We start from the raw sequence: 72,089 nt of genomic DNA, 5'->3' as shown, positions 1-72,089 counted from the left end.
GTTGATGACAAGAAACTAGGGGAATGGGTAGGCCTCTGTAAAATCGACAGAGAGGGGAAACCCCATAAAGTGCCTGGTTGCAGCTGTGTGGTTGTTAAGGACTAAGACAAAGACTCTCAGGCCGAGGATGTCACTGAAGAATATTTCAAATGCAAGAAATAAGCAGGAAGTGGAGGTGGCTTAAGCCATTGGGAGCCTCCCTCCCACAAGGGAGGTCTAGGGTTCAGTACCTGGTGCCTTCTAAAAAAGAAGACAAAGTATACAATGAACAGACACAGCAGACAGCAAGTGCCAACAACAGGGGGGGTGGGGGCAGAGAAATAAATGAATAAAATAAACCTTTTTAAAAAAGTACATAAAAAAATCTTTGTCCTCAAAAATAAATAAAATAAAAGTAGGAGGGAAAAGAAGTATTTAAACAATTCTAGACTCCTTTAACTAGATATGGAGGTTTGTAAAGGATAAAGACATCAAGGACAGGGAAGCAGATTTGGCTCAACTGATAATGTCTGCCTACCACATGGGAGGTCCAGGGTTCAAATCCAGGGTCTCCTGACACATGTGGTGAGCTGGACCATGTGCAGTGCTGATGCACACAAGGAGTGCCCTGCCACATGGGTGTCTCCTGTGTAGGGGAGCCCCACACGCAAGAACTGTGCCCCATAAGGAGAGCCGCCCCGTGCGAAAAAAGTACAGCCTGCCCAGGAGTGGCACTGCAAACATGGAAAACTGACACAGCAAGATGACGCAACAGCAAAGAGATGCAGTTTCCCAGTGCCGCTGACAAGAACCTAAGCAGACAAAGAAGAACACACAGCGAATGGACATAAGAGAGCAGACAACTGGGGGGGGGGGGGCGGTGGAAGGGCAGAGAAATAAATAAATAAATCTTTAAAAAAAAGACATCAAAGACAGATACATAATCTAATCTAATAACTATTTACATTAATTGAAGAAATGTTTATTGATTGAAATAGATGAAACAAAAAGAACAGCAAATGAGACCCAAAGAGAGCAGAAGGAAGGATATAACAAAGATTAGAACAGATATAGATGAAATAGGCAATAAAAAATAGAATGAATAAAACCAATAGTTGGTTCTTTGAAAATATGAATAAAATTGACAAACCTTCAGCTAGAGTGACAAAGAAAATGAAAGTATACAAATAATTAAATTAGAAATGAAAAGGGGAACATTACTTCTCACCCCACAAAAATAAAAAGGATCATAAGAAGACACTATGAACAACTGTGTGTCAACAAATTATACAATCTAGATGAAATAGACAAATATCTAGATACATACAAATAACCTACACTGACTCTAGAAAAAATAGAAGATCTCAACAGATCAATAACAAGTAAAGAGAAAAGCCCAGGACCAGACAGTTTTCTCTTGAGAATTTCACCAAACATTCCTGGAAGACTTAACAACAATCCTGCTCAAACTCTTCCAAAAAATTGAAGAACAGGGAACACTTCTTAATTTATTCTGTGAGGCCAGCATCACCCTAATACCAAAGCCAGAGAAAGGATATTACGAGAAAAGAAAACTACAGATCAATATCTCTCATGAATATTTAAAAATCCTTAAAATACCAGTAAAGTGAATCCAACAGCACATGAAAATAATTGTAGGCGGTGGACTTGGCCCAGTGGTTAGGGTGTCCGTCTACCACATGGGAGATCCACGGTTCAAACCCCGGGCCTCCTTGACCTGTGTGGAGCTGGCCCATGTGCAGTGCTGATGTGCGCAAGGAGTGCCGTGCCACTCAGGGGTGTCCCCCGCGTAGGGGAGCCCCACGCGCAAGGAGTGCACCCCGTAAGGAGAGCCGCCCAGCGCAAAAGAAAGTGCAGCCTGCCCAGGAATGGTGCTGCACACACGGAGAGCTGACACAAGATGACGCAATAAAAAGAAACACAGATTCCTGTGCTGCTGACAACAGAAGCGGACAGAGAAGATGCAGCAAAATAGACACAGAGAACAGACAACCGGGGTGGGTGGGAAGGGGAAGAAAGAAAGAAAGAAAGAAATCTTAAAAAAAAAAATTGTACACCATGATCAAGGTACATAAAGGTGGTTCAACCTTAGAAAATAAATTAATGTAATATACCACATTAATAGAATGAAGAAAAACAACAACACATGATCAGTTCAATTGATGCAGAAAAGGCATTTGACAAAATTCGGTACCTCTTCTTGATAAAAACACTTGTAAAACTAGGAAAAGAGGAAATATCCTTGTCAGGATAAAATGCATATATGAAAACCCCCCAGCTAATATCATACGCAGTGGTAAAAGACTGAAAGCTTTCCCTCTAAGATCAGAACAAGACAAGGATGCCCACTGTCATCACTGTTATTCAACATTGTACTGGAAGTTCTAGCCAGAACAATTAGGCAAGAAGAAGAAATCAAAGCTAATTAGGTGCATCTCACACTATAGCATGCCTGCAGTCCATGCCTCAGACCGTATACTTTTTACGTTTTCTTGTTTCTTTTTTTTTTTTAAAGATTTATTTTTATTTTATTTAATTCCCCTCCCCTCCCCCGGTTGTCTGTTTTCTGTGTCTTTTTGCTGCGTCTTGTTTCTTTGTCCGCTTCTGTTGTCGTCAGCGGCACGGGAAGTGTGGGCGGCGCCATTCCTCGGCAGGCTGCTCCCTCCTTCCCGCTGGGCTGCTCTCCTTATGGGTGCACTCCTTGCGCGTGGGGCTCCCCTACGCGGGGGACACCCCTGTGTGGCAGGGCACTCCTTGCGTGCATCAGCACTGCGCTTGGACCAGCTCCACACGGGTCAAGGAGGCCCGGGGCTTGAACCGCGCATCTCCCATGTGGTAGACGGACGCCCTAACCACTGGGCCAAAGTCCGTTTCCCTCTTGTTTCTTAATAAACTCTTTACTCCCTTGCCCACCCTATGGTGTGTCCTTAATTTTTTTTATGTCATATAAGCCAAGAACCTAGACGTCCAGAACCCAGAGCCATCCTGTAACGTTATTAGGCAAGCTGAGTCAGGAGACAGGAGGCAAATAATACCTGATGAAGTATTATTCACCTGATGAAGACTGAAACTCATAAATCAGATTTTGAGTTTGCCTGTTACAAATTGGATAATGGCAAAAGAATCAACACCTTATTAGTCATTTTGGGGTTTCATCCATTCCAACCAGGGTGACAGACCCATCTTCCCTCAACTGCAATAGAATAGCCAGAGGGTATTCTATTCCCCAAACCAGCAGGAAGTAGCTACAGAAGAATGGCCATCACCCTTCAGTGCTCCCCTTAAGAATAAGGGTGCAAACTCTCTGAAGGTGGAGTTGAGGCAGTTTAGCATAGTGAAACGGGGAAGGAGGATTAGGCTTAGCAGACAACACAGCCAATAGACAACATAGCTGACAGATAATAAGGCTGATAGACCAAATGGCTGTGAGACCCTGCCCAGAAACCTGAGATGAAGGCTGCCAGAAAGATCCCATGAGACCCCGGCCATGAGAATCTCATTTAGAATGAGAATTCATTTGGAATGAGAACCCTGTTTGGGGTCAAGAGAAAGCCCCAGATAACCTTAAAAGGTCTCACCATTGGCCCCTGAGAACTGACAGGTGGGACAACCAATCAGAAGAGCAAACAGCTGGGACCCCTCCCCTAACATTATGAAAAGGGAGGAGGAAAGACTTTAAATAGGCCTGATCTGGGCCTTCTCAAAGTCTTACTCTGCAGCATACTTGCAGTCCATGCCTTAGACCGTGTACTTTTCTCATTTTCTTGTTTCTTAATAAACTTTTAATTCCCTTGCCTACTCTTAAAAAAAAGAGCTCATTAAATTGGAAAGGAAGAAGTGAAACTGTCCCTATTTGCAGGCGACATGATCCTGTACCTAGAGAATCCTGAAAAAATCCACAACAAAGCTACTAGAGTTAGCACACGAATTCAGCAAAAGCGGTGGGGATACAAGATCAACATACAAAAATCAGTGGTGTTTCAAACATGAAAAAAAACCATGCATACTAAACAGACTGAGGAGTTTTAACAGATGTTAAAGTGCTGCCTTTTCTCGGTTTTCACTTGATTGCATGTATACACATAGGCATTCAAATTTGATCTCTAAGATACTCTTGACCAGAAACAATTATGTCAAGTAAATTGGTGACTGTGTCTTTGCCTGACAATTTAATGCTGAACTATTACTTCCTAGAGTATATTTATTTCATGTGCTTTGGAGTGAAAAAGTCATTATTTAAAAAACAAAAAACAACCAAAATGTGGTATAACTTTTTAAGTGTTGTTTAGTGAAAAATCATTAACTGAACAGCTGTTATGTGAGGTATGGTTTGTTTAAAGAAATAAAAGATGGTTTTAAAAGCATAAGAAAGGAAAAACAAATTATAAAATAATTAGAAATATTTGTAAAAATTGTAGAAAATATAAATATGGTAACACAGATGAAAACAGGGACCCCTGGTTATCTAGGTGGAAAAAAATTAGAAAATGGAAATGAAACCATACACATAAATAAGATCTCAGTGGATTAAATATTTGAAAATGAAAGGCAAAACTTTAAAACCTTTGAAAGAAAACATGGGAAAATATCTTTATTAACTCAGGATAGAGAAGAATTTCTTTAACTATGACTCTACTGGTACAAACTAAAGAAATATATTTGAAACTAAAGGATGTATTTGAATATGTTAAAATTAAGAATGTTGGTTCATCAAATGACAGCATAAAAAGAAAGGGGAAGCCTCAGAAAAGAAAAAAATAAAAACAAAAACAAAAAATAAGGGGAAGCCTCAATGATAGAAGATATTTGATACAAACATTACTGATAAAGGATCAGTATACAAAAATATGTAAAATAACTCCTACAAATCAATAAGAAGGAAATAAGCAACTCAGAAAAATGGGCTAAAGGCATGAAGAGCATGTGTTTTTCAAAGAAGAAAATACAAGTGATCAATAAATACAAAAAAGTTGTCCAAGCTTGTTAATATTTAGGCGAAAAATCACTAAAATCTCTATGAGATACCATTTACACCCATCAGAGAGGTGAACATCTTAAAAGTTGGACAATCTATAATGATACAGACAAATAGGTATTCATGTATCATTAGTGACAATGTAAATTAAGAATCACTTTGGAAAATAAGTTATCATCTAAAATAATTGAAGATTTGCGTACATTGTAAGTAGCAATTCTATGCTTAAGCATCACTATAGAGAACTTCTTATATTCTGAAATGTAAACACAATATGTGTTATGTTTATAGCAGCATTGTTTGTAATAGAAGAAAATAGGAATATCCAAATGTCCATCAACAGGAGACAAGATAATTTAAGTTATGGAACAATTGCACTATGCAATACTACACAGCAATAAAATGATTGAGCTATGACTACATGTATGTCATGGATGAATTACAGAAACGTAGAACTGAGTAAGAAAAGCATCCATGATTCCATTTATGTAAACTTCAAAAATATGCAAACTATACAATACATGTGCTCATATATAGTTTTAAAGAAAGCAAGAGAATTATCTAATGACAGTACTTCTGAGGGAAAGGGAGGCTGATGGAATGAGGGAAGGGGATGTCAAAGGTATTGGTAAAGCTCTATTTCTTAAACCATATGGTGTTTACACGGGTGTACGTTTTATTGCTAGTCTTAATAACTTATGCATGTGATTTTTTTCATCTAAAAATTTTAGAAGTATATCATTCATACATGCACATACATAAACAATAAGTGTATAGTAAAAGTTTTGAACTTACTAAATAAACATGCACATCATCATAAAGGGCTACCATACATCACCCCACACCAACACTTTGCATTGTTGTGAAACACTTACTACAAATTATGAAAGAGCATCATCAAAATAGTACTACACACTTAGTCCATGTCTTACATTTGGTGTATTTTCACCACAAACCACTCGATTATTAACACCTTGTATTAAAAGTTCATGAGAGAACTTTCTCATATTTGTTCTGTTAACTACAGTCCATCTTCCATCTCAGGATTCACTGTTATACAGTCCTATTCCTTCTACAATTTATTCAAAGTGTACACTTAGCGGCTCTCATTTTTATCACAGAGTTGTGCTGTTATCACCTCTATTTTAGAACATTTTCATTATTCCAAAAGGAAAAATCCCATACCTCTTTATATCCCTCTATTGTCCCTTAGAATTGATATGCATGTGATTTTTAATGCATGTTAAATATTTAATTAAAAATACTTTCCAGGAGCAGATGTAGCTCAAGTGATTGAGTGCCTCTTCCTATGTATGAGGTCCCGGGTTTGGTCCATGGTACCTTCTAAAAACAAACAAACAAAAAAACCAAAACAAAACACTTTAATAAAAGGTGGAAGCAAGCTTGTTCAAGAATATCTAGGCACAGCCATGTGTATTAGTCAGCCAAAGGGATGCTGATGCAAAATACCTGAAATTGGTTGGTTTTTATAAAGGGTATTGATTTGGGTTAGGAGCTTACAGATACCAGACCATAAAGCATAAGTTACTTCCCTCACCAAAGTTTATTTTCACGTGTTGGAGCAAGATGGCTACTGATGTCTGTAAGGGTTCAGGCTTCCTGGGTTCCTCTGGGCTCAGCTACTCTGTTTTTTCCACAAGGTCAGCTGTAGACTATGAGGCTCTCTAGACCTTATCTCTCTCCATAAGGTCAGCTGTAGATTATCAGGCGAATGGCTCTGTCTTTTTCCCCAGGGCTCCAGCTTAAGACTTCAGCATCAAACTCCAACATCAAAACTCCAACATTAAGAACCCTCAACTCTGTCCTTTGCCATGCCTTTTATCTGTGAGTCCCTACCCACCAAGGGGCAGGGACTCAACACACTAATGACATGGCCCAATCAAAGCTCTAATCATAACTCAATCATGCCCAGGTACAGACCAGATTACAAACATAATTCAATATCTATTTTTGGAATTCATAACTATATCAAACTACTACACCATGGATGAAGATGTAGCCTTGATGTTAATTTGGTTCAAGAATTAGGAGAATCTGACAATTTTTAAACATTCCCTTAAAAATCACTAGATTTTTGGAGCAGGTGTAGCTCAGTGGCTGAGTGCCTGTTTTGCATATACAAGGTTCTGGGTTCAATTCCTAGTATCTCCTAAAACAAAAAACAAAAACAAAACAAAACAAAAAACCCACTAGATCCTTTTTTTTAAACTGATGAATCATTTATTTGGACAAGACAAAAAAAATTTTTACACTTTCCTGTTTATACAGAAAGTAGAACATTTCAAATATATTAATTTTTCTCCTTTTTCAAAAGAAGTCATTTCAATCTGGTCCCATGAACTGCTTCTCATTTTAGGATTCACATTTTAGTAGCACATATGCACCTATTAGAGTCAAAAGAGCATAACTGAATTTTAGATAGTCATTCATTGTTATGGTTACCATACATTTTGTTCTTCCTACCCCGTCCTTCTTTTCAAACCAGTTCTGCCCTTCTTTGTACATGCTTCTATCATCTTCATTATTATTTCCTTTAGTAAGAAGTTTCATTCCTCCATTATATTTTTCATTAACTTGGATTTCTCTGTGAACTATGGGAATGTCTGGTCCTTCAACTTTAAAAACAACTATTTCAGCTCTAATGGGGTCTTCCAGGAAATTTGTTAGGAACAGAAAGTCTGCCCGATGGAAAGCTGGCTCCATACTGCCACTCAGCACTACCATGATCAGGTTCAGTGCCCATCAGGACAATCAAACTTTTCCATATCATGAGGGTGGAAGACACAATCATGGCGAAGTTTAAAACCTGGTAATAGAGCTGGTGCTTGTTCATCTTCCTCAGATCTCCTAATGTGTCTAAGCAGTATGTGGGGAGATGCATCCGCAAGGCTGCACATACCTTGGCAGGTTTCCTGTAGCCAAGGCAGCCAGCAGGCTCTTGGCTTCACCCCAGTACAGCTGTGGAGCACCTGCCAGGCCCCCACACACCAGCCCTGCATGCAAATCCTTCTTGAATGGTGATGTAGGTCCTGAGTCTTAAGGGATGTAGAAAAAATTCTGCTTTTTCCCCAACTCCAGCCAGACCCAATCTGTGCAGAGACTGTTAAAAAAAGCTACATACCCAGGGGACTTGTCTGGGGAATAATAAGCACAGGTTACCTCTACTCTTGTATTCACCTGATATTCATTAAGTCCTATTTCTTTGGTTACATAATAAATGCTGATCTTAAAGGAAAAAAATGAATAAATAAAGACATGTTAGGTAAATTCAAACAAATATGAAGCAGGGGTGACAATAATAATATCAGATAATGTTGACTTCAACTGCAAAAGTATTAAAGAAAAGGGAAGGACACTTTATAATGAGTGTTAAACCTATAATGAAGATTTAGTGGTCATGAATCTTAAAGCAATGAACAACAAAGCATCAAACTCATAAAGCAAAACTACTGTTTATTTAGAACTAGGTTAAGTCAGGTGTGGTTAAGTCAGGGGGCATGATGAATGATCTATTTTAGGAATCTGTAAGCAGTCAGGGATGCTGGGTCTGAAAGAGGTGCAGGATAGAGAATTGGGAATAGTGTCCAGGCAGATGAGTGAACTGTCTAGTATGCTTTTGACTGCAGCAATTAAAAGTCCAAATAGAAAAGGCTAAGAGAGTCAGGAAAATGTATCATCACTTAACACAGGCCTTAGGTAGGGTGGCTACAGTGTTGGTCAGTTCGGCAGTTCAGTTGCATGAAGGTCCACAGGCTCTTTCTGCCTTTCTCAAGGTGTTGGCTTGTCCCTCATGACTACAAAAGGACTGCAGCAATCTACCTTTAATTATGGCCAGTGGAAGAAGAAGCCCATCTTTCCCTCGCCTGAAGACTTCCCTAACATCTAACTGGCCAGAATTATGTCACATGCCCACCTGTAAACCAATCACTGAAAGGGAATGGGACTTGGCTTAAATGAATTGGGATTTACCTCTAAGCAGGACATAGAGTCACTTTTCCTGAGGTGTGGGTACTTGAACAAAATTGAGGTTCTGTTAGTCAGAAAGAAGGGGGAGATGGATGTACCATGGGCAGGAAAAATACATTACAGAAGTACAATTCCAGCATTGATTCTCTTTGGTTAGTCCAGAAAAATCATTCCATATAAAATGATCTTTTAATGGAATTTAGTCTATTACACTGCAAGTCTCTTGTTATAGGAAACTGTGTAGACCTCATTCATTCATTCATTCATTCATTCATTCCACAAACCTCTAAGATCCTATGGGTTTAGTGTGTGGACTCAGAGAAGTAAGGCTTGTCCCTGCCCTCAGAAGGCTCTCAGTCTAGTAGGAAAGTAATTACAAAACACTGTCATAAATACTAAGGTGATCATATCCATTCCCTTAGTTTTAAATATTAATACCATGTGTTTGTTAAAGACACACAAGCTTATACTTCTACCCAAATTCTCCTCTTAGCTCTGGTCTCACATACCCAAGGGCCTGTTTGACATCCCTACTAGGATGTGTAAGTTAGCATGTCTATAACAGTTTGAAGATTTGTGAATCCCAGAAAAGATCATGATCTTTGAACTAATTCATTTCTGTGAGTTTGGGGCCCTATGATTGCATTCGATTCAGTTAAGGAACTTTGATTAGGTCATTTTGATTGGACTACATCAGTGAGGCTTGACCAGGTTAGGCCTTCACCCTTTTGATGAGTCTGATATAAGCTGAGAATTGAAAGCAGAAACACAAAGAGAAAGCCACCTTTTTGACTCTGCCATGTGAGAGAGAAGACTGCAGGAAGACAGAGAAACTCTGAGAGGCTAAGAGAGAGATGCCAGAGGCTGCAATCAGCAGAGCAGGTCGGTAGTGAGAAGCCACCATTTTGCTTTGCCACATGGCATAAATCCATGTTCCTACCAGCAGCCAACATTTGGTGAGAAAACATCTCTGATAATGCCTGTATTTGGACATTTTCACAACTTCGGAACTGTAAGCTCTTACCCTAATAAATCCCTGTTATAAAAGCCAACACATTTCTGGCATTTTTGCATTGACAGCCTTTGGCAAACTAAAATAATATCTAAAAGGGAACATCTAATTTTCCTATCCATCCCTATTCTTTTCCAACTCAGTAAATCCACCATTGCTTAAGTTAGAAAAATATGGATCTTTATTGATTCGTACTCCCTATATTCATCCCATCATTAAGTCTTGTCAATTCTATCTCCTATATGATTTTCTTTTCTATACTAGCTTCAATTTGTCTAATCCCTTTTATCCCCAAGGAACCATCAACTCTAGCCTGGACAAGGATAATAGATCCTCATTTGTCTTTCTGCTTCCACTCTAGATCTCCTTCAATGTATTCACAATACAGCAGCCAAAGAGAGCGTCTGAAAACATGTATCATGTTTTCTGACTTAAAACCTTCAATGATTTATTACTGGGCTTTAAATAAAATCCAAGCCACTCCTATGACATACAAGGCCTTATAGGGTCTGGCTCATTCCAACCCCTTTAAACACATTACTTCCTACTCTTTCCTTGGTGTTTGAATTTTGGCTCCATTAGCCACACTCTGAGCTCTTCTGTAGCTCAGAGTTGTCAGGTCTGTGGCTGTTATTGCATGGAAGGTACCCTCTGTCACACTTCACATGACTCATTTCTTCCCAATGTTCTAATTTCAGATCAACTCTCATAGACTCAGAAGAGCCTTCCCTATTACTTTGTTGATGTGTGTATCCCTGCATCCCTAGCCTCCATTACTTTACTCTGATCATTTGAGTAATTTTAATGGAAGACCTATAAATATATAGAATTCTATATAGACAAGTGAAAGAGCAAAAAGTAGAGGATACTCAGTAGACTGGTTTTGGGGGGGGGAGGCTGTTTAAATTGGGGCATCAAAGCTGGCTGAGACTATTGCCTTAGGAAAAGAACAACACTATTTGGTTCACTGTTTAAGGGAGTCCAGATAGCAATTATAACCTGAAGACCATATAGGGCTTTTGAATATTATTTATCCATTCCAACAACAGAAGCTTTAGATGTGCCAGTTCACTCAAGTCCCAGTGCAGGACTCCCAGAAATATAGTATATGTAGCATTCTCTCCTTCTGCCTGAGACAGAATAATCTTAAATGGATCAACCTGGAGTCGGGCTGTAGACTACCCCAAGATGTTAGTATGCTTGCCCACTAATGAGAACCCCCCATAGGACCTCAAAGATAATTTATGTATATGTATGCTGGCTAATAGATAAGAGGAGGCCTGTCCTCACACCAAAGGTTGGCATTTGCAAAAACTTCTGTGCTTGTAGGGTCTGGCTCAAACCTGGGATCCTGGCATTTATGAAGGGCATTCTAGCTGCTGTATGGAAAACATGTGGAAGTAAATACTTGAAGTCCAGTCTCCTTGAATGGTCTGTCTGGCATAGAACTTGTATGGTGTAGATAAACACAGATACAAATAACAAGTCCTACTGGATACAGGTTGTCTATGCATTTTGTGGAGTCCATTTCACTAAGTTTACTAGTTGTGTGATTAACATTTAAGAAAATTTGGCAAAATTTTACTTTTGGATATCTAACTTAAAATGCTAGAGTAGCCTATGTATCAAATGATTTCCTGAGTTACCAAAGGGGTTGAGAAAGAAACCAAGATTTGGGTATATTGCCCAATGTGATAGACTGAATTATGTACTCCAACATAGACAAGTTCTGAGTCTGTATTTCTGTGGGTATAAACCCACTGTAAATAGAACTTTTCAAAGATGCTATTTTTAGTTAAGGTGTGGCCTAACTGAACAAAGGTGGGCCTTAATCTGGATTACTAGATGCCTAATAAGGAGGACCTGGGAGTCACAAAAGTGAGAAAAGAGAGGATATCACCATGTGATGGGAGGCAAAGACAATAGCCCAGGAACAATGGATGCTGGCAGTCAGCACTAGAATGCTACCAATTTCAGGGAGAAAGAATGGCCTTGATTTTGGACTGCTTTTAGCTTTAAAACCTTGAGCCAATGAATTCCTGTTGTTTAAGCCAATCCACTGTATTTGTGATCCCAGCTCAGGCAAACTAAGACAGCCACCCAGATGGCCATTTCTCAACCACAGAAACCCACAGTGCTGGGTGATGCCTCTCCTGTATATGGTGGGGCTTAGTGCTAATGTTTACCTAATTTTGGTTCCAAGTTTCCTTCTTAGTTTCACTGAAGGACATTAGAGTCGAGTGGACATGTAATAAGGAGAATGGTCAAAGGGGTTAGATACGTTGCTTGCTCTTCTTGAGTTGATGGACTTTGTAGGCCCCACTTCATTTCTCTGCATGAAAAGCTCAGGCCGGCTCTGATGAGTTCCAAAGGCTTGGATTGTAGTCACTCTGGTAAATCCCTCAGTCCCAGGCCTCCTTTAGCCATCAGCTGAGAGCAGGGATTTTCTGTGCTCCTTGGATGGTCATAAAGAGGAAATTTCTCTCAAGTTGTGGAAAACAGGCCTTTCAGAAGATTATGTGTACCAGCCCCCTACTCCAGCATTTTTCTACATCTTTGAATAAACCCAAGAGAACTCCTAAGTAAAATTAGTCCCTGAAATCACTTTATCCCTCAAACACCCTCATTGGATTGGCCTCAGATTTCCACACTGAAACAAATAGAGGTTAAAAATCAGCTTTTAGTATTTTTGTTGAATGAAATATTTCAAATGTCATTACTTTAGAATAGTTTTAACATTAAAAACAAGTTAGAGATAGGGTTAAAGGACAACAGTAAATTCATAATCCAAAATTTTACTCATGATAAAAGGTATTAAAAGACAAAGATGTTAAGGATAAAAGATATTAGCAGTCTACTGCTATATAATAATTATTGACTTCTAAGGAGCTGGATATTTAAAAAAAACAGCCATACTCTACCCTTTTCATTTTTTTTTTGTTCATCATATTTGCCTTTGTATTCACAAGATCTCATTAATCACCTTAAAAGTCTTCCAAGCAATGATTTCACAAGAGAAAATACAGAAAAAAAGTTCTTTGCTGAGTGGATCCTTAAAGAAATTTACTGTCATTGAAACATTAATTTGGCTTTAGTATCATTAAGGGTATCACATCCTCAGAACCAAGATTAACAAGAATCTTACTTTTCTATCTTCAGAAAGTTAACAGCTACAAAGCAATAAAAGTTCAGTGATACTAGACTATATACTCACATAAAACACTGTGGTTCAGTTTCTAATTCAGATACCTTACTCCTGTAGGAGAGGGGAATCATAAGAAAATAGCACATGTCATTCCTGGACAAAAAGAGGGGAAAGGGAGATATAATAACAACTACCCTGAACAGCTGACCAATTAAGGAGATGATGAATACAGTTAATAGGATACCACCTGAAAATTTCAAAGTCACATTTTGAAAAAGTATTCTCTTCAATTTGAAGAGATAAAAAATAAAGAGCAAAACTGATATAAATTTCAAATACTTTTTCTCTGCCAGTGAGCAATTAATCAGAAAAAGAACAAAAACAAAAAGCTTCGATAATAGACTAGATAGATTTAAAATCACTAGGGGTTGACTGTAAGTACACTTTATGCTACTAGAAAGCATATACCAGGGTTGTTAGAAAGGGGATTAGATAGTCAGTGACATATTACAGAGAAAGGAAAAAAGGTACATGAAGGAAGCTAAAATGAGATCTTTGAGTCCTCCCAAAACCTTCTATCACTGAAGAAAAGTGACTGCATGAAAGAGTGGCAAGGGAAAGAGCGGTAGCCCCTGGGCTCACCACAGAAAGGAAGCCTCTGATGCCAATAATGCAGGAGACACTTCTCAATGAGGGAAGGGGAATTTATAGAAGGGGAAACTTTGGTTATTTGCAACTTTGAGCTTTGAGAAGTTCTCTGTATAGCCAGAAGTAGAGATCTGAATTCGTCTTTGGGGAAGGCCCTTTCTTTGTTACGAGAAAACAGCACTAATGACCCAGACCCTTTTGCCATGTAGAACTGAATGAAGCAAGTCCTCACGTGACACAGTGATTTGGGGGAAAACAATGCCATCACCATTAATCTAAAGGCAGAAGTTCTAGAGTTAGACTGAACAGCCAAATGTGCTGGTGTATAAGTAGTTGTGAACAGTTGAGTCATGCTGTAATTTGGAGCATTAAAGTTCACGTGCTGCCTAAAAATCAATAGATCAGAGTTGTCCTAGATTCCAAAGGATATTTTATTAAGGTGAAAGTACATTATAATGCTTTACAGATAGAAAACATTAAAAAAGGATTTTGAAGCAGAAACCAAGATAATGTAGCTCCCAAAGGCAGATGAAATTAATCAATTACAATTTTCCTCTTGATTCCATTTAATCAATGTAAGCAGGAATATCTCCAGAAAAATTTTGTGAAATGTTGAATAATTTATTACTCGTGACTGTTTTTTCAGAGCTTTTGTCCTATTGCCCAATAAAACTTAGCTTAGGCTCAGAGTAGTTCCTTAATAAATATTGGATGAAATGATGTGGGATTTCATTAGCTAGAAGGGAATTCAGTGCAAGCCTATCTAAAAAGTCCCTGAGAAATGTACGATTTACTGTGGATTATATCTCAGTGTATACGTAGTGATTTCAAAGAAAGGCCCTAGCTATAGGCTTCCAAGTTTCCATCTTTTAAACCACTGAAAGAAAGAAAATCTAGGCTCTTCAGTTTAGCTTCAGCATTATCAGTGAACTCCCTGGAGGCTTTCTGCAGCGGAAGCCGGGGTGGGCCCATTGGAATCCCAGATACCAGAGTCATGATGGCTTTAGTCTGGGACACTCCAAAACCTAGATGGGAAAAATAAAGGCAAAAATGTGACTGACACTTTGCATGTCCACACAAACCTGTCCTAGAAGAGATCATATGCTTAGAGTGACTACTAGGGTAGGTTAAGGTGAATTAAGTTGGAAGCATCTCTGGTCATTACGGCAGACTGGGGAGACATAGAAAATCCCTTTCCTGCTTCAAACATGTAGAAATATTGGGAAAATTTAACTGACAAACGAACACCAGAAAAGTATTAAAAGATTCAAAGCTGACCATAAAAGCGGGCAGGAAGCACAAAGAGGTCACTCCAAGTCAGAATGGTAAAGAGGAACTGAGACCAAATGGCCCATGTGGGTAATATGAATCAGGTAGATTGTTGTTGATTAAATGACATAGAATTTAATTTGCTAAGACAGAATTTGGCTCAAGATCACCTAAAAATTCACTAAGAAATGCACTATTCAAGATTGTTTATGACTCCGTGCTGCTGTTTTAGTGCAGGTGTTCTAAAGCTGGTGTGTGAATGTAAGATGAAATCTTTACTCTGTGCATGGTGGGAGCTGGAAAAGCAGTAGGGAACCAAACTAAACCAAACCAAACCAAAAAAAAAAAAAAAAAAAAAAATCCAGCCCACTGGCCTAGGGATGGAGAGGCAAGGAAACTTGATTTCTGCCAGGGCTAGGGGTGGAAAAGGTATTATGAAAGAAATCCCAGGCCTGAGCCACATGTGAATGCTGGGCCCAAATATGCATTATGCAATTGGTATAAGAACCAGGTTAAGAAATAAACCTAAAAATGGGTTCAGAACTGGTGAAACTAGCAGAGGGAAATGTAAAAATCACTTGATAAGGCACCTCACAACTTAAGGCATAATAGATTCCACAGAAAACAACAGTCTCTGAAGATGAGCTAAAAATTACAAAGCACGTGAGGAGAAAGAAGTAGCGAGAGAGTCAGCAAATGCATGGACAACAAAATTCCAATCCTGAGATCAGATGATAGAACATTCTGAATGAGACTTCTCAGAGATAAAAGAAGGAATAGAGGCACACACTAGGAAAAGAACATACGAATAAAGAACAGGTAGATTTGAAAAAGAATAAAAAAGAAATCTTGTTAATAAAAGACACATAGAGAAATTAAATAGTAGAAATCATAGCTGAAAAAAAAACTAATAATTTAGAAGGGAGATGTAAGGAAATAACCCAGAATGCAGCACAGAGAGAATGATATGTTAAATATAAAAAAGTTTACAGTACAGATTTAAGAATATCCATTATACATCTGATAGGCTTTCCGAATGAGAGACTTGAGTGAAGTCAGGAAAGACAATATTCACAGATAAAAGCAAATAATTTCTTAGAACTGAATAAAGGCAAAGTCTTCAGACTGAAGAAGCAAAAGAAAAAAAGGAGACATACTGTTAATACGTAAAGAAATAATATTTATCCATTTTAACCCCCCTACCCCCGATATTTGAAAATATCTGTGATTTGGTTTTTTAGCTGGTTATTGTACTTGGTTTCAAGGTATAAAAAATAACTTTCTTATGCTCAGTTAACTTAGTCACCCTAACAACTGAACACAGGGAAGGGAAATACTAACATCATCTAATCATGCAGAACGTTGTTTGATGAATGCAAAATGCAGGATTATTATGAACAGGTGGAACAGGGAATTGCCTTCATGATAAGACTATGCATTTATTAAATATCCCTTAACTAAACCATGAACACTCCAAACCTCAAGGAGTCTGAAATGAAATCTTTCAAGATATGTTCTTTTAGGTCATAAAAGAACACAAATTCTTTTTAAGGCACAAATTCTCTGGCAAAAACCCTTTTGGCTAATAGCTTGGAACAATGTTCGGCAAAAGAGTTTTAGTGTCACTGTTGGTATGCAAGATGATCTTATGTGGTACACATAAGTTCCTTTTTAACACTATAGTTCTTCTAAAAATATAGTAGTTCAAATTCTGTTTTAACATGCATTAGAAACATATCGCTATTATGCTAAATTCTTGATTTTTGTGAAAGGTATTGCTTTTGGACAAAGGAATAATAGTAAGTAATTTGGGAAGCAGATGTGGCTCAAGCAACTGAGTTCTTGCCTACCACATGGGAGGCCCTGGGTTTGGTTCCCCGTGCCTCCTAAGGAAGAAGAGCAAGACAGTGAGCTGATGTGACAGGACTGGTGCGACAAGCTGTCACATCAAGAAACACAAGGAGGAAAACATAATTAGAGAGAGACACAAAGCAGGGAGTAGAGATGTCTCAAGTAAGTAGGCCCCTTCCTCCCACATGGGAGGTCCCAGGTTCAGTTCTCGATGCCTCCTAAAAAAAATGAAGATGAGCACACAATGAACAGACACAGCAAATGCAAACAATGAGGGAGTAAGGAGAAATAAATCTTAAAAAAAAACAAAACTAAGTAATAGTACTGGTGGCACGTAACTATGACAAACATGAAAGAGAATACAGATGAGAAACACTGAAGAATTAAAAGAGCTAGCTGGGAACATTGGGGGAATGTGGGGCACAATAGGTGACTGAGGTAAAGGAGGACTTGCCAGCATGAGGCATAGAACCTCTAAAAGGGAGGTGCGAGGTCTGCCAAGGACAAACTTAAAACTTTTCCTGGTGTTGGCCCAAATTTTTAGGAAGGACCAATCCCTTGCAAAAGTAGGATAAGGATGGCATTTGTCATTTGCCATGGGATAAAATTTAAGAAACTCTGGGAAGGTTCCTTTACTCAAATTCTCTGTATTTCCCCCAAGTTTTACTTTGTCATATTATCCAAACTATCTGTTTAAGCTTACTTGTATTAACAAGTTTTTTTTTTCTTTTAATTGCAAATATTCTTGGGAGGGCTGTCAGTCATTCATAATTTGGTAAGATCTGTATTCAGACTGTCTTCCTCCTAGCACTAAGGCTGAAATCAGCCACAGAATTTTAATGTAGAATTTTAATGACCAGAGGCATATAAGGGGAAAGAGTGCTGAAAGCATAGGCGAGGAGGAATAAAAAATAGTGTGTGCACACGAGGGGTGTTACTAAAACAGAGAAGAGAGTTTTTTAGAAGAGTTCCAAAGACCTTCCAACTAGGTTTACTTCATCATTTTGTAGGGTTGACCCTGATGATCAGTATGGGAAATAAAACTCTGCTTACAACTGAACATTAAAAAGTATTCATGTTGAACTCCTCAGAGAAAATGGTATTCCATTTCCTTTACACTCTCCAGAAGTAGACAAAGCAGTAAATTGCCTAGATGTGGCACTTACCTAGTTTTACCACAAAGTTGATAAATCTCTGGATGCAAAACTAGAAAAGAAAAACAAAACAAAACAAATCCATAGTCAGTATTACTGAACTGTGATAACAATTTCAAGAACTTAGATGTCAAATTAGAGAAACCCCAAATTAAAAAGTCTGCATAACTTAGTTTTCTGAAGGTCTGTCAGAATGGAGAAAAGCAGCCAAGTGATGAGGTTGAGTCTCATTCAGGATAAGGTAGGATCTTTTCATACATACAGCCTTTATGTATCTAGTTTAGGTAGGTAAACATAGCTAGTGCGCTGGTTTTCAAACTGGGGCACATAGATCTCTGGGACACCCAAGGGGCCTTTCTAAGGGGGTACTTGGCCAAAGCTAAGATTTATGGAAACCAATTTCTAGATCAGCTTCCACAAGTACAGTTTTCTAAAACTGACCAGCATAAGAATTGGCATGTAATAGAAGTGCAGGCTGACCTTTTGTATTTTCCCTTTCATAGTCTTCCTCCCACTTTTGAAAAAATAAAGACAAACCTCCCATATCTCTGCCTTGGGATACCTCTGGGACACCAAATAAAGGAGCAAACCAAAATGTGGGTGTTGGCTTTGATAAAGTGAGCCACAGAGTGATTCCTCCAATAATGGATGACAAGCCCTCTTGAAAATCAGAGTTATCTATTTTTTTATTTTAACGTTGCTTTCAACGGTACTACTCAGGTTGTCAGCTGAAAATCATTAAATGATCAAACATTCTGTGATTTAGGGCATGTGATACAGAAAGTGTTCAAAGAATTGAGTTATTGCTATAACATAACTTCTTCCATTCTCATCTTCTCATTTATGTGTACAAGGTTTCTAAGCACTTATTTCTCTAAAAACAAATTTTAAAAAACCAGAAATAGTATTTTTTTTAATCACTTTATTTTTTTTCCTTTTTTTTAAAATTGATTTTGTAAAAATATTACATTAAAAAAATATGAGGTCCCATTCATCCCCACCACCCCCACCCCACCACTCCCCCCCAGCAACATTCACTCCCATCATCATGACACATCCATTGCATTTGGTAAGTACATCTCTGGGAATCTCTGCACCTCATGGTCAATGGTCCACATCATGGCCCATACTCTCCCCCATTCCATCCAGTGGGCCCTGGGAGGATTTACAATGTCCAGTGATTGCCCCTGAAGCACCATCCAGGGCAACTCCAAGTCCCAAAGGCGCCTCCACATCTCATCTCTTCCTGCCATTCCCCATACCCATCAGCCACCATGTCCACTTTTCACACTCCAATGCCACCTTTTCTCTGTGGACCTTGGATTGGTTGTGTCCATTGCACCTCTATGTCAAGAGGAGGCTCAGATTCCACATGGATACTGGATGCAATCCTCCCACTTTCAGTTGTAGGCACTCTAGGCTCCATGGTGTGGTGGTTGTCCTTCTTCAACTCCATCTTAGCTGAGTGAGGTGAGTCCAATAAATCAGATTGTAGGAGCTGGAGTCTGTTGAGGCTCAGGGCCTGGCTATCATATTGTCAATCCAGAGATTCAAATCCCCTAAATATATCTTAAACCCCAATACCAATTACAATTCCAGTAAAGTAGCATGAAAGTCTTATGAAAAGAGATCCCATCTGAGTCCAGTTTCATCACGCAGAAACACCAGCTCCAAAGAAGGGCCATCTGACATGGCAGTGAACCCCATCTGCCATGACCATAGAACCCGTGGGTCTCTTTAGCCCTCCAAGGAACCAATACCTGGGGATTGTATCTACTTTATCTGTCTCTTAGATTCTGCTCAGTTGTGCATAAGGGCAATCCTTCTGACAGCCTCCAGACTCTTTTTTAGAGACTCGTAGCCATATAAACTCATTTCTCCTTTCCTTTTCCCCCTTACATTAGGTCAAACAGCATTTTAAAGTCATGTTATTATATGTAGACAGGGATATTCTGCTGATCCGCATCGAACCTTCAATTCAAGGTCATTTTTCAGTTGCATCATCAGTTGGTAGTTGATAGTGATCCCTCGGAGCCAGGGAGGCTCATCCCCAGGTGTCATGTCCCATGCTGGGGGAAGGTATTGCATTTACATGCTGAGTTTGGCTTCGAGACTGGCCACATTTGAGTAACATGAAGGCTGTCAGGAGGAAATTCCCAGGCACAGTGCTGCTCTAGGCCTTGTTCTTATTTCAGGCATATAGGCTCACAAGCATAGTCATTAGTATCAGGGGCTCACTGTTGGACCCTCATTTCTTCCCGGTCCTTGCCGCTGCACCTGGGGGACTGCCGCTGCTCCCCTAGGGACCACGACAGAGCACCACCGGCCAGGAACCCAGTACCCCCCCAGCTGTAGTTTTTAATTGTTGCCACTATGAGTATATCCAAACATTACCATGCACCCTGGACATATGCCCTGTATAGCTCCCTGTCAGCCATATATCACCTGTCAATAGTATCCTATACCAGTATTCCTCCACTGCCATTGTTGAACCACTCTGTGATCCAGAACTTCCTGAAAATTGAAGCCCAATATAATGTCAGGATCCCTTACTAGCAAAATAGTATTAATGCTGAAATGCATTCTAGCATTCAGTAATATTCAGCCATTAATTCTTGAACTCATTGGTTAGAAAGTCCCACCAAACCAATTAAGGGATGCATTTTCAATAACACTTTATGTTGAAAAAATATTTATCAAAATATTTAACAAATTATATACACTCATAACAAAAATTCAGTACAGAATAAAATTTTAATAACCAGAGCCTTACAAATTTATCTGTATATTTTCTCTTCCTCCCACAAACCAACCACAGCACAAAACATTTACTATTCTGTACTTTGCTGTTTTTTTCCACTTAATAGATCAGGGAGATCTTTCCATATCAGTGCATATAAAGCTGCCTCATTCTTTTCAAAGGGCTGTATAGTATTCCACCATATACCATGTACCTATGAATGGACACTGTCCATCTTTAGCTATTATAAACAATGCCTTAGAGTATCTTTGCACATGTGTCATTTCAGTCAAAGGGGTGCTGATGCAAAATGCCAGAAATTTCTTGGCTTGTATAAAGGTTATTTATTTGGGGTAGAAGCTTACAGTTGCCAGTCCTTAAAGAGTAAGTTACTTCCCTCACCAAAGTCTGTTGCCACATGTTGATGCAAGATAGTGGGTGATGTCTGCAAGGGTTCAGCCTTCCTTCTTCCTCTTAAAGCTCCATGGTCTCAGCTTCTTCTGACTGCAGCTATAGGCTGGCATAAGGCTCATCTCTCTCCCTGGGCCTTGTTTCTTTCCAGGCTCAGCTGCTCTGTTCTTTTAACAAGGTCAGCTGTAGACTATCAGGCTCATCTCTCTTCCCGGAACTGTGTCTGTGGAGCACTCTCTCTTTTTGCTTATCTGCATCTGTGTGTATCTACTTCCATGTGAGAGTGTTTTATTCCCACCAAGGGGGTGGGACTCAATTCTGAGTGCCCTAATGTTATGTTCGAATTAAAGGCCTTAACATAATTCAATTAAAGATATCTCAGATCAATCTAATACAATCAAAGGGTATGCAACCCAGAAGAACAGACCAGTTTATGAACAAAATTAATTATCTTTTTTTGGAATTTGTAAATAATATCAAACTGCCACACCTTCTTAGAAGAACATAGTGTTCTTCCCGTATCAGACCTGTTCAGATTAGACATGTAAGGAATACAGACAATGGCAACAGGTTTGGTTTGTGTGGTGGTTTTCAGCTGTAAGTAGCCCAGAAAACCATCTTCTCAAATTTAATCCATTCCTGTGGGTGTGAAGCCATTGTACATTGGATCTTTTGAAGAGGTTACTTCAGTTACAGTGTGATGTACCTCAATCAGGATGGGTCTTAATCCTATTACTGGAGTCCTTTATAAAAGGGGTGACATTCAGACAGAAAGAGAGAGAAAGCCACAGGAAGCAAGAGGCTGGATATCAAATGAACCCAAGAGAGAAGGGAGAGAGCAGGAGATGCTGCCCCAGGCCTCACCACCTGACAAAGGAACCAAGGATGGCCCGCAGCCAGCCCTAGAACACCACAGTCTTAGGGAGAAAGGATTGCTTTGATGATGCCCTAATCTGAATATTCTTTTAGCCTCAAAATCCAAAGCTAATAAATTCCCATTGTTTAAGCCAATCCATTGCATGGTATTTGTTTGAGCAGCCTAGGAAACTAAAATAGTTTGAAATAAGAAAAAGTAAGAAACGGAAGAAAAGTAAAGAAAAGCAAAGAGGTAGCTAGGCAATTTTAATGAGGGTAGGTAGTATGAATGCTGATGGAGAGAGAAAAATAAGAATTCTCAAGCAGGGAAGGAAAAAGGCTGTTATTCATATGAAGGGAAGAAAAAGTTTACCTGATATTTGAGGGCCAAAGAAAAGTCCTTTCGTTCAAAAGCCTCCAACATCTCATTTGTCTTTTTTCCCAGGTAGTTGTAGGTACTGGCAAGAAAACAGCATATACTGCAGGTTCAATATCTCAACTAGAAAGGTCCAGATCTTCAAACCCCTTTGCTGTTTCAAAGAGAAAAAAATATACCCAGGCCTCTTAGGAGTCATGTTTAGGCCCTCATCAATGAGGCTGTCTTTAGTTCTGAGCTTATGAGTAGTTCCAGCAGTTCTAATTTATTCTGGAAAACTAATAAAAAGAGAATGAAAGTGAAAGACAGTGCACTTGGTAGGGCATCACAGAGGCCAGCACCTGTCCCAGTGCTAGCTAAGGACTGAGGATATAATGTAGTATCTAGGAAGTCTTAAAAGCCTTATGCTGTGAAATTAGGTGAATGGGGCACCATAGTAAATAGGGTAATTTCTAACAAACTACCAAAGTTCACTGCCAACTTGTGTATTACTTAGAGAATATTATTCTCCATAATAATATTAATAATGATGATGATAATAAAATGAGGGACTATTTATTAAGTGCCTATTGTTTTCTAGGTTCTTCACATATCATGCCTAATCCTCTCGCAAAGCCCTGTATGGGAGGCCTGCTTTCTATTTCACCTTGAAGAAACCATGGCTCCAAAGAAAGGCTGCAGAGTTGTTGCAAAGGCAAAAGTCATTTCAGGCTGCCTTCTATTAATTCAATAAAAATGAAGGATGGGAAGCGGATTTGGCTCAACTGATAGAGCATCCGCATACCATATGGGAGGTCCAGCGTTCAAACCCAGGGCCTCCTGGCCTGTGTGGTGAGCTGGCCCATGCATAGTGCTGATGTGCGCAAGGAGTGCTGTGCCATGCAGGGGTGTCCCTTGTGTAGGGGAGCCCCACACGCAAGGAGTGCGCCCTCCAAGGAGAGCCACCCTGCACGAAAAAAGCACAGCCTGCCCAGGAGTGACGCCACACACACGGAGAGCTGACACAGCAAGATGACGCAACAAAATGTGACACAGATTCCTGGTGCCACTGAGAAGAATGCAAGCTGACACAGAAGAACACACAGCAAAAGGACACAGAGCAGACAACGGGGGAAGCGGGGGAGAGGGAGAGAAATAAATAAAAAATTTTAAAAAATGAAGGTGAGCAGAGTTGTTTGAGCTGACAAAATGCTTTAGGAGGGTTTAAGAAAATCTCTAACTCTACTAATGAGGACAAACGTCTTAAGACTAATCACTGAAATTTTAAAGAAATTGGCAAAGAAAAAATTATAGAAATTCATAATAAAGATACTTACACAAGTTATTTAAAGGAAAAACAGAAGCACAGAGAGGTTAACTGGCTTCACACATGGTAATTGAGTATGAGAAAATGTATTCATCTTGATGCACCAAGAACAGAATGTTTCTCAGATACGTATAGAGAACCTGGAGTCTACAGTAAGGGATTCCCAGAGTGTGAAGTTATCATCTAATAAAACAAGCAAGGAAAAAATAAAATCTACTAATTGAGATAAATCACTTGTAGAGGGGAAGCATCTCTAAGGCTCAATACATACATGGATGCCTAAGGAATTTCAAAATACTAAAATTTGAATTCCAGCTGTCTTAGGTACACCCTCAGAGGAATGTGATTATAATTACAAAAAGCTGAAGTCTAACCAAATGTACTTTGCTTAGTCTGAGAAGGACTATGGTGACAGAATTAAAATGGTAAATATGGAGACCGAAAAAAAAAAGGGAGTCAAAAAAGAAAGAATTTCCAGGGCAAAAAAGATTCCATGGTTAGCAGATATAGGCATTTAGGTAGATAAGTCTCTAGTGATAGTAGATAGTGGGTGTACCAAGCTATCCTGGTTTGGGGAATAAGGCATTAAGATTATTCAACTCAAGACCCCTGTATCAAAGCCATAGCTCACCAAGGTAGGTTATGAATATTACTTTGCTTCCCTTGCTCATTTCCTACACAGTGGAAATTCACTTAAGTTAGTGCAAACATTTCAACAAATCTGCTTGCAGCCATATTGCTAATAAATCAGGTTAACAGGTGCAGTGGACAGGCTACCCAGTTTGCTTGCCCTCCCTAAGCCTTCTGCTGAGTAGGCACTGGGCCATGCGATTCTGCTTTCCTGGATGCAGCTGACTGGACTGTAGGGGGCATTTGACTAACCAGTGCTAACTAGAGCTATCCTGAGATGCTACATCAGGACAGCTACGATAGTTCACATGCGTACAAAAGCAGAGAAAGCCCATCTGGGGAAAGAAAGAGAGAAGGGAAATGAAAAGATACAAAGGCAGACCCTTAGGTGAGAGTCTCCAGAAGACCACAGATGGCGAATGGTCTGCACTGACTGTGGACAGCACTACAGTTGCTGGTTCTCATTCCCCTAAGGCCGGCTGCACATCTTCCTCTTGGATGTGATATAATTTCCTCACATTTTTAAAAAAAATAACTTACCTTCTTTTATATGAGCTAGTTTGAAAGTTTCTGTTACTTGTAACCAAATAATTTCTGACAGGGACAGTGTGATCACCAGGGCCAACAGAGCCACAGACCAAGTTCTACTCATCACATCTCCTGTTCATGTCTCACCTCTGACTACAAATGAGGCTGCTAGCAAACTACAAAGCCCTGCTTAATGCTGTTTCACTGAAGGAATGTGGGAAAGTAGCTTATTAGAAAGGGTGTACATGCAAGAAGTGTAACTACTCAAGTGACGACTGCCTTTGTGGGGGGACTTGACATTTATAGCCAGTGGGAAAATGAGTCATGCTTACCTGCCAACTGCTCCAGTTGCTCCCATCACCAGAGCACTCAACAGTTGCTAATCAGAAGTAGAAAAAGAATATTCACTTTTATGAAAAAGAGAGAGGATAAAGATGCTACCATATAAATAGCTACATACATTTCTTTTTGGAGGGAAACTAATCTGCTGGAGTGTGCCGGGGGGTGACTTACCTCATCCACCCCAAAGAGGAAAGCAAATTGTTGCTGGCGATTCTGATCAATACATTGCCCGAAGTCTAAGAGATCTGTGTCGCTGAATTTCAGCCCTTGGAAGGTGGGGATCTCATCCTGAATCCCATCCAACAACTCCTCAGCACGAACTACTCAAAACAATAAATGCCTCATGAATCTGTGCACTTCCAGAAAATGTCAAATAACACCTCACATGGCCCACATATCTACATCGAGCCACGAAGGGTTGCTCTGTGTTGAAACTGATTGCAGATTGGGCATCATCACTTGCCCCTTCCTAGTAGTTCCTCTGTACTTGTCAAACTATAGTTCTGAGCTTTCCATTCTTGAAGAGAATAGATAGGTATTCATAAAGTCCACTCTACTTTTTCTTTTTAGGGTGTTAAAATTTAATGGGATTTAAAAAGTAATTTCCCCCAAAATTTCAACTCATTGTAACACTCTCCTGGCTAGAGAATTACAGAAATAATTTTAAAAATTTAGAAGAAAAGTCAGAAGAGGTTCAGAGTGCCAATCACTGAGAATACAAGAGGATATTAGGGGGACACAGTCCCTGCCCTAGAGGTGCTTCGCCTTGTGCCTTCACATGCATAGGATGTATGTTATAGAGACTCAAGGTGTCTGCTAAAAGGAACTAGAGCTCAACTCATCTTTTGAACCTAAGAACCTCCATTGTAAGCTGGTGTGAATGACTGATAAGGGCTGGAATATTAGAGTGACTTATTTTGAAGCAATTGAAACTGCCAAGTCAAAGGCATTATGCTTTTTTTGCATGGGATTGGATGGGGTGGAGTGGGGGTTTCTTTGTAAAATAGGGGATAAGGTGAGAGGTGGAGGGAGAGAAATATCAAAAGAAGCAGTACTTACTCTTTACCCCTGTCAAGGCGGGAATGTGATAGTAATAAAATGGCAGTGCAGGGGCAGCAGCAGCCACCTCCTTCAGGAAGTTAATCAGGACTTCTGAAAAACAGCAGGACAAATCATGGTGTGAACAACCAGAAAGCGGTGGCTTTACCTGGTAAAAAAATAACAACAATATGAATTGTCAATTGAAAGGTAGCCAATTTTCTCAGACGTTGAAATTTCTTGACTATTATCAACTCTGATATTGTTATTGCAATTTTTTTTGCCATTCGCTTCATCCAAAATTGTATTTTCCTTTCTATAGAAAGGCCAAAATAATATTGTCACTTTCATACAAAACTAAACTATGTAAAAACTGGTGTGAACCTTCCCACACATCAAGAAAAGGTCTTACAATATTCTTTTAAAAGCCCAGAAAGGCTGTGTGTGGTCAGTGAACAACAGGAGTTCTGCCTTATCATCAAAGGAATAAGATTGTAACTGAGAAGATTCTACAACAAAAAGATAAGCAACATCTGTTTAAGAGGGAAGTTATGAGCAGTGACACACGTCACAATAATTCAGTCAGATTTGGGGAGAGGTCCAGATGCTCTCCTCTGGTTTACCGAGGACTTGGACTTCCCCAGTGTCATTCAATGTGAATCTGACCTGCGACACTGCTGCAGGTGACTAATGAACCCAGTAGGACTGCTTATACTTTGGATGCCACTGGGTAGCAGGAGAGAATTTTATGTACTTTATGTGAATGCTGTGATGATGTATTATACCTAGGACCAATATTTTCTATAAAATTACTATGTGTAATTCATTATTTTTCCTTCATTCACCTTTTGGGAAAAGTATTCATATAAAATTTCTTAAAAACAAGACAAGAAAACTTTTAAAATGGTCATTTTAAATCCCCAAATTTGTAATATTCAAATGACTTATCTATATTAATAATTATTTTTTAATCTATCAGCAATATTTGATATTTCATGAAGATTTTGTCCTAGTATACATTTAGTTATGGACTTAACTATGGATGCAAATAATATCTTGTTATATTTTTATCCTTTTGAAGTTTGTATTTCTTTTTGATAATCAAAAAGGATTCATTAGTTTATTGGGAAATTAAGTAATTTCCACAGAGAGAGCAATGGAGAAGGAGAAAGCAAAAATGTGTAATTTTGGAAGACCATGGGCATTTTACAAAATCTCTTCAAATTCTTCATTCACTCATTGTCTTGAATAGGACGTGTAGTGCCAAAGTGCCCATAACTTACATTACTTTTTTTTTTTGGGGAAAGTGCCCCATGCTGTCATGTGACCCTGACATCCTGCCCAACTGACTGTAGCAGAAATGGGCACCTGACCCAGACTCTGGAACCTAAGGCTGACCAGGAGATAATAGAAGACCCAATCATATCACCTGGCAAAAGAGCTGAAGCCCTTTAACGCAGTTTCTTCTTTTATGGACTCAGGAAGGAAAAATATTCCTGAGAAGCACTGTACTATTGAGATTCTATGCCAGAGTTGTTAGGACTTGACTCTCATGAAACAAATAAAACCATTTTGAATGAAAGCAAAAAGAAGGGGGCCAGGGGAGGCACTGAGAGTGAGACATATCTGCTTGCCTTTGTTCCATGGCTTGAGAAAGAAAGGTGCAATGACAGCAATGCCATCAGCTCCTATTTTGGCTGCATGTTGAGCCTTTAAAAGAAGAAAGAAGATCATATTTGAGCAAGTGAGTTATTATATTCACCAACTATAGTGAGGTCAGATATTATAGTTCAGCAACACACACCTCGAATTTGTTAGCTGATGCACCACTGAGAAGAGTGGAAAAAAGCCAAACGTAACAATAAATGTCAATAGAAAAATCCCAGACTGCAAAGTGGAGAACCCTGGGGAAGATGAGCTGTGCACTTCATCTTATTCTTCTTTGGACTTTTACATAATCTTGTATAATCTTATATAAATTGTATAATCTTTTCTTTCTCAATCTTTCTCAACTGCTTTCCCTCCCAAACTGTAATATAAAGTTTAAAATATGGCTGCCATGCCATTGGACATGGGAGACAGTATCATCCAGTGGGATAAGAAATCCAGTTAGGAGAGAAATTACATCTGTAACTTTCCTTATTAATAGTTAAGACTTTTAACGGTTCAACATGAACTGCTCATTATCTCCTTAGCAGGGTGTTCTGTAATGACAGACATTATGCACGAAGAAGAAACACTGATTCCTCTGGTATTTTCTCAAATTCCCCCAGAGAAAAAATTAACTTTTCTTCCTGTTGGACCCTCACGGCATTTTGTGTTTATCTCAAATGTAAAAAGCAATATCTATGTTGTAAGATAATGAGTTGTACACGGTGACTGTCCTCCCACCAGACTGGGGTTCCCTGCGGACAGGGGTCTGATCCTACTCCCCCTCGTGCTAAGGTCTGTCATGATGGGCACATAGCAGGCACTCAGTAAATGCTTGCTGACTGTTTTTGGAACATGCCCATTCCCTAAAAGGGAAGGAGGGCTTTCCTCTAAGACTTTAGTAATAGCCATATTACTAAGTACACATTACTATCATACACATAGATGTGATTAACTTTCTGCAGAAGTACTAGAGAGGGTTAAATAGAGAGGATTTAGATAAATCCCAAAGACCAATCAAAACTTTCTGGGAATAATTTCATTAATACAGGACTGGAATGGGATATATTTGAATAATTTGTTTAGTACCCTATTTAGGACTAGGGAAAGGTAACATTTGCAGGAAGCAAAGAAAAAGGAGATGCCCAGGAGACAGTTGATGGTAGTGCCCATTCAAGCACCATCCAATGGAGAGTTGTGGCTAAGCCAATTTTGTCTCCTTGGTAAGATTATCCTCCTCCCAGGGGACTATCCCTTTACCTAAATGATCTCTATACTATTCTAGTGTTCAGCCCACTGGATGACACTGTCTTTCATGGCATGATAATATTTAAAAATTTATATTACACATTGGATAAGAAAGAATTGAGAAGAAAGAGAGAAGATTCCCTATATCATGCTACCTAAGTTGAAAGATCTTTTGTAAGAAGAACAAATCAAGTGTAAGAAGAACAAATCAAGTCTCCAAGTTCTGATTCCAGGCTTATCCAGCAACCATCTAATAATACGTCTTCTCTTGTGGCTTTCCTAAGATCAAAGAATTGCAGTTTTGCAAGTATATAATACACATCCCATTCCTTAATCCAGAAAATAGGAAAAACAAACAAAACCCAACAAGAAAATATTGGATGATGATAGCACAACAGTGTGAAGATAATTAACAGCACTGAAATATGTATCTGAATGTGGTTAAAAGGGAAATGTTAGGTTGTTTGTTTGGTACTAGAATGAAATGTTTTTTAAAAAAATCCATGGAACTGCACTACGCAAACAGTGAACCCCTAAGTTAAACCATGGACTATGATAATAGTACAATTATAAAAACGTGCTTTCATCAATTGTAAGAAATGTACCACACCAATGCAAGTTGTTAATAACAGGGTGGTATATGGGAATTCTGTATTTTATGCATGATTGTTCTGTAAATCTATAACTTCTCTAATTAAAAAAAAGAGAAAACATTGGACTAGATCAAATCATGTGGTCTTTGGAGTTAGAATATCAAATATCAAATTTGAGGAATACTTAATTAGCAGCAGGCCACATACAGGACCTTCTGGTAAATGATGCTAAAGATGTTTGTGCTTTCTTTGACTACCCAATTTAGCCCAGGCCTCAAACCCACCACATCAATTACTTTTCTGCCAGCAACTGTAACTATTTCCTCCTTTGTCTTTTTTCTTTTTCAATAATAATGTTCATTTTTTTCTTTTTTTCTTTCTCTCCCCTTCCCCGCCCTCCTCCCTGCCAGTTGTCTGCTCTCTGTGTCCACTTGCTGTGTGTTCTTCTGTGTCCACTTATATTCTTATTAGCGGCACCAGGAATTTGTGTCGCTTTTTGTTGTGTCATCTTGCTGTGTCAGCTCTCCGTGTATGCAGCGCCACTCCTGGGCAGACTGCACTTTTTTTGCGCTGGGTGGCTCTCCTTATGGAGCACCCTTCTTGTGCATGGGGCTCCCCTATGCAGGGGAGACCCCTGCATGGCACGGCACTCCTTGCGCGCGCTAGTACTGTGCATGGGCCAGCTCATCACATAGGTCAGGAGGCCCTGGGTTTGAATCCTGGACCTCCCATGTGGTAGGCCGACACTCTAGCCATTGAGCCACATCCGCTTCACTCCCATGTCTTTTTTTTTTTAAAGATTTATTTATTTTATTTATTTCTCTCGTCCCTCTCCCCCCGCCCCAGTTGTCTGTTCTCTGTTTCTATTTGCTGCATGTTCTTCTTTGTCTGCTTCTGTTGTCAGCGGCACGGGAATCTGTGTTTCTTTTCGTTGCGTCATCTTGTTGTGTCAGCTCTCCGTGTGTGCGGTGCCATTCCTAGGCAGGCTGCACTTTCTTTCACACTGGGCTGCTCTCCTTACGGGGCACACTCCTTGCGCGTGGGGCTCCCCTACGTGGGGACACCCGTGTGGCACGGCACTCCTTGCGTGCATCAGCACTGCGCGTGGACCAGCTCCACACGGGTCAAAGAGGCCTGGGGTTTGAACTGTGGACCTCCCATGTGGTAGATGGATGCCCTAACCACTGGGCCAAGTCCGCCTCCCTCCCTTGTCTTTTTGTCTCGCCTAACTTGTTAATCCCTAAACCTAAAGCATTCTTTATGTCTGCATTCTTGTTGCTATGTTCTGGCTGCACAGTGTCTAGGAAAAAATTACCACAACTGTGTTGAATGGTCATCTGACAATTGTATGACTACAACTTCAACTGGTTTTCAGCATGACTGGGCAATCCTTTTGTGCTTTAGCTCTCTCTCCCATTCACCAGGGTAGTGATTCTCAACTTTTACTACTCTTCACACCTTCTCTGCATCTTCCATGCCCTTTATGCCCTGCAGGTGGCCTTGCCTCTGACTTCCCAGAGACACCTGAGGTTGGTTCAAGTTCTCCTTATCTGCAAACTTAGCTTCATCAACCCTCACAGTGACTTCCTCACAAGAAGAGGTGCTTCCACCTCCTGTCCAAATCCCTGCTGCCATACTCATCACTTTGGGCTTTGCCCTTTCTTTAAAGTTCTATGCCTGCCTCTAGATGAGCTCTCTGAGATCCCACACCTTCTCTTCTCCAGGAGAAGATGGATTTGCATACTTACCAGTTCTTGTGATTCCTTCAAGCTCAGTGTTCCTACGTGAATCACTATCTGTTCCAACCTGCAAAAGAAAAAACACTTTTGCATCACTTGAGGTTTAGTAGTAAGTACCACAGAAAGGAGAGATGGTCGCCAACACTGTGCATCCTAGTTTGTTTCAGTAGCTAGCTTATGTCCTATGGATCTCAAAACTATTAAATTCTTCAATGGTCTATTTAAAATTAATCTAAGTAAAAGAGTTCATGGTGATCTCTTGGATGCCCCAATATCAAAGTCTAGTAATGTTACTGAGAGATTGGTCATTACGTGAAAGTATGTAAAATGATTCTGATTTTGTAGTAGAGAAGAGTCAATCCCAAAGAGGTACTTTTTAAAAAAATTTTTTGATTAAATTTAACTTGGCCTGTATCCATCATTGCAAGATCTCACAGAACCTACCCCTAAATATCCCCTCTTCCATCTATTCTATATCTCCCTTCTCCTCCCCTTAGGCCCACCGTGACCACTGGATTTCACTTGTTGAAGGACAAGATTCATAGTCACTTGCAGCAACACCGAGGGCTTGACACACTGGTCTGTCCTTCCCTATTAGGAACTGCCCATGTTCTCAAGAGACACCCACCCCTTAGTCTGAGAACATATTGGGCTTCCCCAGGATGGGAGTCCAACTCCTTCCCACACATTATGTGGGTCTCCACCCACTGATACAACATACAATAACAAAATGGTCACTTGCATATTCTCTAGAAGACTGCCCCAGGTGCACCATGTCCCAAATGGCCCCCCATCCAACACCGTGAACCAGTAACCTTTCCTTGTCATATTGCCAAAAGAGCTTTCCCAACATTGTAGTTTCAACCACATACCTGCCAATCCCCAGTGTTTCCCTGCTCCCTCCCCCAACACTCCCCCCAGTTCCATGGACCATCTGATCCATCCTCCTCACCCTAGACCCTTGTCAAACTTGCACTGTCCACCAAAGGGTACTTTAAAGGCAAAGTTAAAAGCATACTCCTTTCTTTCTTTATTGGGAGACATTCCTGGAGCTGGCTTCATTTAGAGGCGCTGAGAAGGCAGTATGGTTATGCAGTACAGTGGAGTTGTCATATTCCTAGCAGCAAAACTACAAGTTGAAAGCTGTTGGATAGGCACAGAAATGAGATTAGTCTCACATAAAGTTAGAGGCAGAGGACCTCAGAGATAATTTAGTCCAAGCCCATTATTTTGCAGGTAGGGAAAATTTAGGCCATATAGATAAGGATTATAAACAGGCTTGCATAAAAATTTGTCTATGCTAATACGAAAGATATAAAATTTAAAAACCAATTCTAACTGAAATGAATGCCTAGGTGAATACTCAATAATTTATATCCAGCATATATAGTTTTTGTAAATAATTGACATTGCATTTATTTATATAACAGTATTTTGTACATACTCAGTAATTGTGTTGATTTAAATGACCAAATATAAATAAAAAAAATAATAATGAAGGTGTCAATGGTGAATCAAGCACTAGGGAACAAATCTGATTGGGAGGTGGTACAATGTAGCTGTTAAGAACTTATAGCCTGGAGTTAGAGTCCTAGGCTTGAAAACTGACTCTATTACCAACTAGCTGCGAACCTCTCTGGAAGATACTTAATCCCTATATATCTCAGTCTCCTGGAATAATCAAAATGATAATACTGTGTGCCTCACAGGGCTGTTGTAAGGATTATATGAGTTCATGCATGCAAAACACCCTCTAGTACATGGCCTACAGTAAATGCTTAATAAATATTAGGATAGCAGCGAATACTGGTAAGCCTTAAGAATAAAGCCTTGGAAAGTTGTTAAAAAAAAAAAAAGAATAAAATTTAATGTTCATGCAAGCACTAGCATTTGAAAGCAATATCTGATAATCAATACTTGAGTACTTACTTTGCCTAAGCATTGTTTTAGATGCTGTATTGAAACAGGCTAATAAAATAGGGAATCAATAGATGGATCTGGAACCTGGCAGAGTCCACATGGACATCAATAACCTCAAGGTGGCTGCTGGAAGACCCTCCCCAAGATTCTGCCACTCAGAAGACTTCATCCGGAAGCCAGGAGAAGCCTGGGATATTCCCTAAGGACTTTATCATTGGGCCCTCCTGGGAGATTGATGGGAGAAATAAGCAATCAAAACAGCGAACAGCTGGAACTCCTCCCCTGCCAATAGCAAAGGGGTGGGATAATAAACAGTTCAAAAGGTGGCACTGGGCCTGAGTTCTCTATCGTGCTCTCCTGCCTCTGGACCCGGACTCTAGCTTGAATCACCATGCAAGTAAAACCTGGGCATTTATAACCTATAATGGGAAATTGTAATCTGTAAATCAGCCCTCTTTATCACTTTTCAGCCCCTTCCTCTCTACCTGGGACACCTGATCTGTTATTTTCTCCCATTTCTCTTCCTTCCCTACCTGAATAAATTACTGGGCTCATTCACCTGACATGCTCTTGAAATTGATTTCTGCAGCATAGTCAAAGAACCTAAATAAAATCTGGTAACAGTATTTGATGGTGATATGTACTTGAAGGTAGATGTAATACTGAGATATTTTTGGTTGGAGAGAAAAGTAAAGAGGTTCCTGGAAGAGTACAACCAGGAACCAGCCATGTAAGAAATGGATTGACTGTAAAAAGCTGTTGCCTGTCTTATGAGTCCTCAGAATTTGGCCAAAAGGGCAGTTTGCTCTGAGACCACAAAGTGCGAAGACAGGACCCTATATGGGGTGTCTTCGCACTTCCAGGCAAGAGTTTTTAAAGAAAAAGATTAGATAAGTTGTTTGTGGTTGGTAGATATTTGGGATACTCCAATTGTCCTTCAGGTTAGATAGTTCACTGAGTTCTTTATCTTGGAGTTTCTGGTTTCCAGATCTCCTTAGGGTTTTGAGGAATATTGTTGCTTGAGGCTTTGCATACTTTGGCAATTTGTGATATTTGGCTGAGATGTGCATAAAAGTAACCTCCAGAACCACCTCCCAACTCCATTTTAAACCTTTTTGCCCTAGCAATTCTATTGTGCTTTATTTCTTTTTACATTACCAAAGATAAAAAAGCTTTCAGGCAGGGCTCCTCCCTTTCCTCCTCTCTGCCTCTAAACACACCAATCTCACCATCCGTGCTTTCCTCCAGATTCTAGCTGTCTTTTAAAGCTGCTCTGTCTACTTTGTTTTAGTTCAAACCCTCACCCGGGATGTTCATTAAAGGCATCAGTTTTCCACTCTCCTTGCTGTATCTTTAATCTCTTCTCCGGCAGCATCCTTTCAGCACAGTAATGTGCTCAAGGCTTCTCCAGCTTGAGCTACCTTCTTTCAATCTTGCCTCCTTCTGCTTAATCTAACACCCTATCTCTTCTTCCCGTCACCAGAAAACTTTCTGTGAGAATAAGCTAACCTCACCACCCCAGTCCACATGCCTGCTTCATTCTACAGCTCACTGCAGTCTGGCTTCTGCTCGCTCCAATAACCTAAGTGGCCTTGCTCTCTCTGAGGTTGGCGGGGACTTCTTATGTGTCGAGCTGAAGTCCTCTCAGGCCTTTATCTACTGATCTCCTCGGGATCTGGTAATTATTATGACAAATGTTATAACGAACACCGAATCTATGACAAAAATTACACTCATTCTTACATAGTACTTAGTAGTATATGCCAGGCACTGTTCTAATCTTCACCACAACCTTATAAGATAGGTACTATTATTATCCTATTTTACAGATGAGGAACAGAGATGTTAAGTGGCTTGCATAAGGTCACAGAGCTAGAAAGAGATAGAGCCGGGACTCACTCAGGTAGTCTGGCTCCACTGTCCCTGCTGTGAATGCCCAGTGATGCTCTCCAGAATCATTCTCCTCCCTGGCTTCAGTGGCAAAGTTTTCTCCTGACTCCCTCCTACTCTCCTGAGGCCTTTCTTTCTCTGCTTACTTCTCTACCCCCTAGTTTCTAACCCCTTTTCTAATGTTTATCCTTAGCCTTTTCTCACTCTGTCACGGTCTTTGATCTTTGTACGACTAGGATCTGGCTGAAAATTAACTGAAAGCTGACGGATAACTAGAAAACGGTTATCGGACTTGGCCCAGTGGTTAGGGCGTCCGTCTACCACATGGGAGGTCCACAGTTCAAATCCCAGGACTCCTTGACCTGTGTGGAGCTGGCGCATGCGCAGTGCTGATGCGCGCAAGGAGTGCCCTGCCACACAGGCGTGTCCCCCGTGTAGGGGAGCCCCACGCGCAAGGAGTGCACCCGTAAGGAGAGCCGCCCAGCGCTAAAGAAAGTGCGGCCTGCCCAGGAATGGCGCTGCCTACACAGAGAGCTGACACAACAAGATGACGCAACAAAAAGAAACACAGATTCCCGTGCCACTGACAACAACAGAAGCGGACAAAAAGAATACGCAGCAAATGGACACAGAGAACAGACAACTGGGGTGGGAAGGGGAGAGAAATAAAATAAATCTTAAAAAAAAAAAAGAAAGAAAACGCTTATGTGGTCATGCACTCAAAACTCGCATATAATTTCAGAGTACTGACAGGTGCTCTGGAGCCATTTAAGGATTCCGGAGGTTCAGGGGCTTCACACTGACTACCTCTGCTCCAGGTTCACTTTGAACTTGCCTCCAGGCTTTTACAAACTCTCCTTTAATCGCTCCCTTCCCTGATCTGTAATTTTACCAGTTATGAGAGGGATCAGAGGATTAGCTTTCATCATTTGACTTTCCCATTAGATGGTAAGTAAGCCAAGGACAGAGCCCTTGCTTTATTCTACTTTGTCTCCCCAATGCCTAGCACAGCACATAACAATGGAATAGGGAATAAGTAAAACTTGGTCCATTGAATGTGCTTATTGAAGTGATACTGTCCTGCTTGTTTTACCACGGCAGGAACTGAGTGTACCAACAAAAATACATCCCTACACTGAAGTTTAGAGAATGTAAAAAGCCCCCCAATACTAATGGAGGAAAGAAATGGACCAATACAAGCATCAGGCACCATCCCGAGGAGGGAATTTTTGGGGTTCATGTTTAGGCGATCCCAGGAGTGTGAGTTGCTAGCAGGCCTCCCTTCCTTTCCTTCCTCTCTTATTGCTTCAGCAAGGACAGGCAGCCTGAGGGGAAGGACCTTGTAGATAGATAAAAGGCAGTTTTCCAGATGGAATCTCTGGAGCCAGATGTGAAGGGCTCTCCTCTGCCTCTGTTCCTTGCAGAATTGCCAAGATGCCCTGGGTCTCTGCTCTTCTTCCCACAAGCTGACCTTGAGCCTGGCCTTGACCCAAGGCAGGGAGGTTGTGTCATCCTGGAAAGAGCCTCATAACTTTTGCCAGTGGGTGCTTTTGTCCCGGAGGAGCTACTCACTTGTTTTTCCCTTTTGCCACCCATTCCTCTGCGACGCGGCAGCGCTCTGAGATGCTCAGGGACAGGCCTTCTCCCGTTGTGCCATTCACTGTTCCAAACACAGAGTCAGTAAGTGGACCAATGAATATCCTGGCTCCTCCAATGCCAAGATCTAAGAGGGCCCCTGTTACAGTTTGGCCTGGTCACCGGTAATAATGCTCTAGGACAACTCTTTTTATTTTTTAAACAATAATTCATAAAAAAATCAAAATAAATGAGTATTTCTTGTGCTAAGCACTATGTTATATATTCATTTATTTTCACAATAACTCAAAGTAGAAATTATTTTCATTTACAGGTAAAAATATGAGGTTCTAAAACACTAAAAACCCCAGGTTTGAATCCAGATGTGTAAAATTCCCAAACCTACCCTTTTCCCATCTCCTATAATCATCTCCTAAAGGATCACAGAAAGGAAGCCAATGGCACTGGGATACATTACTGGGGCTTTTGTCAATGCATATGGCGGTACTTTGGCTCTCTAAGCACTGAGTTTGTGATAGGTGATGGTGAAGGGGAGAATGCTTTTATCACTCCCTGGGGTCCTGAGATGTTTCATGTGTGCTTAAATAGAAAGGACTGTTCCTGCTTCTTCCTATAGCCAAGGAAGATCTGTGGTTCTTTGAGTGGTAAGAATCAAGTTTCCCTACCATGGCTTGGAGCTGTGGGAGGGACACTGAGTGTTCTGTAATCAAGTCTCAGTTTTGATACGTGGCCTGGAATACCTTTCACAGTTTTACTTGCCATTATTATGACTATGGAGCCTTCAGCTCTTAAAGGGCTCCTCCTGGTAGAGCAGTAGCTCAGGATCAAGGAGTCCTTGAATGATAACTAATCCAAGGGTATCTCAATCACAGGCAAGTACAGTTCTCAGGCTTAAAAATTTCATGGTCTGAGTTTTTCTTTCCACTATCTACAAAATACAGGGGGGTAACCACTGGACCTGTGATTCCTTTGTAGGCTGCATTTAGTCCTTATGTTCATAAATTGAAAGGTTGGGTGAAGATGGAATGAAGTCCATTTAAAAAATATAATAAACTTTATTTTTAAAGAAGTTTTAGATTACAGAAAAATTACACGGAAAGTATGTATGAGGGATTCCCATGTACCCTCTTCCCTCTCCTATATCATCCCCTATTTTTTTTAAATTTAGCAGTACAATTTATTATGATGTATCTATAAAATCCACTCATTAAAAAAATGCACATTTAAAAACTGACTGACATGGTAAGGACTAACCTACCTATAGTAAAAATCTGAAAAATAAAACCATCATTGTGACATTTATCAGTGCTTCACATATTTAACAAATACTGAAGGAGGCAACTACCATTGTCATAACTTCTTTAAATCCAAAAATGTAAGCACAAATCAGAATTGAAAGATACTTCAGAATATTCACATTTGCATGCATTTTGGCTGAACTTTCAAAGATTCCACATACAACAAAACCACAACTTTGAATCAAAATGAATATTAAAAACATTTAAGCCTGTGACAAACTTACTCTACAGAAGCAAGGAAAACAGAGTGAATAGTAAAAACAGTATATTTCTAGGAGAGAAAGCAATCATTTATTTCCTTTATCATAAAACAAAAGTCAGTGAATCAACATTTTAATAACACTGACCAAATCATTTACTATTCAAGAATCTGCTTTTCAAGTTTTGTCTTTAAATGTATCCATCCATATATTTGGATTAAATTAAATTTATACAACAAAATTATTTTGCTCAGAATTTTTTTTAAAAGATTTATTTTTTTAAATTTATTTCTCTCCCCTTTCCTGCCCCCACCCCCGCAGTTGTCTGTTCTCTGTGTCCATTCGCTGTGTGATCTTCTGTGTCCGCTTGTGTCTGTGTCTTGTTTCGTTGAGTCATCTTGCTGCGTCAGCTCTCCGTGTAAGTGGCGCCATTCCTGGGCAGGCTGCACTTTTTTTGCACTGGGTGGCTCTCCATTTGGGGCGCATTCCTTCTGCATGGGGCTCCCCTACACAGGGGACACCTCTGCGTGGCACAGCACTCCTTGCACACATCAGCTCTGCACATGGGCCAGCTCATCACACAGATCAGGAGGCCCTGGGTTTGAACCTTGGACCTCCCATGTGGTAGGCAGACGCCCTATCTGTTGGGCCAAATCCACTTCCCAGAATTCTAATCTTAAGTATAAACCATAACTTATCAAAACATAGGCCAAACACAATACAATAATGCTACCATTTAGATTTACATGCTCCATCTTCAAAACTTATCTTACAAGCAGAAGTCTTCCCATGTTTCTACAAAACAAATGTCCCTATGTCTAATACTTTAAATGATAACCAAAAAAGACATTCAAATAATTCATGCTATGCATTTTTCTTCTTCATTGGGCTCTGATAAAAACAGAGCCAACTGGTGTTGAGCATCATCTTCCTTCCCAGTTACAGTCTCTACAGTCCCAGAAGCAGACACAATAGCCATTGTTTATTTGTTGAAGCTGTCTTCTGTTTCTCAGTAACAGCTATAGAAACAGCAACAATCTCATCACTTTCAAAGTCATAGTCAGGAATTGACTTTGGTGAGAAATCTGTTACTTCTATTGGTGATTCACTCTTTCTAATCCACTGTGACACTTTATGCTGATCCTGGAGTGTTCTTGCCCAAGAAAGGTCTTCTTTCCATATTTCAGGTTTCATTGGATAGATGTGAAGGACTACTTGAAAACTTTGAATTGCTTCATCCATTTTGTTCTTTGGCTCTCTGTTGTCATATTGTTCTATTGTCTGTCTTCTTATCCTTTACTTTACCCTTCCTAGTAAGCTTCATTTCTAAACTCTTCTCCAAATCTCTTGACCTTGTTTTTTCTTTTCAGGATGCAGCACTCCCTTTAGTATCTCTTGCAAATCTAGTCCTTTGGTAACATATCCTATCAGTTTTTGTTTGTCTGTGAAGACTTTGAACTCACCCTTACTTTTGAAGGACAGCTTTGCCAGATACAGAATTCTTGGCTGGCAGGTTTTCTCTTTTGGTACCTTAAATACATCATACCACCTTCTCTCTTCCATGGTTTCTGATGAGAGGTCAGCACTTAATCTTATCGTGTTTCCCTTGTACGTGATGCTTTGCTTTTCTCTTGCTGCTTTCAGAATCCTCTCTTTATCCTGATATTTTGTCATTCTGAATAGTACGTGTCTCGGAGTAGGTCTATTAGGATTCATTCTGTTTGGGGTGCATTGTCCTTGTTGGATATTCATATTTATGTCCTTCATAAGAGTTGGGACGTTCTCAGTTATTATTTTCTCAAATATTCTTTCTGCCCCTTTTCCATTCTCTTCTCCTTCTGGGACACCAATAATGTGAATGTTTTACATTTTGCATTGTTGTTCAGTTCCCTGAGACTTGGTTCCAATTTTTCCATTCTCTTCTCTTTCTGTTCTCCTGTCTTTTCCAGTTCAGAAGTTCTGTCTTCAAAATGACTAATTCTGTCTTTGAGCAATTCAAATTTGCTCTTATGTACCTCTAATGTATTTTAATCTCGTCCATCATGTCTTTCATTCCCATAAGGCCTGTTGCTTTTCTTCATAGGCTTTCAAATTGTTCTTTATGCTCTCCCAATGTCTTCTTAAAATCCTTTATTTCTTTAGTCATATTTTCTTTAAATTCTTTGAAGCTATTTAGGAGAGCTGTGGGATTATCACTGATAAATTTTCTTAAATCCTGTATCTCTTCAGGATATTTGGTTTGTTGGATGGGCCATCTCTTCCTGTTTCCTAGTATGGCTTGTAATTTTTTGCTGATGTCTAGGCATCTGAATACGTTGGTGTATTTATTCTGATGGTTAATTTCTCTCTTGCCTATTGTATTTTTTTCCCTCCACACCTTTTCTTTCATATTTGGTTCAACTTTTCTCAGTCTTAAAATTGCTCAGTGTAAGTTTTCAAAATTGGGCCAGGGACTCAATAATGGGGTGCAGATTTTCTCCCAGGGGTTGATAAAGAGTGTGAAGTTTTTGTCCATGCAGTTTCCAGATAGGCCAGCAGATGGCGCTAGTTCATGCACCTTTCCATGAAGGTGTTTCAGTTTCAGCTTTCCTGTGTTCCTGTTTTGAATCTCCAGATAAGCGATTCAAAGTAGGCCCTGCTGGCTGAATTCAATAAAGTCCATTTTTAAGGGATTTACAGCCTGGGTTTTGTTGTTACCCCACCAATGCTTGAATGGCCTTGGATAGCTATATATTTGAGCCATAGAGTTTCATCTCTAAGAGGGAATAAACTAATATAATAACACCTTTGCTGTTCTATAAGCACACAACCAAATGAGATCACCTGTTGAAGTGCTCTGTAGGCCTAAAACTGGTGAGTGTACAAATTCACAAATTTTAGTTAGCTTGGCCAGGCGTAACCACCAGTGACACTGTACCTCCTGCCTAGTAACCAGGTGAGAGCTACCTTCTGGGGACTGAGCTAGAAATATGTAAGGAGATCCTGTATTAGTCCGCCAAAGGGGTGCTGATGCAAAATACCAGAAATTGGTTGGTTTTAATAAAGGGTATTTATTTGGGGTAGGAGCTTATAGATACCAGGCCTTAAAGCATAAGTTACTTCCCTCACCAAAGTCTATTTTCATGTGTTGGAGCAAGATGGCTGCCGATGGCTGTAAGGGTTCAGGCTTCCTGGATTCCTCCCTTCCAGGGTCTTGCTTCTCTCTGGGTTCAAGGTTCCTTTCTTCCCAGGGCTTGTTTTTTCCTGGGCTCAGTTTTCCTCTCTTCCTGGGGCTGGCTTCTCTTTCCTCTATGAGCTTACTTCCTGAGGCTCCAGTTTAAGGTTTCAGCATCAAATTCCAACATCAAAAACCCTTGCATCAAAAGCTCCAACTCTGTCCTTTGCCATGCCTTTTATCTGTGAGTCCCCACCAACACCCTAATGACATGGCCCAGTCAAAGCCCTACTCATAACTCAATCATGCCCAGGTACAGACCAGATTACAAACATAATCCAAAATCTATGTTTGGAATTCATAACTGTATCAAACTGCTACAGATCCCTAAGACGACTTACCAAAAATGCTCTTCACTCCCTGTTCTTCCACAAGATAATCCACATACTGACCAATTACTGAAAAGTTGATTTCTCTAAAAGACAGGGGGAAAAATGAAAAGAATTCATTTTTTAGAGTATTTCTTAGCTTTTTATTCAATGAATCCCCAGGTCTATATACTGCTCCCCCTCGTTAATAGTTATTAAAAATCTATCCAGTCAGTCTGTGAAATTCTTAACCTGCTCTGAGTAATAGTTTTATTTTCTCCAAGGCAGGGGTTCTTCACTCAGCCACTCGTGCCCCACTTATGTGAGAAAAACACAACTAGTTATTGCAAAGCTCACCTTTAAAGCTCAACCCAAGTAATATATAAACACAGTTACCTACTCATCTTTTGCCCTGTTTTGGAGATTGACAGTAGTGGGAATGGTTAAATGAAAACTTAACATTTTCCCCTTGAGGAGAAGCAAGTATTTTTTAGGCTTACAACATATGAAAACCTGACCTTAGTAATTTACAAATTTTAGCACTTAATGTCTGTGACAACAAATAAAGGCATGACCCAGCCATATTTGCCAGTTTTAAACTGATGAAGGTTAATAGTTGGAAAGGAACTCTGTCATCACTTTGTGATGATCTGGAGCAGCAGCAGCAGAATTTCTTGGAGTTTGTTAGAGCAGACTCTTAGGCCCGACATAGACCTCCCTAACAGAAATCTTCATTTCCATGGGATCCTTGTGTGATTTGCATGCACACTGCAGTCTGAGAAGCCCATCCTGCTTAAAGTAATAAGAATCCTTTTCCTTAAAATCACAGTGATTTGAAGATCTAGAAACGGACATGTACACAAATAGTATAAAGTGACCTGTTCTGAATCAAATTGCAGGTAGGGAGGATGGAGAGGGAAAATCCAAAGGAAAACTACATGGCAAGTCTGGGTAAAACGTCAAGGGAACCCGTGGTTATGTTGCCAAGAACAAAAAGTACCGGTTTGCTGCTGCTTGCACTTTTGTTCAGGAACAGAGAATTTGGATTTCTTTTCAGCCTTATCAAAGCTTTTCATCTTTACTTTTTGTATTCCTTAAAAAACAGAAACAAAAACAAAATCTGCTGCATCTGGGAAACAAAGACATCAAAAGGAATGTGTCAAAGGAATCGGAACAACCAGAGAGGGACCAGAAGGCCGCAGATGCTAAGATTAAAGGGATAGATACTAAAAGCACTGACCACAGCATGCACAGAAAAATAAGACAGCTAGTCACCAGCTAGAGACTTGGGAAAAGATGTGCTTTATGCGGTTATAAGGAATCCAAGGGGAGCAAGCTCCCTCCATAAAGTCTTTACATACCCTAGTATTGTAAAGTTGCCTCCTCCCTGCCCCACTTGCTCACATGCCAAATCCTGGCTCCCTGCTACAGGACAGGAATGGACTCAGGTCATTCTTACCTAAAGATAAGATAGGGACACGTCAGCTACCTAGACCATCCCTCTCAGGACTTTTTAGGTCAGCTTAACTTTCTTGAAATCTCTTTGCCTCAGAGGTTTCCTGACCACTCAGAACCATACTGTTACATTATACTAGCTTCCAAGTGCAAGGGCTTTGCTTGTGTGAAAGCAACTCCAGTTTTCATCAATGATGTTGCTCATGCAAGCAAGCAGGAAACAGTTGGGGCAGACACAGGGGACTTCTAAAGTACAGATGGGAAAATGCAGATAAAACTGCATGGGGCAGTAGCGTGTGTAGTGGCCCCAGCACACTTTTAACTGTAATCTTGACAACCACCTCTCCTCCCCCAGCACATAAGAGACAGAGAAAGCAGGCTGGCTCACAAGGGAGGAGCCTGCAGAGCTAGCAATGGCAGAGACTGAGAAGCACTGTTCTCACGTTGATTTTAATCTAATAAACTCTGTCTTGTTTGGAAAAGAAGCTGGAGGGCTTGTTTCCATTTTCAGAAATCCTTAAGGAGAAATTCTTAAGGAGTGTGAGTGAGTGTATAACCAAACTCGACAGGAAACACCTGCCTGCCTGCAAGTCTAGAACAAGTGCTCAGCATTACATCTGGCTCAGAATAAATGCTCAATAACTATTGTTATGATTCCTTAGTCACAAACCAGAAAATACTTCACACCTTTAGCAAAGAAGTTCACATCTCTATTATTATGAACATCACTTTTTAAATTGTTTATACCCACCATCCAGGCTAGAGAGAGAAGACTTTCTGAAGGCAGGAATTAGGCCTTTTGCATTTTGCAATCTCTAGATGGTACCTGCCACAGCACAGGTGCTCAACAAATGTCAGGTAAAGGAGTGGTGATGTGGGAACATACAATAATGATGAAATCATCATGATGTCTGCCTTTAAAAGCCACTTATTCCCACACAAGAATATGCTTCTAAATGTCACTATTGCATTAACTGAGTAAAGGGGAAAGTGTATATAAGTAAAACAGGGAAAATGTGAAGGCAACAACTGAGTCCAAATAAAGGGTATGAAAGTTCAGAAGAGGGACTGATAAATTGAATACAGGCAGGCTGGGAAGGACCCTCTAACTCTGTTTTGGGGAACTGGGGACGAATTACCAGACAACGGGTTTTGAAGGACGAGTAGATGTATTTGGGTGTCGTAGAGGATGCAGGGGTGGTGGGTGGAAAAAGGTACAGGAAACAGAATGTGTAAAGGCATGGAGATAAGAAAAGGTATGATGTGTTCGGGGAAACAGAAATGAAGCATGAAAAGTAGGACATGAAGGACTTCCTAAGCCGTTCCAGGGAGTCTGGGCTTTATTCTTTGGACCAGTTCATCTCAGACTTTAATGTGTATAAGAATCACCTAGGGATTTTGTTAAAATGCAGATTCTAATTCAGTAGTATGTGGCAAGGCCAGAGATTCTGCATTTCCAGGAAGTTTCCATGTGATGCTGGAACAACTGGCCCATGGACCATATAATGAGGAGCAAGGCTTAGACAAAAGGGAGTCAACAGAGATTCTTCACGGGGAGAGTGACATGATCAGGTTTATTTACTAGGAAGCTGACTGGGCTACAGAGTGAGGAAGGACTGGAGTTGCAGGTATCTTATATATTCTTACTCAGTGATAGTCCCCGTGATATCCCTAATGACCGAATACCAGAGGAAGGGAGATTCTTAGAATTGGAATGGGCCTCAGAGATCATGTTGTTGAACTTTATCTCTTCACAGAATAGGACAGAGGACTCTTAAAAAGTGACATGACTTCCCCAGGGTCAGAGAGCTAGTTGGTGGCAAAGTTGGGCTCAAATACACATATACTCTAACTAAAAACCTTTTTAAGAGATACTGTGTTCTTTCTGCCAACTTCCCCAGTCTAGGATATCAACTTGCATTCAGAGAGTTGCCAAGTTAATTCTTCTGGAATTAAGAAGAAAAAAGATGCAGGGGAATATCCTTGTCCAGTCTTTCTGAGTGATGGAGTCTTGGTATATTGCACATGCCCAGTCAAGCGAACTCCCAGGAATTTCCAGCTTTTAGATTGCATGTGCCCCTTCTTTTCATCCTGCCTCTCTGAAACATATAAGAAGTGCAGATTCCCTTGTGCGTCATCAGATTAATGCCTGCTTGCTCTTGGTGGGTTCTCCAAGCCTGCTCTGTACCTACAGGAATGCTTAGATGGTGGGGGCAGCAGGGAACTAACATAGCTCACACACCTACTATGTGCTATATACGGACATGCCCTATTTCATTTAACTTAATCTTTACAAAGATGAAATTCATAGAAGAGAAAAGGAGAATTAAAAAAAAAAAAAAAAGAGGAAATAGTAAGATGGAGGCAGCAGGGAAATGGAGAAGGATTAAAAAAAGCAGAGTCATTTTAGTTATCTCTTAAGGGGCCCAGCCTCCCAAGGAAAGTGTAGAATGGGGAGGGAGGACATGTTGACACTCTCAGTGGGTCTCCAAAATGAACAAGACTGTTCTGAGAGGCCACTTCCAGGCTAAGAGGGCTCTGATTAAAGAGGTAAAGGAGTATCCACCAGACGCAGTGTTTTATGCTTAGGAAGGGGATTGACACTCTGTAACGGGAAGTAAAATCTGCTGGCTCATACAATCACATGTCTTTTTATCTGCCCCATGAGTGGCTGACACACTGAAAAATAGCTGACTCCAGGCTTCCTCAGAACTTCTGGAAAGGGAGAAGCAACAGAAACACTTTTTTTGCTATTAACCAGCTGAATGCCATCTCAATGAGAATTTCACTTGGACCTAGTAAGGATGTGGTTTTCTAGGAATTGCAAAAGCTAGAAATTCTGAGCTCCATGATCTAAGGAAAATTGTGATGTGGCCAACTCTGAATGAAAATACTTAAAAGTGGTAAGAAATTTCATCTACTTTAAAGGGGTAGGATTAAGGTTTACAAATTCAGCAACATACGACCACAAAGAAAGATATTATTAAAAAGTATCAAATACCTCATCTTCCTTTTACTTCTGCTTTTTGCCATATTAACAATTCAAACTTACTGACCTATGTGAACAATGACCCTATGCCAATCACTGTTGAATGGATGATCTCATTTAATGCTCATAACTGTATGATGTAGGGACTACTATTACGTTTTATAAAGGAAGAAAGGAGAAGCTTTAAAAAGTTAGGATTCCAACAGCTCCAGCAGGCTGACTCCCCTGACAGATCAACAAAGTTTTGATGCAGGACGGGGATGAACACCCTTTCTGATAGAGGCAATGTCCAGGGAGGAGTTACATATAAAGCATGGGCACCCGTGACGTGTGACCACCATCTGGTTGTGCAAATCGAGGGGCTGTGATATTATTCCGCTGGAAGCCAAAAGACTTGCTGGGGCAATGATCACTCAGCTCCTCTGTTGTTACCACCCCTGCCCTTACCCCAACAATTAACCAATAATTAACCAATATGAGACGGTAAACACGGTTACAGCTACCCTTCCCACATTCTTCAGGGTAGGAATTTTTTCCATCAACATGAACAACCTGGAGTAAAATCATGCAGACCTCAAGACAGGCTCTCTAAAGATGCCAGGTCAGTGACTGATATCGGTTCATACCAAAATAGGATTTTCCTCATCCAACTCTACTGGCTGTATTTGGGAAAGGCAGGGCAATGGTGAATTCCAGGAGAATTTGCTTTGAGGAGCTACAGACACTGGGAGAAAAGCAAGCTGCCATATTCTACCTTCTCCCTTCCTGCACTGATTGTGATACAGAAATCTCTTCTCTGTCTTGGGGGTCAGAGACAATGCAGGGGGACCACCAACAGAATCTGCCATTTGGCAACAGTATCAGAGAGGGGCAGAGTCAATGTGACGGCTTCTAGAGAGAACTTCTGTCCATTTCCATTGAGTGAGATCGCGTCCCTTTATGGCTCCAAATGATAGTTACCCATTCTCAGTCATTGGCGTGATGGTTGCAGCAACAAGACCTTGAAGTTTCTTCTTCGGGGAGGCCATCATGCTGCTGGGAAAAAGTGAAAAACATAAAATGTAATTCCTCTCTTTCTTCACGGAATGCCAATTAATGATAAAACTCCCGGGCAAAGTTCATTCCCAGTTTAGAACTGTAAAATATGCTTACAAGTACACAAACACACAGAGCAAGTGAAAAGAATGTAAACTAATTTTAGAGTTAAATTCTACTGGGGAGAAAAACTTTATTTTTTTTTTAAGACATAAGAAAGTGGAGACAAGAGAGTAATGTCCTGGAAAATACTATTAGAAAGGCAGACAAATGTGAGGCAGTCTGAATTCAAAGAGTAAGGTAATTAACGGTAGACCCAAGGAAGAATCAGAACATAACTCAGGGAGGCCAAATATGTGCAGAATTATATTACACTGAAATGTGATCAGAAAAACAAGGACATTCCTTTCTCTTTCCACACCTTCATTCTAGAATCTCACCTAAGATCAGTATTTAAAGCCCAGGCTTCAGGATGATTTACATAACTATCCTTTCCTGTTCTAATTCTGACTAGTTTTGCCTTGTTTTCCTAGCGCTAGTGAATCACGTAAACTGTATCAAATTCTTTATTCGCCTCTCTTCCCCACTTGACCAGGCTTTGGGAGGACAGGAAATGGGTTTTGTTTTTGCTTTCCCTGCACCCAGCGTACTGACTAACACGTAGTCCTCAATTAAGAAGCACGAAGAAGTTGGTGATTGAATGAGATGTTCAGCAGGTGGCTGGATGAAGATTTTCACTGATGGAGCTTGCTGCTCAGAGTCAAGGTGACACAACTCACTTGGGGCAAAAGGATCCCTCACCATCTGGCAGAAGTTGTGCAAAATACAGGCAATGAGAGGCGACAGTGCCCAGTGGTTAATGGGATGAAATCCTCTGCAGTCAGACTGCTTAGTCCAACTTCCAGCTCTGCCACTTACTAGTTATAGAAACATTATTATTTTTTGAGCTGTAAGATGTACAAATTCAAAGCCACAAGGATGAAGTCTAATAATTCAAGAAGAAAAGAAAATAGAACCAGATATTATTTGCTGAGAATTATACAAAAGACAGCAGACTGATAAGCAAATTCAGTGATGTCCACAGGTGATCCACAAGAGGGGATATGTAATAATTCTGAGGTCACTGGTACATTTAAACACCTAATGGCCACTGTACTTATAATCTGACCCACATAATGTATTACTTATGCACTGTCTTGTTTGCAATTTATAATAGTTAATCTAGATGAGATTAAAGATTAACCCCAAATGGGAGTATAAACTTCTGGAGTACAGAGAGCATATCTTCTAAGTTTTCTCTATCTCCCAAGAGTTCTGGCTCAGGTGAGACCTTGTTGCTTTTGAAGAAAGCCAACATGATATACCCCTTGCAAACAGTTACAGTCATAACAAGACTCGCTCTTGAAACCAAGCCCAAATCTCACCTAGAGCTTTGCTTTGCATTGGAGGGCCATAAAGGGGGACCTTTCCAGATACGTAGGATACAATTCCAATTCCAGAGAATATAGCAATTTCTCTGGAATTTCCTAGCTTGAACATGTGACTAACATGTTGGAGGTTCTGAAAGATCAATGCAATCACCTGGCCCATCTGGAAGTCATAAGACATAGCTCTAATCTTTGGGCTACATGTGACCACTTTTGTTACAATAGGTAGGTTACAACCTGTTGAGGTTCAGAGGCCAATCACACAGGCTCTGTGTTACTGAGAGAATTAAATGAATTCAAAGTGATTAACAATAGTTCCAGGCACATATTTAGTACAAGTTCAGCCTCTCCCATGAAGTTTTGCCCAATGGCTATAGGATGTTAGCCATTATTATTATCATCATTGTCATTATTATCATTCCCTTACTAGCATTATCTTTCCTGTCATTCTGCTTCTGCTGGTGCCTCCTTTCCTACCCTTGTTACTCTCGTCCATTCTGGGAATAAGTCATGCTAATTCTGTTATCTTGTTTACTAGCAATCCTTCCTTCCCCCAACTCTGTCTCCCTCATAACCTACCGGTTGTCATCTCTTATCCAGTCCAGTGGGACAATCCCAGGTCCAAGGGGCCCAGAGAGGCCCAAGAAGGTTTATGTGATAAGAGTCACAAAAGCTAGAATCAACACTTTAAAAAGTCTCCCAAATCAAATACTACCAGGTTGTTTACAGTAAAGACACGCAAATGCTTGAATTTATAACAACTTAGGGCAGTAACACTAATGGTCAGAAATCCTGTTTTCTCATGTCTTTGACTGAAAGAAATAAAATGAATTGCCACTGAAATGCAGCTTGTTTGGTTAAAAAATATATAAACATAGGGCCTTAGGGGTGTTGGAGGGGAGTTGGGAATCATTCCTCCACTCCTCTCCTTCATTCCACACAGGCTGTCAGATGAGTCTTCCAGGCACTTCTCATTTCTTGCCCTACTAAGAAAATACTAACTTCCCCTGGCTTATCACATAAGAACCAAACTCCCGGGTCTGAGTCTCTGTGCAAATGTCTTCATGCCTGCAGTTCCCCGGCCCAGCTCAACTAACTGCACTAACTTCACTGCCTGGCCCCTTCTGCCTTTGTTACCATAGCGCTCCCACCTGGATGCCATTATCTCCCACTGCAGACCCTTCAGTCAAGCCAACTTTTAAAACCCCCTTTAACAGCCAGAGAACATTCTCTCGAAAAGAATTTCTTAACTCTCAGAATTCCCTCAAACACTTGATTATTTTATTTACTTATTTTAAACCTTATATGGGAGTTATTAGTTGGGCAGTTTGGGCTCCATTTCTAGACTGTAAGTTATCTGGGGACAGGGACAGCTTCATATTTATCTTTGCACAGAGAAACACAATAATTAAATAAAACTGTTGACTTTGTGAACTCGAAGTCCCTAGACAAAGATATGGGATAAAAGATCACAAAACGGAGAATGATAGATATTTTGTAAATTCAACTTCTAAACAAGCTTGGGAGTATTGTTCTTTGAAATTCTTCATAACTTTTATCAAAAGCAAAAGGTTGAAATTTCTACAATCTAAGTCATAATGTGAATTTAGAATGTTATAACTGAAATACCGGAGAGGGGCTATTATTACTCTTGAAACCTTATACCTTTATCACAGACAAGAACATTCAGTGCAAAGAATTAAGTTGTCTCTTTAAAAGAACAAAGTTTCAAGAAAATATAAAGAATCTCTGGGGAAGGCCCAGGATGTAGCTCTGGGCAAGATGAATGATCTGAGAGAGCAATACTTGAAGAAATGAAATAGAGAAACTGAGAACACACACACAAACAAAAAAACCAACAAAACCAAACCAAAAAAGCAGAAATTAATTTCCCACAAAATGAAGGCGTTTGGACCAGATTAATCGCTAGCTCATGATTTTAAGAAAAAGACCCTACAGCCCCAGCTATGTGGTCTTGGAAAGAATCCGGGGATGTAGTGGGTCTCTCCAGCTCCGCCGGTCCCGGGGCTTGCTCCAGGCCGAGAGGCTGTCCCAGCAGAAGCTCCACTTCCCAAGCATATCTGTCTTCCTTTTTTCCCCTCGGACTGTCACGTCCCACCCACCCCGGATTCACGTCCCTCGCGTCAAGACGGCCGAATCCCTGGCTTATCCGCCAGTTTCCGTCAGCCCATCCGCGCTCACCCGAGACGCCGCGGGTCCGCCTCTGTTGCCCCGGTAGGCGCAACCGCCGCTCCGCGCAGCCCCGGCCCTTGGCCCCGCGCTGCCGGACGCGGGCTCCCCACCGCCGCCGCCGGGCCGGGGCCACGTGCCCGCCGCTCCCGGGGCGCCTGGGCGTTGTAGTTCTGCGCCTCCGCCCGCGGCGCGCGCCCGAGCCCTGCGCGCGGACTCTGCGGAGGGCCGGGCGCGGCCACCCCTGAGGTGTTACGCGCATGTGGAGTTTCTTGTTCCTTCTCTGTGGCCCGAGTGATGAGGGCTGAACTACGGTGCACCGCCCCTGCTGCCCGGTAACTGGAAGCATCTGAACTTGTGAGGGAGATGCAGAACTGAGTCTCCGGGAGGGCCTGGCGCCTCCGCAGTATACACACTTCACGCAGCCCTCTTTGCAGTGTGGGTCCCTCCCGCTTGCAGAAAACCTTCCTTTCTTGTGCTTGTGGTCCTGCAGTATCGTGGGTATTTCGTGGTTCTGGATTTTTGGATTTGTTTCAGACGCCTGCTGAGAACCCTGACTATCCTTCAGGGGATTTGATCTCTTCAGGCTGATGCTGCTACCCTAACCCCTCACATTCTCACTGTTGAAAGAGAGATGAGTGAATCTTAAAAGTGAACTAGCAGTTATTAACACAGGAGCTTTTCTGACGTATTCTGGAAAGCAGTTGAAAGAGTTTTGAAAGGGAAAATTCTTTTTTAACCAAAAATGTCTCTACTTGGAGGAATGTCAAAAATCTATTTTTTAATGTTGTGCACTGTGTTCCTAAATTAGGAAAACTGACATAAAAAAAGCCTCAGCTTTTTCTTGCTGAAGTGAATGAACTCCAATTTTCCAGAAAAGATGATGGCTGATGCTTATTATTTCGTTTAGAGAAAATACTTTTCCAAAGGGCTTTCTAGTTTAACTAAGTACTTTTGAAATGTATAGTTCTTTCATTGCACACATCACCAGAAAAATAGATAATAATAAGTACTGTGTTGAATACTTAACTCTGCATACACGTTTTGTTTAATGTTTAATTCATAAAACAAGCCTAGTGGTGGGTATTTACTTTTATTAATATTTTACAGGTAAAAGATCATTCCTGTTTTACGATAAGAAACGAGCTTAAAGAGCTTAAGTAGCTTTACAAAGGCCATAGAACCAGTGAATGGTTGAGTTGGAATTTGATCTCAAGCAGCCTAAAAGTTCGTTACTTTTAACCACTACTCTATGTGATCCCACTCCCCTGTAGTCTGCCCCCCCCCCAAAAAAAATCCAAGTTACATGGACAAGTTCTTCTAAGGATATTAGGATCTTGTGTATTAATGAAATTATATCCTAATAGGGCAATGTCAGTAATATTTTTTTAAAGTTTCTAATATATGCAGCATTAAGTATTTCAATATTGAAAAGATGGAAACAATTAGACTTAAAATTGTCATCCAATCAGCTAATATTCTAAATGCATAAACAAACTACTATTTGTATAAATATGGTAATATAGTAGCCCTTATAATAATGCATTAATTGGGATCTGCCAAGAAGCAACTGCCGAGATGGAATTAGATGTGCAAAAGATTTACTGAGCGATGGAGCCAGAGAAAGACAGGGAGAGCTTTCAGACTGAGATGTAGGTCTGACGCCTGTGAAAGGAGAGAAGGAAGAAAATAGGATGGTGAAGGAAGAGTCTTAGGTTGCTGTGCAGTGCCAAGAAAAGTTCAGCCAGGTCAATGGAGTGTCCTTGAGCTAAAATCACTTGTTGGAGGAGACCCATTTCTCAACAGAATGTGTGTGTATGTTTGAGTGTGTGAGAGTGTGTGTGTATGTGTGGGAAATGCATCATAGTATCTACTACATACCCTCAAGAAATTTCTGGTCTATACTGTGAACTGGTATACATCTGTGCACAGATATTATGGGACCACTGAAGGAGAGACTCTAATCCAGATTGAAGGTATGTGCATACATTTGTGTGACTATGTATGTGTGTGCATGTATGATGCAGCAATAGCGTGTCTGAGAAAAGTCCTTGTCGGTGAGGGACAGCAAAGTTAAGTCTTACATGATAAATAGGGCTTAGAGGAAGGAAGAGAAGGCAAAGGCTTGGTACTGGGTTCTGGTCCTCTAACACTCTGCTGCTAAGTGAACTTCCATTAGTGAGTATTATCTAATCATCATTTCTTAACTTTTTGTGCCCCACCCCCCAACTCCACTGTTGGGTGCTCAAGGCAGGCACCATATGCTATTCTTTGTATTTCTTGCAGTGCAAGGCACAGTACCTAGTCACCACAGGCCAAGAGGCTGGGGTTTGGAGACATTTACTCCCTTTACCTGTCCTTTGTTACTTAAAAATGCACTGAGCTTTCACATCAGATTTTGTTTGCTACAATTTAAGTTTGAAACCTGGTGTAGAGAACAGGCATGGATGGTATGGTGCACTGCAATTAGTCAGACTGACCACATGTCCTATCCCTGGAGCAGGAGGTGGAGCTCTACCACAGGTTCCTAAACTGACTGTGGGTAAGGCAGATGGTCCCCCCACCCTAACCAGGATGTCCTTACCAGAAGGAAATGGGTTTTAGATGAAACATGTTTCTAGATGAAACATGTTTAGCTAAAATGTGTTTCTTGCTACATGGGGGAATGCCCACAAAGGAAAAACTAAGTTGGATTTTAAAGTGTTTCTATTCATTGTAGACCAGAGGTACATGCTCAAGAGTTACTTCTGGAAATTCTGACTTGACATGGGCATGTCAGTGTGTGTTGATGGAAAAGCTGAGGTTTATTTTTGTATCCAAGTCCAGAGATCTTCAGAGAAGGGAGCAGGACATGACTAGAGGTTGGACTAATTGCTGGTACATAGGACAAAGACCTTTCCCATTTTGTGTTTAACTTTCTGTGACTACGTGTCAAATAGCAAAGGGATCTCTCTCTTTTTTTAAAAAATCAGATCAATTTCATTGATACTTATTAATAAAGCATACAACCCATCCAAAATATACAATCAATGGTATTTGGTATAATCACATAATTGTGCATTCATTACTCCAATCATTATTAGAACATTTTCATTAGTCCAATAATAATAATAAAAAAGCAAAAAGCAGACAAACAAACAGAAAAAAGAATTTCTCCTAAGGGGACAAAAGTCTTGTGTATAAGCTTGATTTCAGCTTTGAAAACAAGGGGTCCTACGATGGAACAGTTTTGAGGATAGTATACAGCAGTCATTTTTGATTGTTCCCGGTTCAACTCTGTAGTGATACACATCAGCTTTCTAAAGAGAAGGGAATGAAAAGAAAAAGTGAATTGAATAAAAGAGATATAATTCCAGATTTGGCATTCTTGAACAACAGTGGTGACAGTGGGCACCCTTGTTTTGTTCCTTATCTCAGCAGGAAAGCTGTCAGTCTTTCACCATTTAGTACTATGCTAGCTGCATGTTTTTCGTATATGCACTTTACCATATTGAGAAAGCTTCCTTCTATTCCTATTTTTTGGAATGTTTTTCTAATAATAAAGTGTGTTGTGTTTCCTCAGATACCTTTTCTGAGACGATCATTGTGATTTTTCTTCTTCTTTGTCAGTGTGGTTTGTTACATTAATTGATTTTCTTGTGTTGAAAAACCTTGCGTAGCTGGGATAAAACCCAGGTACTTAATTGTGATGTATAATTCTTTAAATGTGTTTTTGGATTTGGTTTGCAAGTATTTTGTTGAGGATTTTTGCATCTATATTCATTAGAGATATTGGTCTGCAATTTTCTTTTTTTTGTAGCATCTATCTGGTTTTGGCATTAGAGTGATGTTGGATTCATAGAATGAATTTGGTAGCATTATGTCCTGTTCAGTTTTTTGAAAGAGCTTGAGTAAGACTAGTATTAGATCATCTTTGAGTGGTTGGCAGAATTCAACTTTGAAGCCATCTGATACTGGGCTTTTCTTCTTTGGGAGGTTTTTGATAACTGTATCAATCTCTCCACTTGTGATTGGTTTGGTGAGCTCATCTATTTCTTCTAGGGGTAGTGTAGGTTGTTCATGTCTTTCTAGGAATTTGTCCATTTCATCTATGTTGTCTTGTTTGTTTATATACAGTGGCTCGTAATATCCTAATATGATCTCTCTTATTGCTGCAAGGTCAGTGGTAACGCCCCCACCCCCCCTTTTCTGATTTTATTTGCATCCTCTCTCTTTTTTCTTCAATCTATCTAAAGTTTTGTTGGTTTTGTTGATCTTCCTGAAGAACCAACTTTTGGTTTTGCTGATTCTCTCCATTGTGTTTTTTATCTCCACTTCATTTATTTCTACTCTGATCTTTATTATTTCTTTTCTTTGGCTTGTTTTGGGATTAGTTTGTTGTTCTTTTTCTGTTTCCTCGAGGTGTACAGTTAGGTCTTCAATTTTAGGTTTTTCTTCTTCTTCTTCTTTAAATATTTATTTTATTTATTTCTCCCTACCCCTTTGTTTTTTTCACTTGCTATGTCTATTCATTGTGTAGTCTTCTTCCTTTTAGGAGGCACCAGGAACTGAACCTGGGAGGGAGGTGCCTAATTGCTTAAGCCACCTCTACTCCCTGCTTTGTTCTGTATCTCATTATGTTTTCCCCCTTGTGTCTCCTTTTGTGTCATCTTGTTGTCTTGGCTTACTGTGCTAGCCCATCATGTCTCACTGTCTTGCTTATCTGCTCAGGAGGCACCAGGAACTGAACTGGTTCCTCCCATGTGGAAGTCTGGAGTTCAATCACTTGAGCCACATCTGTTTCCCTCTTCTTTTTTAATGTAAGTATTGAGGGCTATAAATTTCCCTCTTACCACTGCCTTTGTAGGTCCCATAGGTTGTGTTTTTTTAATTTAGGTACTGGGGACTGGGGATTGAAGAGGAATCAACCTCTTGAGCCACATCTGCTTCCACCATTGGTTTTGGTATGTTGTGTTCTCATTTTCATTCATCTCAACATATTTACTCTTGCAATTCTCTTGCAATTTCTTTTTTGACCTACTGATTGTTTAATCTCCATATATTTATGAATTTTCCCTTTTACTGTCCAGTATTGATTTCCAGCTTCATTCTGTTATGATGAGAGAAAGTGTTTTGTATAATTTCAGTCTTTTTAAATTTGAGACCGATCTTGTGACCCAATGTATGGTTGATCCTGGAGAAGGATCCATGAGTGCTTGAAAAAAAAAGTGTATCCTGCTCTTTTGGGGTGTAATGTTCTATAAATATCTGTTAGGTCTAGTTCATTTATCACATTACTCAAGCACTCTGTTTCTTTATTTAGCCTCTGTTCAGATGGTCTATCCAATACTGAGAGTGGAGTATTGAAGTCTCCAACTATTATTGTAGAGATATCTGTTTTTCCCTTCACTTTTGTCAGTGTGTGCCTCATGTACCTTGGGGCACCCAGGTTAGGTGCATAAATATTTAGTAGTTATTTCTTCTTGGTGAATTGTGAATTGCCCCTTTTATTAATATATGATGACCTTTTTCATCTCTTTTAACAATTTTGCATTTAAAACCTATTTTGTCTGATATTAGTATCACTATATTAAGTCTTTCTTGGTTAACTATTTGTATGGAATATCTTTTTCCAACTTTTCACTTTCAACTTCATGTGCCCTTATGTCTGAGGTGAGTCTCTTGTAGACGGCATATAGGTGGCTCATATTTTTCAATCCATTCTATCAGTCTATGTCTTTTGATTGGGGAGTTTGAGCCATTAACATTCAATGTGATTACTGTAAAGGCATTACTTCCTTCATCCATTTTATTCTTTGGCTTTCCATTGTTATATCTTACTATTGTCTGTATTCTCACCCTTTATTTTACCCTTCCTAATAATCTTCATTTCTAAACTCTTCTCCAAGAAGAGTTTATCTCTTATCCTTGTTTTTTTCTTTTCAGCCTGTTGCACTCCCTTAAGTACCTCTTGTAATTCTGATCTTTTGGTAACATACTCTCTCAGTTTGTCTGTGAAGACTTTGAACTCACCCTCATTTTTGGAGTACAGTTTTGCCGGATACAAAATTTTTGGCTGGCAGTTTTTCTCTTTCAATATGCTGTACCACTTTCTTCTCACCTCTATGCTTTCTGAGAGGTTGGCAATTAATCTTTTTGAGGTTCCCTTGTATGTGATGCTTTGCTTTTCTCTTTCTGCTTTCAAAATCCTCTCTTTATCTCTGATATTTGTCATTCTGAATGTAGGAGTCTCGGAGTAGGTCTTTTTGGATTTAATCTGTTTGGGTATGTTGTCTTTCTTGGATATTGATATTTATGTCTTTCATAAGGATTGGGAAGTTTTTGGTCATTATCTCCTCAAATACTCTTTCTTCCCCTTTTCCATTTGCTTCCCCTTCTGGGACACTGATAATGCATATATTTATGTGTTTTGTGTTGTCATTCAGTTCCCTGAGAGCCTGTTCTATTTTTTCATTCTTTTCTCTTTCTGTTCACCTGTCTTTTCAAGTTCAGATGTTCTGTCCTTGACATCACTAATTCTATCTTCAGTCAACTGAAATCTGCTGTTATGTGCCTCTAGTGTATCTTTAACCTGATTCATTTTGTCTTTCATTCCCATAAGCTCTGTTACTTTTATTTGCAGGCCTTTAAATCATTCTTTATGCTCACGGAGTGTCTTCTTAATATGCTTTAACTCTTTAGTCACTTTTCCTTCAATTCTTTGAATTGATTTAGGATATTTGTGTGATTATCATTGATTAGTTGTCTTAAACCCCATATCTCATCAGGATATTTGGTTTGTTCCTTTGGCTGGGCCATCTCTTCCTGTTTCTTTGTATGGCTCGTAACCTTTTACAGATGTCTACTGAATATGTTGGTCAATTTACTCTGATAGTCAATTTCTCTCTACCTAGTATTTTGTTGTTGTTGTTTGTTTGTTTGTTTTTTGGTACAGCTCTTATTTTTTAATTTTTGGTTAAACTTATTCTATGTCTTCAAAATTGCCCAGCTTAAGTTATCAAAGTCAGGACAGGGACTCACTAATGGGACATAGATTTTCTCCCAGGAGTTGGGGTTAAGAGACACCTAAAAGTAATTTTTCTCCTTAGAGTTTCCTGGCTGACCAGCAGATGGCACTTGGCAAATCTTTCCACAGAATGACTCAACCTCCACTTGCCTGTGTTGCTGGTGTGGCCAGAGCAGAGATTCAGAGCAGACTCTGCTGGTCAAATTCTCTGAAACCACTCTTTGCCCTCTGCCATGCACTCCTTTTTCCCAGGGAGGAAGACATTTCTTCCTCTCTCAGTTGGCTGCAGTGAGTCCAAGGTTTATCCAGGCTGCATGCCTTATTGGTGAGCAATGGTGCCCTTCCTGAACACCATTTGGGTTTAGTGACTCTTACTTGTCATTTTGGGTTCCTTTTCTCTCTGTCCTTCACCCTTCTGGTGGTTGTGCAGCACTGTTCTGGCTTGCTGACTCTCAAAGCAGGTCCCTTAGACAGCTTTTGGCTCTTTCTCCATTGTTTATCTGAGAGAGCTAAGCTCTGCCTGTCTACTCAAATGCCATATTCCTGGAACTGTCCTGGATTTGGCATTCTTTTTTTTTAAAGGAATTTTTTTATGGGCTCAGATGTGAACAACTTTTTTTTTTCAGGAGCCACCAGGAATTGAGCCTGGGACCTTGTATGTGGGAAGCAGGTGCTCAACTACTGAGCTACATCTGCTTCCCAATGAGTTGGTTGTTTTTGTTTGTTTGTTTTGTTTTAGAAGGTACAAGAGATCGAACCTGGGACCTTGTGCATGGGAAGCAGGTACTCAACTACTTGAACTACAACCATTCCCCAGATTTGACATTCTTGACCTGGGAGCTCCACTTACAGATTTTTAAATGACAGCCTTATTGAGATATAATTCAGGTACCATACAATTCACCTATTTAAAGAAAGAAAGAAAGAAAGAAATCTTTAAAAAAAAAATAATAAAGTGTATAACTCAATGGGTTTTAGTGTATGTTTAGTGTCTTCATTTCCACAATCAATTTCCCTCACTCCCTCCAAAAAACCTTGTACCCATCAGCAGTCACTCTCTCTTTCCACCCAACACCCCAGCCCTAAGCAAACTTTTACTTTCTGTCTCTATAGACTTGTCTGTTCTGCATATTTCATATAAATGGAATCATACAATATGTGACTTTTTGATTTTGGCTTCTTTCATTTACCATAATGTTTTCAAGGTTCGTCCGTGTTGTAGCATGTACCATAACTTCATTCCTTTTATGGCTGAATGGTATTGTAATGTATGGATGTACCATATTGTGTTTATCCATTCACCAGTTGATCAACATTTGGGTTGTTTCTACTTTTTTTTCCTGTTATGATTAATGTTGCTATTGTGATTGCAGATTTTAAACGTCCTGGAGTTTTGTGGTATTGTCCATTTTTTTGGAGGGATTAGGGTGAATAGGATTCTGGTCTCTATTCAGTTCCCCAAAATCTTCAACTTCTTACCAAGATCAAGGTGCATGTGCTCATTTCTGCCTAGGAGCCTCTATATCCAGCTGACTTCTACTCATCCTTCATTTCTTGGCTCAAATGTCACTTCCTATGAGGGTCCTGCTCAGGTCCTCCCAGGCTAAATGACATCCTCTTCCTCATAAACTTAGTGTCTCCCCTTTACTATCATACCTTGTATGTGGATTTTTTACTGTTTAATTCTCACCAATAGTCTGTAAGTATCATGAGGACAGTGTTCTGTCTTTTCTGGTCACTGTGACACAGTGCCTGCTACAAGGTAGCCATTAATACATAGTTGTTGAAAAAAAAATGCATGTTGATAGCTGAGAGCAATATGCTAGCTTTGTGGCCTGAAAATAGAACTAAGCACTGATGGGAAGAGGGTGCCTCATGCGGCCTGATGTTGATGCTATAGTAAGAATGCTGATGGCCACAGGGATGCTGCCAGCACAGAGTATAGGAAACTAGGGAGCATCTGAAGATAAAGGAGCTGGATGAAGGGGATATGGTGCCTTTTGAAAACAAGAAGAGGGATTTGGGGACTTGATTTCAGCAGTTTTACCAGTGTGGGTAAATCTGGGAAATGTTGCCTTATTGCTGACTTTGTGACCCTGTTCCTGAATTGTATCTCTACACTGATGTGGCCAATGGGCTACACATTTTTACTCACAACCTAATAATGGGAAAACCTTTGGCTATTTGGGCCTAGTTTGACTATCAACAAGGGGGAAACTATGAGAATGCAGAGGTGATAAACAGAAGAGAAAGTGAATAATATTAGTTTTGCTTAGCAGGACCTTGTTGACAGTGTTCAAATAATTACAGAGACAAAATTTTCTTTTGAAGAATGTTCAGCCTGTATTAGCTATTAACTACACGAACCTTAGGCCTTTGGGAAGCACACGTGTGAGTTTGTATTCTCCTTCTGGCAATGCTTCCAAAGGTATCCAAATATCTCCAAGAGTAATAAGCATGTCTTCTAAAAACATTTCAAAGCTCAATAGCTGCTCATGTTATGAGTAAGGCAAAAACCTACCACTAGATGACAGCCTATTTGCAGAAATTACTTTCTCTTTCATGACTTCTTCAGACTGAAAGTTTCTGGAAAATCAGTAATTGATAATAATATTAGATAACCTTCTCCTGTCTCCATTTTCCCACCCTCATTTTCTTAAAATCTAAGGAGTTTATATCTTCAATTTGAAATGTTCTTCTTTCTCTCTCTTTCTCATTTATATTAAAACAATAAAATAAATAAATAAATGTCCAGCTATACAGAAACCAGACATGGAAATCTCTGTTGTTGCTCCCCCCCATCCCAAGCACAGGTTCTTTAGGTTTTGAAGACGAAGATAGCTGTAAGAAGAGCGCACCGAGTGACCTTGACTTTTAGATATGTAGACAATATACAAAAATCTGGCTATAGTTTATAAGTATTCTCTCTTTATGGATAAAACTCTGCTTCCTTCAGCATTTGAGATGAAGATAGGGCAATTAGGAGAAAAATATTTCAGCTACTTTATCAACAAGTTTCATTCCTTTCATGAAGGAAAACTCTAGAAAGAATTAAATGATGTAAGTGAAATTTAGTTTTAATTTTCTTCCACCCAAGTCTGGTTTGATTCTTGGTAACAGAATCAAGCCCAGATTCTGGGCTCTGGAAGGCTTGGGCTCCTCCTGTCAGCTGGCAGCAGAGGATAGGAGCTCTGAAGGCCTCTGGAGAGGAATCTGGGGAGATTTAGTTGGCCCTGTCTTCTCTTACTACTGCTGCCTAAGCCTTCAGGGCTAAGCTAGCTGGAAGGCACTCTCAGATTCCAGCTCTCAGGGTCAATTCTACTGCTCCCTCGCATTGGCCCAGGTTCTTCTAGGCCTGCTGGAAATCTCCCCTGAGTTCTTCCAAGATCTCTCTCTTTATTTCCATGCTCCACCTCTCAGGTTAGGTGTCTTAGCTGTAGTAAAAGTTTTGTTATCTTTGAAAGGAAACAACCTATATTTGGTCATCTATTTAAAGATCAATCAAGTAAGTGGGGAAAAAAGTGCAGAACAGTATTGATTCAATTCTTCTAATTGTATTAAAAGAAAAAAAGAGGTATGTGTAGTGATATATCTATATACGGGTAATTTCTGGAAGGGTAATAGTGACATTTAAAATACTTAGGAAGTGGCTAAGTATACTAAGCTTTGACCCTTTCATGCTGGATTGAAATCCTGATGTGTTGGCACTCTAGGGGCTTGAAGGAGTGGCTATTTACCAACCTGTAGGGAAATATTTAAATATTTTAACAACCTGTATGGCTACACTGGAACACACTAGCAGCTATCAGTCCTTTTCTCTGTGAAAAGACACTGAGGGCTGGGGGAACTTATTTTTCAGTGTACAAGTTTTAATTTTTTTTGTTTGAATTCTATTTTATTCAGCTCAGGGGCTGTCTTTTTTTTAGAATTTGATTCTGGACATTGTTTAGCCACCTGACTCCAGTTGTCGCCAGCCTAAGGTCATTTTCTTTAGTATATCTTGCTGGATCCTCCACCAACGTCTTTCCTTAAGCCCCTCTATCTCAAGGAGAGGGGTAAGCATGGCTGGTACTCCCTCTTACCATCACTCAGTCCTTCCTCCACCCCAGGATGGTGGGTTTTGAATTTCCTTTTGTTCTTCATCTTAGACTTCTTGTCTCTCTACCTACTAGACCTCAGGCACCTCACTAAACACAACAGGCATCATTGCTTAATCTTGTGACCAGAAAATAAGTCCTTTATTCGTGTTCCCATGACTTTTGTGTAGGTAGAACCAGTATTTCTCTAGCTTTTATGAAACATCAGCTTTAACAGTAATAGTTCTAACTTAGTGGTAATAACTCACATTTCATTGGCTTGTGTTTCCACCTCCCCAGTGCAGACCGCATTCCCATCGAGTCTCCCCAGTTATTTCTGGTGGCATAGTGGCATCTCACATGGCATAGTGGCTCTCTCCCATCCTTTCTTGTTCTTCCTCTTTGAGCTCCTTAATGATATCCCCTGCCATGAAGCCTCTGGAGGGTGGTGTGTCACCTCAGCCACTGTCACAGCCGCTCACAGCCAGGGTGCTCCTTCATAGTGCCCCGAAGGCCATCAACCACATTGTCCATAAAGATGTGACTCAGCTAGGGTGCTCCCTCACAATGCTCCACTTTGCATTGCATTTTTCACTTGGGCCCAAAAGCATCATAAAACATGTCCAGTGTTTCACTGAGAGCCTCCCTTTCTCCTTGTAGTTTCTCTGTCCATAGGGCCCCAGCATGAGTCTGTGGAGCTAAGACAGAGGACTGAAGTTGGAGACAAAACATCTTTTTCTTCCTGTCGCCTCTTCTCCACCCCAAGGCTGCCACAAAACTGTCTTCAAGCAGTTTCCTTCCCTTTAGGCTAATCAGCCTGCAACCAGGTCAACCCGTCCTTTAGATAGCAGTGGGCCCTAGTGGGCCACTGTATTCTTTTTACAATTATCTCACTGGGTGGTAACTATCTGTTGTCCTGTCTGTTTCCCTCCTTAGACTGTGGGTTCCTTGAGAGCTCAAACTGTGTAGAATTCATCTTTGTATCTCTAGCACCTAGTACCTTGACTTAAATATTTTAAAAATATTTAAAAATATTATGACCTTAAATATTTTGTAAAGAATCAGTGAGCATAGCCTTTAAGCATAGATCCACACAGGGAAGCACCCCATCTTTACCAAAGGGATGCTCAGGCTCTCAAGTTCCTTTGCTCGTCAGAGGTGGGGAAGACTCAGTTAGAGCAGCACTTCTCAGAGGGGCTTGGATTGTGCTTGTTTTGGGAGAATAACGCGTTGAACAACTATTTGCTAGCTGTATTTAATTGTGCACCTGCCAGTTGAAAAAACAAGGACAAAAACAAGAAAGGGCAAAACATATTGATCAGAAGGGGAAAACGCAGATGACACATTGGGACAGAACATTTTATTTGTATCACCCCAGATTCAGAGAAATATGGTTACTCAATGCTCAGTTCACCTACATGTTTATAGTAAAGATAAAAATGACAGAGAGAAGCATGAATTTGTTAATGCTAGATATTGGGTGTTCCTTTTTTTATAATTGCTACAAGTAAATCTGATATTATGAGATAGACCATGAAGTGTAACTGGCTCTTCAACCAGGAAAGACAGGGAAATTGCGTAACTCTCCCTGAGTTTATTCTCCACACATACTGAAAAGCAAACCCATAAATGACAGCCTAGGCAGACACTCTTTAACTAGTGTGTGAGACAAACAGAGGTGTTAATTATATTTATTTTGTTAATAATAATACTTAGCACTTCAATGCATGATGTTTGCAGAAATTGGGGGAAAAAAGAAAACTGCAACAAACTTAAGGACACTCAGTGGCAATATCACAGATAATCACAGTCACTGGAATAATTTTAGAGATGAGGAATGGAAGTTCAGTGTTAGAGACACAGAGAGACAGGGAGAGACAGAGAGAGAGAGGTTAAGCAATTTGTTGAAGACCACACAGCTATTAAGAAGTCTCTCTAATTCCAAAGCATGTTCTTCTTCCTCTGCATGGCAGTGTCTCCCCAACTGGAGAATCTTATGATAATGTAAATTCTTCAGATGAAAAACATGTGTTTTTTTTTTCTTTTTAAAATAAAAAAAAAAAACATTATAAATTTTATTTTTAGAGAAGTTTTAGATTACAGAAAAGTTACATTGAAAGTGTGGGGGATTTCCATGTTACCTCTACCCAGCGTGTACACATTTTCCCTTGTTATTTACATCTCCCGTTAGTGAAGTACATTTTATTTTATTTTATTTTATTTTTTTTTAAATTTTTTTATTTTTTATTGACTTTGTAATAATATTACATTAAAAATATATATGTGAGGTCCCATTCAACCCCATCCCCCCACCCCCCCTCTCCCCCCCCAACAACACTCGTTCCCATCATCATGACACATCCATTGGATTTGGTAAGTACATCTTTGGGCACCTCTGCACCTCATATACATTAGTTCACATCATAGCCCATACTCTCCTCCATTCCATCCAGTGGGCCCTGTGAGGATTTACAATGTCCGGTGATTGCCTCTGAAGTACCATCCAGGGCAGCTCCATGTCCCAAAGACGCCTCCACCTCTCATCTCTTCCTGCCTTTCCCCATACCCTTCGTCCACTATGTCCACTTTTCCCATTCCAATGCCACCTCTTCTATGTGGACATTGGATTGGTTGTGTCCATTGCACCTCTATGTCAAGAGGAGGGTCAGATTCCACCTGGATGCTGGATGCAATCCTCCCATTTTCAGTTGTAATCACTCTAGGCTCCATGGTGTGGTGGTTGTCCTTCTTCAACTCCATCTTAGCTGAGTGTGGTAAGTCCAATAAATCAGATTGTAGGTGCTGGAGTCTGTTGAGGCTCAGGATCTGGCTATCACATTGTCAGTCCAGAGATTCAAATCCCCTAAATATATCTTAAACCCCAACATTAACTGCACCTCCAGCACATTGGCATGAAAGTCTTATGAAGGGAGATCCCATCTGAGTCCAGATTCATCACACATAAACACCATTTCCAGAGAGGGGCCATCTGCCCTGGTAGTTAACCCCATCGGCCATGACCATAACTCCCGTGGGTCTCTTTAGCCCTCAAAGGAACCAATATCTGGGGGTCGTATCTGCTTTATCTGTCTCTCTGACTCTGCTCAGTTATGCATGAGGGCAAACCTTCTGCCAGCCTCCAGACTCTTTTTTAGAAACTCGTAGCCATATAAACTCATTTCTCCTTTCCATTTCCCCCTTACTTTAGGTCAAACAGCATTTTAAAGTCATGGTATTTTATGTAGACATGGATATTCTGCTGATCCGCATTGAACCTTCCGTATAAGGTCATTTTCCAGTTGCATCATCAGTTGGTAGTTGATAGTGGTCCCTCATTGCCAGGGAGGCTCATCCCCGGGTGTCATGTCCCACGCTGGGGGGAAGGCATTGCATTTACATGCTGAGTTTGGCTTCGAGACTGGCCACATTTGAGTAACATGAAGGCTGACAGGAGGAAATTCCCAGGCACAAATTTGTTCTAGGCCTTGTTCTTATTTTGGGTTTATCAGCTCACAAGCATAGTCATTAGCATCAGGGGCTCACTGTTGAACCCTCACTCCCTCCCGGTCCCCGCCACTGTACCTGGGAGACTGTCGCTGCTCCCCTAGGGACCACGACAGAGCACCACTGGCCAGGAACCCAGTACCCCCCCTACTATGGTTTTTAATTGTTACCACTATGAGTATATCCAAACATTACCATGCACCCTGGACATATGTTCTGTACAGCTCCCTGTCAGCCATATATCACCTGTCATTGGTACCCCATACCAGTATCCCTCCATTGCCATTGTTGAAACACTCTGTGATCCAGAACTCCCTGAAATTTGAAGCCCAATATAATTTCATGGTCCCTTACTAGGGAATGGCATATAGCGATGAGCTTAAAGGATAGATAAAGAACTTGGATAAAGTTAGATAAAGAATGTGAAGTACATTTTAAAAACATTTAAAATGGTCTTGTCTGGTCACATATTTTGGTTTCTGTGTTCTATAGTCACAGAAAAACTTAGGTAGAAAGAAGCTAAATGACTTGCTAGGCAACAAAGCAGCTCGGCCCCAAAGACAGTGGCTGAAATTACCATGGTGCCCATGTCTTCTGTTACCAGCACCTTATTTCTAGTCTTAGTTTCTTACTCTTGGTTTTAGATAACTCAGCCTACTTAAAGCCCATCAGAATATCACTCAACCAGTGTTCCAGGAAACCCACCCAACCATCAAGCAGCCGGCATTTGTTGAAGGCCTACTTTGCTGTGCCTGGCACAGTGCTTGGTGCCGTGGGGAATGCCGAAGCAGGACCTGACAGGGTCCCTGCCATCCTGATGCATGTAATCTAGGTGGAGAGACAAGACAAAAATACATGACACAATTACAGAATCTGACAGAATGTAATAAAGTGCTAAATTGTGTGGTACAGACAATTAGAGAACAAGACAGTATATAATAAAGTGCTAATTGTGTGGTACAGACAATACGTATAATAGGAGTTCAGTGAAGGGATGGATGAGTGTGGGCTGCAGTCTTCAGGGAAAGCTTCTCATCATGTCAGGCTGCTGTGCTTATCCAGTGCATGATGGGAAACTGAATATGAACTAGAAGATGGATTAAGAGCAGAATAATTGCACTGTACCATGGTATCTCCTCTTCATCTGGGCAAGGATGCACCTTTGAGAGGTGGCAATTGCCATTAAAAAATTATCAAATAGAGAAATATCTTCTTTTCTTTATTAGTTGTGTTACAGAAAATTTCCACACAAGCTGAAAATTGTATGTTAACTTAAAAAATGTTTTTTTCTTTATTAGAGAAGTTGCAGGTTTACGAACAATCATGCATAAAACATGGGCTTCTCATATACCACCCTATTATCAACACCTTGCACTGGTGTGGAACATTTGTTACAATTGATGATAGCATGTTTTATAATTGTTCTATTAGCTATAGTCCATGATTTAACTTAGGGTTCACTGTTTGTGTAGTATAGTTTCATGGATTTAAAAATATTTTTATTTTATCATATATATAATATAACATTTCCCCTTTTAATCACATTCAGGTATTTACTTCAGTGCTGTTCATTACATTCACAATGTTGTGCTACCATAATCCCCATCTAGTATCAAAATATTTCCACCATTCCATATAGGAACCCTGCACACCTTAAGACTTAACTTCCCATTCCCTCTGCCCACCCAGTCCCCTGGTACCCTATATTCTAGATTTTGTCTCTGTGAGTTTGCTTATTCTAATTGTTTCAAATCAGTGAGATCATTCAATATTTGTACTTTTGCATTTGGTTATTTCACGCAACATAACGTCTTCAAGGTTCATCCATGTTGTTGCATATATCAGGGCTTCTTTTTATGACTGAATAATATTCCGTTTTATATATATACCACATTTTTATTTATCCATTCATTAGTTGATGGACACTTAGGTTGCTTCCATTTTTTTGGCAATTGTGAATAATGCTATAATGAATATGGGGGTGTAAATATCCCTGCTTTCAATTCTTTGGTAGTTCTGCCACCAATGAATGTTCCTATTTCTCTGCATCCGCTCCAAAACTTATTTTCTGTTGTTGATTTTTTTTTCTGTTTTTTTAAATAACAACCATTCTAATGGGTGTGAAATGGTATTTCTTTTTATTTTATTTGATACTTAGATTATACAAATGTCACATAAAAAATATAGGGGATTCCCAAATGCCCCACTCCCCACACCTCCCACATTTCCCCACATTGACAGCGTCCTTCATTAGTGAGGTACATTCATTACAATGGATGGACACATTTTAGAGCATTGCCACTAAGCATGGATTAAAGTTTACATTGTAGTTTACACTCTTTCCCGTCCAATTTTGTAGGTTATGGCAAGATTTATAATGGCCTGTATCTGTTGTTGTAATGTTGTGAAATGGTATTTCATTGTGGTTTTGATTGCATTTCCCTGATGGCTAATGAAGTTGATTATCTTTTCATGTACTTTCTGGCCATTTGTATATGTTTTTTGGCCCATTTAAAAATTTTTAAATTTGGTTGCTTGTCTTTTTGTTGTTAAGTTGAAGGATTTCTTTTTGTATTTGGGCTATTAAACCTTTATTGGCTAGATATTTTCTCCCATTGTGTAGGTTATTTTACTTTCATGATAAAGTCCTTTGAGGCACAAAATTTTAAATTTTGATGAGGTCCCAGTTATCTATTTTTCCTTTTGTTGCTTGTGCTTTTGGTGTAAAGTCTAGGGAACTGTTGCTGAACAGAAGATCCTGGAAATGCTTCTCTATGTTTTCTTCCACGAGTTTTATAGTTCTAACTCTTATATTTAGGCCTTTAGTCCATTTTTAGTTGATTTTTGTATAAAGTGTGAGGTAGAGGTCCTCTTTTTTTTTTTTTTTAAATGAAGATCCAGTTTTTCCAGCACCATTTGTTGAAGAGACTGTTCTTTCCCAATTGAGTGGTCTTTGGCCCCCTTGATGAAAATCAATTGGCCATAAATGTGAGGGTTGATTTCTGAGCTCTTAATTTGATTCCATTGATCTATATGTCTGTACTGTGCAGGGACCATGCTGTTTTGATTATTGTGGCTTTGTAATAAGCTTTAAGATCAGAAAGTATGAGTCCTTCAACTTCATTCTTCTTTTTCAGGATGGCTTTAGCTATTCAGGGTCCCTTACCCTTCCATATATAATTTGTTTGTTGAATTTTCTATTTCTGCAAAGAAGGCTATTGGGATTTTGATTGGAATTCCATTGAACATATAAATTGCTTTGGGTAGGATCAACATCTTAACAATATTTAGTTTCCAATCCATGAACATGGACTATCTTTCCATTTATTTAGGTCTTCTTTAATTTCATGTAGCAATGTTTTGTAGTTTTCTGTGTATAAGACTTTTACATCCTTGGTTAGATTTATTCCTAGATATTTGATTCATTTAGTTGGCATTGTGAATGGAATTGTTTCCTTGGTTTCTTCTTCCAGTTGTTCATTGCTTGTGTATGTAAGCACTACTGATTTTGGGGTGTTGATCTTGTACCCCAGCATGCTGCTGAATTCATTTATTAGCTCTCAGAGTTTTGTTGTGGATTTTCAGGATTTTCTGTATATAGAATGATATCATCTGCAAGTAGTGAAAGTTTTATTTCTTCCTTCCCAATTTGGATGCATTTTATTTCTTTTTCTTGCCTAATTGCTCTGACAAGAACTTCTAGTACAATGTTGAGTAATAGAGGTGACAGAGGGCATACTTGTCTTGTTCCTGGTTTTAAAGGTAAGGCTTTCAGTCTTCACTATTAAGGAGGATGTTAGCTGTGGGCATTTCATACATACCTCTTATCGTGTTGAGGATGCTTTCTTCTATTCCTAGTGTTCTAAATGTTCTTTTTTTTTTAAATTTTATTCATTTTGTAAAAATATTACATTAAAAAAATGTGAGGTCCCATTCAACCCCACTGCCCCCACCCCACCACTCCCCCCCACCGCAACACTCACTGCCATCATCATGACACATCCATTGCATTTGGTAAGTACATCTCTGGGCATCTCTGCACCTCATGGTCAATGGTCCACATCATAGCCCATACTCTCCCACGTTCCATCCAGAGGGCCTTGGGAGGATTTACAATGTCCAGTAATTGTCCCTGAAGCACCACCCAGGACAACTCCAAGTCGCAAAAACGCCTCCACATCTCATCTCTTCCTCCCATTCCCCATACCCATCAGCCATCATGGCCGCTTTTCCCACACCAATGCCACCTTTTCTCTGTGGACCTTGGATTGGTTGTGTCCATTGCACCTCTATGTCAAGAGGAGGCTCAGATTCCACATGGATACTGGATGCAATCCTCCTGCTTTCAGTTGTAGGCACTCTAGGCTCCATGGTGTGGTGGTTGACATTCTTCAACTCCATGTTAGCTGAGTGGGGTAAGTCCAATAAATCAGAGTGTAGGAGTTGAAGTCTGTTGAGGCTCAGGGCCTGGCTATCATATTGTCAGTCCAGACATTCAAATCCCCTAGATATATCTTAAACCCCAGCACCAACTACACTTCCAGTAAAGTAGCATGAAAGCCTTGTGAAAAGAGATCCCATCTGTGTCCAGCTCCTTCACACAGAAACACCAGCTCCAAAGAAGGGCCAACTGACATGGCAGTGAACCCCATCTGCCATGACCCTAGAACATGTGGGTCTCTTTAGCCCTCAAAAGAACCAATACCTGGGGTTGTTAAATGTTCTTGTCAAGAAGGGGTGCTGGATTTTGTAAAATGCCTTTTCTGCATCAATTAAGATGATCATGTGGTTTTCTTCATTGTGTCAATGAGGTGTATTATATTACTTGATTTTCTTGTGTTGAACCAACCTTGCATCCCAGGGATAAATTCCACTTGATCATGAAGTATATTACTTTTAACATGCTATTGGAATCTATTTGCTTGTTTTTTCGTTGAGGATTTTTGCATCTATATTCATAAAAGATATATATATATATATATATATATATATATATATATATAAAAAGATTTATTTATTTATTTTTATTTCTCTCCTCTTCCCTCCCCCCTGCCACTTGTCTGCTCCCTATGTCCATTTGCTGTGTGTTCTTCTGTGTCTGCTTGGATTCTTGTCAGCAGCACTGGGGAACTTTGTCTCTTTTTGTTGCATCATCTTGCTGCATCAGCTCTCCGTATGTGCTGTGCCACTCCTGGGTGGGCTGGGCTTTTTTTACGAGGGGCAGCTCTCCTTACTGGGTGCACTCCTTGCATATGGGGCCCCCTATGCTGGGGATACCCCTGTGTGGCACGACACTCCTTGCGCACATCAGCACTGTGTGTGGGCCAGCTCACCACACAGGCCAGGAGGCCCTGAGTTTGAACCCTGGACCTCCCATGTGGTAGGCAGATGCTCTATCAGTTGAGCCAAATCTGCTTCCCTCATAAAAGATATTTTTTTTTTTTTTAATTTTTTTATTTTTTATTGACTTTGTAATAATATTACATTAAAAATATATATGTGAGGTCCCATTCAACCCCACCCCCCCACCCCCCCTCTCCCCCCCCCAACAACACTCGTTCCCATCATCATGACACATCCATTGGATTTGGTAAGTACATCTTTGGGCACCTCTGCACCTCATATACATTGGTTCACATCATGTCCCATACTCTCCTCTATTCCATCATGTAGGCCCTGTGAGGATTTACAATGTCCGGTGATTACCTCTGAAGCACCATCCAGGGCAGCTCCATGTCCCGAAGATGCCTCCACCTCTCATCTCTTCCTGCCTTTCCCCATACCCTTTGTCCATTATGTCCACTTTTCCCAATCCAATGCCACCTCTTCTATGTGGACACTGGATTGGTTGTGTCCATTGCACCTTTATGTCAAGAGGAGGCTCAGATTCCACCTGGATGCTGGATGCAATCCTCCCATTTTCAGTTGTAATCACTCTAGGCTCCACCTCATAAAAGATATTGATCTTAGTTTTCTTTTCTTGTGGTATCTTTATCTGGCGTTGGTATACGGGTGATGTTGGCCTCATAGAATGAATGAGTTAGTATTCTCTCCTCTTCAATTTTTTGGAGTAGTTTGAGCAAAATTGGAGTTAAGTCTTCTTGGAATGTTTGATAAAATTACCCTGAGAAGCCATCTGGTCCTGTACTTTTCTTTGTTGGGAGGTTTTTGATTACTTATTCAATTCTTTTACTAGTAATTGCTTTGTTGAGATCTCCTATTTCTTCTTGAGTGAATGTAGGCAGTTTGTGCATTTCTAATAATTTGTCCTTTTCATATAGGTTATCTATTTTATTGGTGTACAGTCATTCATAGTATCCTCTTGTAGTTTTTTTAATTTCGTGGGGTTGGTAGTAATTTCCCCCTTTTCCTTTGTGATTTTTATTTGTGTTCTCTCTTTTTCTTTCTCAGTCTAGCTAAAGGTGTGTCAAAGAACCAACATTTGGTTTTATTGATTATTGTTTTTTGTTTTCTATTTCATTTA

At 40.1% G+C, this 72,089-nt stretch overlaps 1 protein-coding gene across 4 annotated transcripts; it reads right to left on the bottom strand.

Annotated features, from left to right (window-relative positions):
* Nucleotides 1-14,180: 14,180 nt before the first annotated feature.
* Nucleotides 14,181-51,189, bottom strand: NPL (N-acetylneuraminate pyruvate lyase). 4 transcript variants are annotated; one of them, XM_004469114.5, is made up of 12 exons: nt 51,032-51,189; nt 47,328-47,402; nt 41,957-42,030; nt 36,880-36,967; nt 31,507-31,564; nt 27,902-27,977; nt 26,289-26,381; nt 25,401-25,549; nt 25,220-25,266; nt 22,421-22,505; nt 18,054-18,093; nt 14,181-14,792 (listed from the first exon to the last, which is right to left on the bottom strand). In XM_004469114.5, exons 2-12 carry the CDS (start codon nt 47,396-47,398, stop codon nt 14,608-14,610), a joined length of 966 nt encoding a protein of 321 aa, XP_004469171.1. In that variant the 5' UTR covers nt 47,399-47,402; nt 51,032-51,189; the 3' UTR covers nt 14,181-14,607. The 4 variants fall into 4 exon arrangements, with proteins under 4 accessions (XP_004469171.1, XP_012384697.1, XP_058130810.1 ...); XM_012529243.4 differs by having other exon boundaries at nt 47,328-47,399; nt 51,032-51,154; XM_058274826.2 differs by lacking the exons at nt 14,181-14,792; nt 18,054-18,093 and adding an exon at nt 18,149-21,359.
* Between the last annotated feature and the right edge of the window lie 20,900 nt (nt 51,190-72,089).

This window comes from Dasypus novemcinctus, chromosome 13 (assembly GCF_030445035.2).
Source record: "Dasypus novemcinctus isolate mDasNov1 chromosome 13, mDasNov1.1.hap2, whole genome shotgun sequence".
NCBI lineage: Eukaryota > Metazoa > Chordata > Mammalia > Cingulata > Dasypodidae > Dasypus > Dasypus novemcinctus.
Note: the sequence above shows the minus strand (reverse complement) of the source record. Positions and strands in the feature narration are given on the sequence as shown.

What these genes read in the sequence shown, in the direction of transcription:
- NPL (XM_004469114.5), bottom strand. Translation starts at nt 47,398, where the DNA reads ATGATGGCCTCCCCGAAGAAGAAACTTCAAGGTCTTGTTGCTGCAACC. An exon ending in TCTCAAGCCATGGAACAAAG is followed by an intron (nt 26,382 to 27,901) that starts GCAAGCAGATAT and finishes GCTGTTTTTCAG; the next exon opens with AAGTCCTGATTAACTTCCTG. An exon ending in CAACTTTGTGGTAAAACTAG is followed by an intron (nt 14,793 to 18,053) that starts GTAAGTGCCACA and finishes TTTCCCATCTAG; the next exon opens with GTTTTGGAGTGTCCCAGACT.